The sequence below is a fragment of the Mustela erminea genome, chromosome 16 (genome assembly GCF_009829155.1).
Source record: "Mustela erminea isolate mMusErm1 chromosome 16, mMusErm1.Pri, whole genome shotgun sequence".
Taxonomy (NCBI): Eukaryota; Metazoa; Chordata; class Mammalia; order Carnivora; family Mustelidae; genus Mustela; species Mustela erminea.
Window position 1 is genome coordinate 6,834,199 of NC_045629.1, and position 72,089 is coordinate 6,906,287.

General features: G+C 39.0%; 1 protein-coding gene across 1 annotated transcript; it reads right to left on the reverse strand.

Moving 5' to 3' along the window:
- Positions 1–27,207: 27,207 nt before the first annotated feature.
- OPRK1 (opioid receptor kappa 1) lies at positions 27,208–58,051 on the reverse strand. The gene is made up of 4 exons (XM_032316697.1): positions 57,669–58,051; positions 57,013–57,282; positions 42,288–42,640; positions 27,208–31,216 (listed from the first exon to the last, which is right to left on the reverse strand). Exons 2-4 carry the CDS (start codon positions 57,264–57,266, stop codon positions 30,684–30,686), a joined length of 1,140 nt encoding a protein of 379 aa, XP_032172588.1. The 5' UTR covers positions 57,267–57,282; positions 57,669–58,051; the 3' UTR covers positions 27,208–30,683.
- Between the last annotated feature and the right edge of the window lie 14,038 nt (positions 58,052–72,089).

Sequence of the window (72,089 nt, forward strand, 5' to 3'; positions counted from 1 at the left end):
GACTCCACCTGGGGCCCTCTGCATATTCCCTTCTCCCTGAGGAATTCGGATTTTTGTCTCTGGGGAGCACAAGGCACAATCTTCCTGACACCCATATGTGCATTCTTAACAATACCCCCTAACCTGAAAGGGCCCCAAGATTCCCCCCAGCCCTATTTTAACATTTGCCAGCTTTGTGCGGTGACTGATTTGGCACCTTCGTTTTCTCCCCCTGCCATTTATGCTTTCACCTCCCCTTCCTACCCCCCACCACCATTGGATGAATGAATTTTGTCTGTCTGTTTCATTTTATACATTTGTTATTTTTGTTTTTGTTTTTGTTTTCTGTTGTAAGGGCCAAGGGCAGGTGGCCCCAAAATGGCCCACTTTGGCATGAAGATTATTTGGAGTTAAAAAAACAATCAAAACCCAGCAGACTCATGAAAAACCTGTTATTTCCCCTCAACTGCCTAAAAATTTAGACAGAAGGCTTGCTCAAGGAAGAGAGCTATTGATGAGGGATAGAAGCAGAAAAATACTCACCTTTAGCCCAGAAGGCTGACCTATAGCCTGCATTGCTTCAATAAGGCTCAAATACGGCCGGTTGCTACATTCTTTTTTTTTTTTTTTTTTTTTTTTTTTAAGATTTTATTTATTTATATGAGGGAGAGAGGGAGGGAGAGAAAGCTTGGGAGGGGAGAAGGTCAGAAGGAGAAACAGACTCCCCATGGAGCTGGGAGCCTGATGCAGGACTCTGTCCTGAGACTCGGGGATCATGACCTGAGCTGAAGGCAGTCTCTTTACCAACTGTGCCACCGAGGCACCCTGGTTTCTACATTCTTAAAGGGTCTCATGACTGCCTGCACATCTCACTGGTAGTTAATATTGAACTGAATGATAAGCCCCAGAGAAATCTTATGAGAGTAGTTTTATGAGTAGAAATTTGAAGAAGACATTTATGATCTAACAGTCCCTGCACGTCCCCACCGCCTTGAGCATTAAGCATATAACCACCACCTTCATATAGCAAAAAGGCTGCTCTTTCTGCCCATAGGCCCCACCCCCATACTACTCAAGTAAACTTACTGATAAAGAAAAACTGTGCTCTAAGATGGCTGACCAAACCAGCAAGGGAATTCCAGTCCCTGTCTCAAAGCCCTTCCAGGTTCTTCTTTCCTACCCCTTTTCCCCCGCGTGCCGAAAGTATCAAGTATGCAGAAGTAGAAAGGTATATATCCCTCTCCCTGCTTGTTCTCAGGACTCAGAACTTTGGAGAACAATCACCTCTGGGCCCACTGGTGTTAAATAAACCTCCGATCCTCCAAAGTCTCCGAGGGCTGCTTGGTTCTTCCGTCAGGATCCAGTCCAGGTTCTGTAACATTACTAACTTGAACAGTAAAACATCTCAAGAATTCTTTCTTGGCCATTGTGCTCCATGATCCCACAACACTACCACCATAGGTAACTACATGCAGGCACAGGAGGAACCCAACAAGGCCTGTTTGATCAAAGTCCTCTCTGTCCCCTTGTTGCAGCCCAGGAAACATTTTTTTTTTTATCTCTTTTATTACATTACATTTATTCTTTCATCTTCCTATGAATTGCATTCCTTTCCTTTGAAGTCCCAGACCCCTACACCCTTCTCTTCAGTTGAGAGTCATGTACAGACCTCATTTTGCCCATCTTTGGAATTTCTTGTCTGTATGGATTCCTCTTATACATGAAATGAAATTTGATTTTCTCCCATTAATCTGTCTCATGTCAATTTGATTCTTAGTCCAGCTCAAAGGACCTTAGGGGCAGAGGAAATTCTTCCTTCCCTACCCTGTGAAGCACCTACATTGGATGTGGGGAATGAAGGAATATCTCAGTTGTTGCTGAACCCTCAGTTGTTAATCAGGTTAACTTTTGGTCTCTCTTGCTCCCCTGGGGCAGGGGTTGGGGGTGGGGAGCAGCCTGAGGAGATGGAGCAGGAGGATAGAGAGATCTGTTAGATTTTGAGAAATTTTTTTATTTCTTTCCTTTTATTTATTGTTTTATTGGTTCATGTACGTACATTGCAATCATTAAAATACTCACTTTAAAGAAAAAAGATTTATTTATTTATTTATTTATTTATTTATTTATTTGACAGAGATTGTGCTTGGGCGCACAAGCAGAGGGAACTGCAGGCAGAGGCAAGGAGAGAAGCAGGCTCCCCGCTGAGCAGGGAGCCCCATGTGGGACTCAATCCCAGGACCCTGAGATCATGATCTGAGCCAAAGGCAGAGGTTCAACCCACTGAGCCACCCAGGCATCTGGAATGGTTTTCTTTCTTCTCAAAGAAGAAAAAGGTTTTTTTTTCACTTGTGCGTTATAAATTTCCCAAAATGGGGAAGTACTAATTCTGTACCAGTGTCACTGCAAACAGGATACTCAGAAAACCTGAACTTTTCCAACACCGAAGATTGGAAATTAACTGCTGGCCACAGCCAGATCTGTCTAGTAATTCAAAGGAATAATGGGTGCTATAAATAGTAATTGAAGGAATAAATTTATTAAATCCCAAACCTCTGATTATTTGGTGGTTTTTTGGTTTCTGGTCTTGTTGTTGTTATTTTAAGAAACCATAGAGGGTTTCTTATGCGGTAGGCAGATGTCCAAGCAAGTATATAATTTTAAAATGTCACAGTTAAACCTGAGCTAGTCTCCCCTCCACCAAACCTCCCAAAAAGCAAGTCTGCTACTAGATAGCAATGTAAACTTTGGTAACTCATTTAGAGTGTCTGTTGCTTTCTGTATAAAATGAACCAAGTGAACTGATAGAACCCAAGATCTCTTTCATCTTCGAAATTCTCATCTACCTTTTCCACCAGTAGAGGCTGTTCCAGACAGAAAACTTAAATGTTAAGAAGTTCTAAGGTCTTCTGATAATGTTTAACAAAGGTAATTTAAATAAATTAAAATATTGTGAAAGCGAAACAAATCAATGGCTCTGAGATTTCAAGGTCCGGTTCACTACTTACTGGAAGAAAATTATACCAAAAAATAAAGAAGCAAGGACTATTCATAAAAATAGAAAAAAAGGTAGGTGGCAGAATATATAATTGTATAGAAGTCTGAGGAATATGCAGGCTGGCAAATGAGTTTAATATTAAAATGTCAAAGAAAGAGTCTGAAAGGGATAATTGAAGGTCAAGAGTAAGCCAGAGAACCGCTTACTGAAGAAGCCATAAATATACAGAACAGGAAGAAATACAGGAAATGTAAATCTATTTAAAATGTTTATTTAAACAAATGAAGGCTATAAAACTTGAGATGACTAAAATAAGGAGGAGGGAAAGTAATTAGCATTTACTGACTACCTATTATGTGTCAGGCATTGGGCCAGGTGGTTTACATAGCCTATGCAATTTATGACTCCACTGAAGACTTAAGAAAGGAAACTAGGACCGTCATGAATAATTATTGTTCATTATGCACAAGTCTTGAGGAGTCAAAGAAGTCTTGGTTGCCAGTCCTGAATTTCAGCAGGACCTCAGCACAGGCTCGTCATCTGCTGTTTGAATGTTTCTCAGATGATTGCGACGCACAGCCAAGCTTGAAAATCACAGGTCTAAAGCACACCCTTAAACTTGGTGTGTTCACATTCAACTGGTGAAGACAGTGCATTGCTGTAATTGCGCAGGAGAGAGTGGGAGCCTGTGGAGATGTGCAGAGACCCCCAGGAGAGCTGGAAAATGGAATGGAAAAGGGAAACCAAAGCCGTCCCTGTGGCTGGATCAGGCATGGCCTACTGAGGAAGTCCCACTTAGATCATGTGGATTCCAATTAGGATAAGACTAGAGAGAAAGATAATGTCATAATAGACTAATTTAACTACTGGTTGGGGTAATATCATAATTGGTAAAGCAGAGCTGGAAAGTGACAGGGTCCTCAGGATAGTCATTGCCAAGTACCAGTTGTGTTATACCACAAACTCCATCCAGGTTTGGATCCAAGACTCTGTGAGGTATGCTAGCAGGCTTCCCTGCTAGGGAACAGGCTTCCTTGATAGGTAACAGTGTTGAGGTCCCACGGCAGCTGGGACAGTAATAAGGACAATTATTAAATGTGTTGTGGGGAGGGAGGATGGAAGTAGTAAGAAATAGGCAGCTCAGTAGGGTCGCAGACAATGGGGTGGGTTTCAGAACTCAGTGGCTCTCATAGTTACCCAGAACTAGAGTAAACACAAGATGTCAAGTCATGGGCCCCCTCCTACCAAATGGAAATGTACAGTGACATGGGGGGAATCAGAGTCTTGCAGGTCCATACCTATGAGTCTACACCAGGATGCCAGATTCCAGGCCACTTTTCTGTGGAACACAGGCCCATGTGCTCCAAAAGCAGGTGACCCATTCTGAATTCCCATTCTGAACTTGGCCAAGTTACTTAACCTCTATGAACCTTAATTTTCTTCCTGTAAATTGAGTATTTGAATAAGAGTTCTACCTCATAGTGTTTTTGTTAGGATTAACTGAAGTAAGGTATGTATATTCCACAGTAAAGAACCACTCAAAAGAGTTAGAAAATGTTCACAAGGGCTAGCTGTTGCTGTTACCATGAGCTGATGAAGAAGATGAGCCAGACAATGGCTGTGGAATTGAGGGGTGGTGGGAGAGAATGGGTGGTGGGGGAGGGGGGCAAGAGGGACCTAAAGTGAGCAGACAGACAGGAAATGAGAATTTGAACTACAGGAGGGCTGAAAAAAAGAGAGAATTGAAGCCATACAGTGAAGGACAATTTAAGCGACTTGGTGATTTGGCTATAAAGAAGCAAAGGCCCTGTCTAAGTGGCCAGAGATTTGAAGCCTTAGGACGAGAGCGATAGGGTAACTGGGACAGAAATAGGAAGTGTGCCAGGGAGAAAGCGTTTGGGAAGAAGAGGAGAGTGAGTCAGAGATATTGGGAGTCAAGCCCCCAGGTGGAGTTTGAGGGATCCATCTGTCAGAGCTGAGAGAGACGCTGAGGTAGGTGGTAGTGGGGTGGGTGGTGGGGACAGAGACACCGAGAACCAGCTTCAAGAGGAAGGCCCATAGAGAGGCAGAGAACACACCAAGGATGAGCAGAATCGGGACTAGAGAGGTGGCAGCTCATGGTTCAAAAGGCAGAAGAAATAAGGAAGGAAGAAAAAAGCAGAGGTATCAAGCACCTAAGTTGACATAGAGCCCAGATGCAGCATGAGGACGTCATGCACTGATCACCCACATCCGCCATGGGTGATGAGGAAAACAAAGGTAAGAGAAATGTAGCTTAAATTAAATCTCCTTACAGCTTGCAGCCCACTGATAGACACCTGAAACAAGCAGAGTGTGACCTTCTTCAAGGAATTCATGCTGCCTTAGTATTTATGTTTTGCTAAAGACTGATAGTAACCTTATCTTAATAGCAGCTGGCCCCTCAAGGTCCTGTAAGCCTTTCTTCCATATTCCTTAGAGACTTAAGCTATCCCTTACACCCGCAAATTAAAAAGTATATAATCAGTCACCGCTCACCATCACAGGGCAGCTCTTTCTGCCCACAGGTCCTGTCCTCATCCTATAATAAAATCATCATTTTGTACCAAAAACATCACAACAATTCTTTCTTGGCCCTCCACTCTTTTTTTTTTTTTTTTAAGACTTAAGCCTTTATTCACACATTATAGCATATAGTAATTGAGCCAAATATTATTTTATTAAAGATTCTTTTTTTTTAATTTTCAGCATAACAGTACTCATTATTTTTGCACCACACCCAGTGCTCCATGCAATCCGTGCCCTCTATAATATCCACCACCTGGTACCCCAACCTCCCACACCCCACCCCCGCCACTTCAAACCCCTCAGATTGTTTTTCAGAGTCCATAGTCTCTCATGGTTCACCTCCCCTTCCAATTTCCCCCAACTCCCTTCACTCTTGAACCCCAATTTCACGTCACATCAGCCAGTGAGAGAAACAGCCTCACTTGGGCATTAACTTTCTTCTTTAGTGAAAAGGGAGTTTAACACCTGATCTCTGAGGGTGAAATGCTGTTTGGAGCCAGAGCAGTGGGGCGGAAACCAAGCTGTGTGCGATAATAGAGCTCTTTAAACAGAAGGCAGTGAGAGAACACTTAATTTTTCAAAATTTTTACAGTGAAAGGAACTTGTATAATAGCTTCAAAGATCAGCAAGGTCAAAGGAAGGCAGTCCAGTAACCACAGGTGCAGAGTACTGACCTGGGTTCTAGTAGGAAAATAGAGCAGGCTCCGATAGTGGGCATAACAGAGTAAAATCAACAGAAGAATCCTATGGGGGGTTCCTATGTCTCAGATATTCTCTGTGAAACATTCTGGCTCTTCTGGTTCTTACAAACTGAATTGAACCCACCAAAGCCTAAAAAGGTAGGAGAGCAGTCCATAACGGATACTATAAATATGCATTTAAATATCTTAGGGTTTTGATTAACTGCTTATGATATCCTGTGGACTAGCACAAAACTACCTTTTCAAGTCCATATGTTAGAGGAACCTTATACTTTACATAACATTAAGTTTGTATGTCACCACTAAGGAAGTCAGTAGGCAACAGTCTCAATAAATAAAGAGTGTGTGAGATTTCATATTCATGGACCTTAAGATGAAATAAAGTTTAATTGAACAATAAAAGCCTAGAATTTCTATGGTGTATAGGCAGTGACAAAGCTAAGAGTTTCTTTATTATCCTGTTCTATCTTACTATAAAATTGTCTCAGCAAAACTAACCCAAGTCTAAGGGTCCTACAATACATGAAAGTACATTTAAAGAAAAACAGTTTAGAAAAATCTCTCAGCAGATAATCATTCAGATCATTTAGTGGGCTTGGGCCTTTAACAATGAGCAGAAGATTTCTCCAAAGAAAGATTTTCTCAGAAAAATAAGATTGCCTTTTCAGGATGATGATGTTATTAAGAAAATTTGTGTTCAAGAGTGGAAACCTTGGACTTAACAAAAACCTTTTGAATTTCAGCCCAGAAAAATCTGGATTTTTACCGACATTTACCGAGTATATCTGGCATACAGATCTAGACAGACATTGCCAGACAGAGCTCAATGCTGTGAGATTAGAGTTTCTGAATTTATTCCTTCCCTTAGGTCACACAGACTCTAGTTTAAGCACAGTTTCCTTCCAAAAGCCAATAATTTCCCCTGTTGCTATAAAACAAAGATAATAGGAAGTCTTAATTTTGGTCCTCAGGAAAGTTCCTTGGTTGCTAACCCATGCATAGTTAGTAGCAATTGTTTTTGGTATAGTTTGATGGTTTATAATTCGTCTCAATATAAATCATTGCATCGTCTCTTGATAATCATCTTGAGATGTACTTACCATCCTCATTTTTCAGGTGAGAAAAACATAACTAACTTAAGGTTTTTCAGTGAAAACACGATTCAGAATGTAGGTCTGCTACCACCATAGCAACATTCACATTCTACTCCATGTAATCCACGCACATGTTCATTCATTTATTCAAAAACATTTGCTGAATAAAAGAAAGGGAATACAAAAAGCATGTCTTGGGCACAACCTAATGAGCTTCTATACAAATAGCTTGAATTTTGTTAGTCATAATCCTCTGAAAATGACCCCTAATCTTTCTATCAAACTAAATGGGGGCCTGTAAGTATGGCATTGTAGTTCTAGGGCTGTTTTACTAAGAAACAGAATGGAAATAAGTATAAGTCGTCAGTGCTATTTGATATTTTCTGAATTCCTAAGGTGATCTGCATGGAAGATGGAATCAAATGAGTCCTAGGGACAGAGAAATTGGGAGAGGAGACAACATGAAAGGAAGAGCAGGGGGCAGACCAAAGGAGAGAGTCAGAATATAAGGAGTTTCACAATGATCTTTCTACCTGGATCCACAGTCTTGTCAGGAAAAGAGTAACTGCCTCCTCTGAATCAACAAGCATGAAATCTAATCTGAAACTTAAAATGGAGACCACCTTGGACATATTCAGAACATGTGTTTGTTGTAGTCACATAATTGAACTTCCAGAGTTGAAGTACACGTTGAACCTATGGACTTTTAATTGGTTGAACCTTTAGAATTTCTTCATGGTCTTTAGACTCACAGGAATTAATATAATGAAGCATGAATCTTTTTCACTGTCCATGATTTTAATATGTTTAATATTAACCATACTGGTGTTCTAGAAGTTTTTGTTCTCAAAATTTAAGAGTGCATTCTCTATACTAAAATGATTGTAATAAGAACCACTCCATTTTATTTGTTTAGTTATTAGATATGTCTTTTTTTGAGCACCTGCTAAGTGCAAGGCACTTGCTGGGTTCTGTGGAGAAAATTAAGTTTTTAATTGTTGCTTGTTAACCCTGAAAATATAAATGGAACTACTGTGTAAAGTAAGACTCTTAATCGAAATCATTTGAGTACTTGGATTTTCTATACCTAATATTTGATGTACTCATTAAGAAAGAATAAGAATATTTAATATTCAAGCCAGAATGCTTAACATGTCAGTTCAACAAATATTTGTCACACATATCCTATGGATTCCACACTATACTAGGTTTTGAGGATACGCAGATAAGTATACCACCTTTTATCATGAAGCTCATTGAGACCCAGAGCTATTAACACCAACTATGCTGAAAAATTTCTGCAGTGCATTGAGACCCAGAGCTATTAACACAAACTATGCTGAAAAATTCTGCAGTGCCTTAGAAATACAAGGACCTCTCATTGTGTTCCTCAGTGTTAATTTGGGACAGGACTTGGTATCTGTTGTTTTTATGCCTCATGGAGGATTGTAATACCCAGTCAATGAAAAGAATCACTAGTCTCATGGAAATTATTTTGCTTATGACCTATTCTTCATTTTTCAATGAATCATGTTTCTCATATAACTAGACATACACCAGCCCTATCACTTAGCAATTTTACTTCTACGTTACTCAAAACAAATACATACATATGTCCACAAAATGACATGTACAGAATGTTTATGGAGCCTTATTAGTAATAGCTTGTGTGTTCAGCAAAAGGAAAATGGCGGGGGTGACCCTCTGATATACAATGAAATACCACTCACCAACTTAAAGGAATGAACTACTGATATATACAACAATGTGAATAAATCTCAGAAAATATAATGCTAAATGAAAGAGGCATTATATAAAAACATGCATACTGGGGGCACCTGGGTGGCTCAGTGGGTTAAGCCTCTGCCTTCAACTCGGGTTGTGATCCCAGGGTCCTGGGATCGAGCCCCACATTGGGCTCTCTGCTCAGCTGGGATCCTGCTTCCCCCTCTCCCTCTCTGCCTGCCTCTCTTTCTACTTGTGATATCCGTCCATCAAATAAATAAATAAAATCTTTAAAAAAATGCATACTGAATCCTCCTATTTGTTTTCAGTTCTATAATAAGGAACTTTCTAAGATGATAGCAATATTCTCTTTATTAATAGAGATTTGGTTGTCCTGGGAAATGTGTTTATCAAAACTCAAAGCATGCTGTACCTAAGAAAAGAAGAAACCTCAAAAGAAAAAAAAAAAGATCTTGAGCTCTAATTGGTAGTATGTAAGTTGAAGTATCTAGGGGAGGAATGTACTGATGTAGCTGACATCGATAGATGGGAAAATGAGAGAGATTGATAGCTGGAGGGCAGGATAGATAGATTTAATATAGCAAATAGAATAAAATATTAATGCAGAATCTAGGTGGTGGGCATAGGGGTGTGCACTATAAGACTGGTTCAGCTTTTTTGTATATTTGAAAATTTTTATGATTAAATATTCAGAAAAATTATAAAAGCTTATCTACAGTAGTTATTCCAAGCACTTTGTATGTGTTAACTCATTTATTCTGCATAAGTTAACTCATTTATTCTGCATAAGTCTTGTGACAGAAAGAGGCTGGTTGTCCACCAAATCCGCTACCTCTTCTCCCTGGTCACACAGATGCCTTCTAACCAATCATGTGTTTACCTGTGGTCACATGACAGTTCTGGCCAGTGGACTGGGAGTGGAAGTGATGGGTACCATCACAGGACCTGGCCCATAGAAATCTTTCCCATCTGAGAGTGGATGGAAATCTCATAACCTTGGTACTTTTCTCTGACCCACTGGAGGAGCAATACTGGCCCACTGGAAATATCTGTCTGGGACTTCTTTCGAGCTTGAAATATACTTCTTGGTTATACAATATAAAATGTGTGGTTTTATCTTACTGTCTCTATCTACTGTTGTAGTTACCACTCTAACTTGCACATAATTCTACATGATAGGTACTAATAGTATCCTTATTTAATACATAAGGACATAATCTAGAGGTAAGACAGCTCAGCAGCAGCCCTGGGATGCAAAACAGAGTCTAGACTCCTGAGTTTTAACACTATCTATGCCTCTTTCTCTCTTGTAGGTACAAGTAAGTAATTGTTTGTTTCTCTTTCAAGCAACAGATATAACTCAGTGGCAGTGGATCCCCTTTCAAAATACAAATTTGTATTCCCAGGAGCAGACTTTTCTTAATAATGACTGAGTGTGTTGGTCTGCCAGTTCTGTTCCAATCAGCCAGACAGGGTAGACAGTGTCTGGGGAGTGAAGGGGGAGGCAGGAGGGAAGAAGAGGACACAAACAGCAGCGCTGACCTTTGAGGACACATTCTTGTCACTGTTAATCTAAATAAGAATGGGGAGGAATCCCTATTCACTGTATGTAACTTACTGATGTCCTTTTGACTGGTGCTTCCCCTGGCACCCCCAGTTCATATCAAAGTAGGGAGGGTTGAGCTTCTCCCTTAACCTCGACATGGCCATATCTCATCAGTAGTGATAATAGCAGAAAAGGTAGCTTCTTCACCCCAGATCAATACTTGATATAAACCATGTGTATTGACTTACTGAACTCCTGGTAATGAAGCAGTGTCTACAAGACCCAAAATGTAAAATGGACATACCAAAAGAGAACCTCTGATATTTTGCTGAGCTGAGTTTTGATAGGTTCACCATATTCCAGAGAAATAAAATGCTGAGCATAGATCCTCCACGATGCACATAGAAGCAGGAAGCAGAAAATTTGTACATAAACCTATTACTGTGGTGCTCTGGAACTTTTACTAACCATTGGGCTCCTAATTACCAGATTCCATGGAGCTTTGAGTTACATTTAGGAAATTACTGAGGTTGCCAAATTCATATTTAAAAAAAATAACAAGGCACACAGTAATGTCAGATAGTCTTGTGAATCAACACAGAATCAAATGAAATTGAGCCATGCCCTTTCTGTTTTCATGTTTGTTATGCTTTACCAGGTCACTGAATATGAAAACAAATCATACAGATACTGTACTTTTTATGTTTGTTATGCTTTATCATGTCACTGAACATGAAAATAAATCAATACAGATCCTTTTGTTTTACTCTGGTCAGAGGTTGCAAGCCAGCAAACACTTGGTACCAAGATTATTGGCAGTTGTTTCTGAGTATTAATGGTTAAAAATTTCCGAGCATCTAGGTGATCTGAAATTTCTTAGATTTCAAAATGCAGTTCTCAATTTCCTCAAAGATCTCTAGATCTTTCTCAAACCTTACTCTTTAAACTTGGGCTTGGTTAGGTGAGTCCCCAGAGATGACCCAGAGATGACCCTCAAGGTCTGCTACATTGGTCACTGTGAACATAAAGAATTGGATCTTAAATTCTTGGCTCTGCTCAACCACAGAATTTCTGTGGTTTATTTAACTACCCAACTTCAAATAGTGCCCCCCAATTCATGTACAGGCAGAACCCCAGAAGATGACCTTCCTTGTAAATAAGACTTTTTTTTCAAATTTCTTTTCAGTGTAACAGTACTCATTGTTTTTTTGCACCACACCCAGTGCTCCATGCTATCCGTGCCCTCTCTAATACCCACGACGAGGTAAATAAGACTTTTGCAGATACAGTCAAGTTAAGATGAGGTGACAGTGGATTAGAGTAGCCAATAGTCCACTATGCCTCATTTTTTATTTGCTTTTTAAAGATTTTATTTATTTATTTGAAAGAGAGAGAGCAAGTGAGCGTGAGCAGGGAGGGAAGAGATGGAGAAACAGACTCCCCACTGAGCAGCAGCCTGATGTGGGGCTCCATACCAGGTCCGCAGGATCATGACCTGAGCAGAAGGCAGACACTTAGCCGACTGAGCTACCAGGTTCCCTGATGCCTGGTATTTTTATAAGAGGAGAAAACACAGATAAGAAAGACACATGTGGAGAAGGCCATGTGACAGTGGAGGCAGAGTTTGTTTGTCTTCAATTCAAGGAACACTAAGGATCACCAGCAACTACCAGAGCTAGGAAGAGGAGCCACCCCTAGAACCTTCAGAGAGAGCCAGGTTCTGCCAATGCCTGGATTTCAGAATGTGACAACAGACTCTGTTGTTTTAAGCTACCCAGTTTGAGGTTCTTTGTTTGGCTGTCCTAGGATCTCATACAGAAAACACCTGATACAAAGATAATGTTTCCAAAGATTTATTACAAAATACTTGAAACCAAATCAGCATGGAATACATGATGCATTTCTCTTTTTTTGCTCACAAGCTGGCCTCTAAAAACAAAAAAGAAAAAAGTACTTTTGCTGAGGGGGTAGCTGGTGGACTGCAGGGCATTTGTCACCCTCCACTACTGTGTCTGAAGCAATGACAGCCTTTCCATGATAAAGAGGAGCCAGAGAGTATGCCCAGGGCCCCCAAGACCTCTTCTCCAGGGACCAGCAGTATCTTCTGAGATGGTACCTGTGACACTGAACCTGAGAACACCCTTGTTGTTTATAGTCGCAAAGCATAGAGGCATCCCTTTGCAAAAAAACATTTGGCACTAGGTTCCAAAGCATGAACTCAGTGGCCCTTATCACACGTTTGGGCTTGCCTAGCTGGCCTACCCTTCCAAAGCCTTAATTTCCTCACCCAGGGAATGCTAGTCACGGTACTGCCTGTCTCTCTTAGTTATTCTGAGAGTTGAGTGAGGTAACACATGGAAAGTGCTTGGATTGTAGCTGGTACACAAAGCCTTAAATCAATGGCAGGTGCTATTCTTGTCTAGGACAGCCCCAAAAGCCCCAGAAGGAGAGCTTCATACAGAACATTCTTCATTGCTTCATATGGCAGAAGAGTTTGGAAACCACTTCCCTGAAGAAAAAAGTTCAATATTGAGGATAGCACAGTCTAGGAGACATTTTACTTGATTCCTATTTCCAAATGCCTACAAGAGAAGACTGGAACAAGTCTGAGACAGGTATTTATACACTGACCAGAGTAAAGAGGTAGGAGGTTACCTCCTTTGGGTAAGGAGGTTACCTCTCTGGTAAATAACCTTGTGTGTCCCTTGGCACAAGCAGCTTCATAGCTTCCTGATAGCAGTGATGAAATGATCTTTGGTGCAGAATAAGTGAACATTTCCTTGCGCCTTCTTGAATTAAAGAGAGCACTCAACCTTTAGCAGAGCTGAGATCCAATTTTAAATGACATTTTTCTCCTACATCGTGGAGGATTCTAACTTCATCCACATTTGCACCAGGTATTTGTGAGGCTGACAGACACCTCCAGGGCTCAGAAAGCGTAAGTATCTTCACTGAAAATTTGGTCTGTCTTGCATATTCTGGCTTTCTGAATCTGACAGTCTCTAGTCTTTCACAATATGTGTATCTCCTAGAGAAAAAGTTGATCAGTTAATGGAAACAACCAAAAATCTGTCACAAAATTTTGAGATACCCTTAAAGCAGAAGTTTAATGAGAAAGAAAAATGTAAGTCACACTTCTAAGAAAGTATGGAGTCTATTTAATGCCTTTCCACATAAATTTGGTTATTTAAGCTTAAGCTGCTTAATTTCCTTGACCTCTGTGTTGATTAATTTGCTCAAAGTGTAGAATAATAGAATGAAGTGTCCAAAAGTTGGATGGTATCAACATAGGACTGAGTTTACATCCAAATTTCACACGGCCTGTGGCCAAATGGCTGTCAAGACAACAAAGAACTATCTTCTGTTCTCAAGCTACTGCAAGTCCCTGCATTCAGTGCCTCGAACAGGCAACATAGCCTGACTCCATTTTATTTCTGGAGACTTCCAGGTTCTTGTCTAGCAAGTAAAGAACTCAGATGTTACCACTCCCATCCTTCCCACGAGAGAAAAACTGGAAATCAGTGACTTTTCTTCAGATCTATCCAAGAACTGAGTTGACAAGGCTTCCTGAAAACTGGAAGGGAGTACAGAGAACCAGAACCCACAGGGAGCAGACACTGCAGCTGGTGGGGACACGTGAAAGATATGTAACTGTCCTGGAGGCTGAGTGTGGATTAGCTCAAGAGGAAAAAAAAAATATATTCCTGTGAACCCCGTCTTAGGGGTGCCTCATACTTCTGTGAGTTTTACCACACCAGATTCTCAAGGGAAAGATCAGATAATAATCCCTGCCTGCTTCAAGCAAGAGGAGATAAAAGTAGCCATTATTAAATATACCCAGAACATTCTGTTCTCATACAAAAAAGCCTGCCATCAAGGGAAACTATCTTCCTAGAACCTCCTGGCTTGGGTTTTACCTGAGTCTGACCAACAGAGGAGAAAGGAAATGCCCAAGACCAGCCGCCATTAGTCTTTTTACCCACCTAGGAGGGTGAAAAGGAGCTGAGAGATGCCTGTGAAGGTCATAACCCAGGGCCATGAGCCGACACCTAATCATAGGAACACAGAATGCATCACCCTCCCTCAAACCTTACCACTGTAGCCAAAACATTCCTTTATAATAATGGAGGATTAGAGCTAAAAAGAACTGCAAGATTCAGACCCAATTTTAGGAGTCCCTAAGAGAGCCTAAACACAATAGAAGAGATGAAAACAAGGACACCAGAGGATGTATTAGCCCCTGGCACCTGCCAGCATAGCAAACAGTAAATACAGCCTACCCAGCAACCAGACAAACCTGAAACCTCACACTGAAGGCATATTAACCTTTGTTCTTCTTACTCAGTACATCATGTCTGTCCTTTAATGACAACAACAGCAACCACAAACACAGGCTAAAAAGCAAAAGTACAGATGGGAAAAGCATAACAAACATCACAACTGGACTCAGATACATCAGAGATTTTGAAATTATCAAACCAGGAATTTAAAATAAAATGAATAATTTGCTAAAGGCTGTCAAGTGGACAGGAAAAACAGAAAGGTGGACAACATGTAAGAAAAAACAGGTAGTGTAAGCAGAGAAATGGAAATCTATGAGGAAATCAAAAGGAAATGATAGAAATGAAAACTACTATAGTAGAAGTGAAGAATCTCTTTGATGGGCTCATTAGTGGACTGGATACAACTAAGGAAAGTGTCAGTGAACTTTAAGATACATCAACAGAAACTTCCCAAGATCAAAAGCAAAGAGAAAAAACAATGGCTGAAGCTGGGAGCCAGAACCAAATATACAAGAAGAGTGGGAGGATTATTATGTCTTAAATAGACTTATTTTTTTAGAACAGATTTAAATTTACAGTAAGATTGAGAAGATAGTTCAGAATTTCCCATATACTTTTTACCCAGCTTCCCCTATTGCTAATATCTTACATTTTCATGGTACATGTTACATTTAGTGAACCAATATTCATACATAAGTATTTACTAAAGTCTAAACTTTATTCTGATTTTCTTAATTTTTTTCTCATGTCCTTTTTTTGGTTCCAGCATCCCACCTGTACATGTTACATTTAATGATGTCTCCTTGGGCTTCTCTTATCTGTGACAGTTGCTCAAACTTACATTATTTTTGATGATCCTGACAGTTTTGAAAAGTATTATTCCTTGGGGTTTTCCTAGGGGTTTTATCATGATGTGGATTTGAGTTACAGTTTGAGAGGAAGATAACAGAGGTAAAATGCCATGCTCATCACATCAAGGGTACATACTATCAACATGACATATCATTGTTGTTAGCCTTCACCAGGCTGAAGGGAATGTTTGTCAGTTCACTCTACCGTGAAGTTACTCTTTTCTCTTCCCATACTTTGGAAGGCAGTCAATATGTACAGTCTGCACTTAAGGAATGGGGGGTTATATAACACCTCCTTAAGGGAGAAATATCTACATAAAATATTTAGAGTCAGTCTTTCTTTCTTTCTTTCTTTCTTTCTTTCTTTCTTTCTTTCTTTCTTTCTTTCTTTCTCTTTCTTTCTTCCAGTATGGACACATAGATGTTTATTTTACACCTTGGGTTATAATATAATAATTTTTTTTTCTTGCTCAAATTGTTCCAGCTTTAGCCATTCAGAGACTATTCATTTTCCTTTGACATCTTCTCTGAATTATGGCTTTATATATTTATTTTTAACACATCCTCACTTTCTGGCACTAAAGTTGTACTAGGCCCATCTTATATATTACTTGTCTCATCCTAAAATTGTCTCTGGTCACTGGTACTGGAGGATGTTATTAGAAACCACAGTCTGGGTGCTAAGCATGCTCATTGCTACTGGGGCTTCATCTCTTTAAGACTATGTCACTTGACAGAATAAGGAATAGATGTTATAGAATAGCACAAGTATATCCACACAACTACATTTTCTATATCCAACTATCTGTATCTGTATTAAGATCAACATGATGTTAGTTTGAGATCTCCATCTCATTGTTACATTGGTTATGCTAGCTTCCTCCCTTTACTTATCTGTAAATTCCCACTCCAACTAAAAAAACTTGGCTCACACCATCTGCCATCTATTCACTCAGTTGCTTAATACTAATATACAGGTATGCAGTATCAGCATTGCTAATCCTTACCCTCTTGGGAAAAAAACCTTATCAACTGGAGTACAGTGCTTACATGTAGTTCTTTTGTCTCTAGTCTTATAGACTCCAGTATTTCCAACTAATCAGCACATTTTCTCCACCCTTTCAGGGAACTTATTTTATATATTTGTAAATACTTAGATCCTCTTGTTATGATTTGCTTTCCTTCCTGGGACCCCTCAACCTCATAAATTATTCTTAAAATTTGTATATGTTAAGTTTCCCTTATTATACTGTGAAGTTCTAAGGGTTTTGAAGTTCATATGTTTTTTATTGTACATCCACCATCACAGTATCAGGGAAATTATTTCACTGCCCTAAAATTCTCTTGTGCTCTGGAGTGCCTGAGTGGATCAGTGGGTAGAAGCCTCTGCCTTCAGCTCAGGTCATATTATCAGGGTCCTGGGATCGAGCCCCACATCGGGCTCTCTGCTCAGCAGGGAGCCTGCCTTCCCCTCTTTCTCTGCCTGCCTCTCTGCCTACATGTGATCTCTGTCTGTCAAATAAATAAGTACTATCTTTAAAAAAAAAAATACCCTTGTGCTTTACCCATTTAATCTTCTCTCCATCCCCTTGAGCTTCTAGTAGCCAGCAATCTTCTTATTGTCTCCATAGTTATGCCTTTTCCAAAATGTCATCTAATTGGAATCATATACTGTGTAGCTTTTTAAGAATGCCTTCTTTAACACTGAAATGTGTATTTAACTTTATCCATATCTTTTTGTGGCTTAATAGCTCTTTTTTATCACTTAATAATATTCCATTGTTTGCATATACCATGGTTGTTTATCCAGTCACATATTAAGGGATAGCTTTGTTGCTTCCAGTTTTCAAATCACTCGGGGACACACCTAGGAATGTAATTGCTGGATTATGTGGTAATACCACATATTTTAAAAATCACTTCTGGTACCAATGTTTTATGACCCTACCAGAAGTAGCATTATTTCCATTTTATAGTAATGGTTAATAGTAATAAAATACAAAATATGAATATAGGGAAAGTAAAAAATAACAGAGATATACCATACCAACACCATTTTCTCCCCAAAGTATTCTCAGTGAATTAATGCTTTCTCTTAACTGGCTTATTTGGAATTAACAACAAATTTACATAGTGAGATAGATGCTGATCTATTGTGACTACACCTAAGGGATATCAAATAAATCAATGTATTTTCATGTTAATAGCCATTAGGAAGTCATTTTCTTTTTCAGTGTTTCAAGGAATACTCATCGGCCCATCTCTGGCATTCGGTGGGATATGTTCATGACAGATATTAGCAATGTTATATAGTCATGTGACATCAACACCATGTTTTATGCTATGACTTTTAAAATTGATAACAATGTTATAAAATATTCTTGAAAGTTGCTAAGAGATTGGATCTTAATTGTTCTCACCACAAAAAAGAAGTAATGGTAATTTATGGAACATGATGAAGGTATTAGCTAACCCTACACCAGCAATAGTATTACAATACAAAACTTTATCAAATCAATATTTTGTACACCTTAAAGTTCTAAAATGTTATATGTTAATTATATCTCAATGAAATTGGGAAAGAAATGAGACTTTTTTGGAAAGAGACCTGATGAAATTTGGAATTTTCTAAAAGTTTTCTAAAAGTTATACTCCAAAGCACTGTGCTAAGCTCTGAGGAAACGATATTATGTGTAAGACTCTGCAGCTAGACTCAAAAGAGCTTGTAACTGTATGCAGGTGGCTAAGGGAAAGGGATTGGAACATGTTCCAAAGTGTTTCTGGAAGAAGATAATTTAAGACTAGTATCATATGAATAAAAGAGAAGACTATCACAGGCACAGTAAAGATGAAGAAAGTATTTCCTGTGGAAGTGATCAATAAGGTTGAGCAATGCCAAATGAGTGGCCTTATATATCTCAATAAAAGTCATTAAGTGCCAACAGGAATCTCAATCCCATTTGAAAAAGACACTTCATAAACCAAGCATTCGATTCATAAAGAGAGGTGACCATACTAACCATATTAAATACCCTGCTATTAAAGTTAATTCTTGACAGTTATTTAACAACTGGACAATGTTACTAATCAAATAGTATTTTATTAAGTATTTCTCTCTTTCAAATATCTGTATATGAATATATACATAGATGCAGGGGTGTTATTGAGAAGTACTTAATAAAAATAATGTAAATTAATATGAAAATTAAATATCCAAAGCAAAATTCTTGAAACTGTATTTCTTTTTATTTTCTAGATAATATTGTATAAGTGGGGGTGCCTGGGTGGCTCAGTGGGTTAAGAGTCTGCCTTCAGCTTAGGTTATGATCTCAGGGTCTTGGAAATCTAGGCCCACATCAGCTCTCTGCTCAGCAAGGAGTCTGCTGTTTTCTCTCCTGCCTGCTCATGCTCCTTCTCCCTCTCGAATACATAAATAAAATCTTTTTTAAAAAAAGACTATATGTGTGTAGCATAAAACTGCCTTCCAAATGATATATGTTCATGTCATCGTAATCATTTCCAATCATTGTCATTTTAATCATTTATTGAGTTTAAGAATTTCTTTTCCATGTAACCTGTTGATTATACTGCTTGCTCATCATTGGGTGTCCAGTGCAGACTGAGTTCCCCTGAAAGAATGGCTGGGAGTGAGGGTCTGCTCTTGGGACTAGCATCTCCCACAGGCCCCATGTTCTTGCCTACAGTGCCCTATCACTGCTCCAGGCTCACCTCCTCTTCCAGTGCCCTGCCAGCTGGAGCCTGGAAGCATGGAGTGCAGCCAACCCCAGTGCATCTGCTACCACCTCCCCCTCTGTGCTCTTGCACCAGCTCACAACCTCTGCTGGGAATGCCATCCTCTTAGGCTCTTTGCCAAATGGTATGGAAGATTTTGCAGCTTGTCCCTCTATACCAGGGCCACAATTTAATTGTGTGTGTGTGTGTGTGTGTGTGTGTGTGCGCGCGCGCAGAGATAACAGATGTATATTAGATAATGAAAGAAATGGTCCTATGCATTTGAATTATAGTCTCATTCATGGAGAATAGCAGAAATAAAAACTTCTCCCCTTCCCTCCATCCCCTTCACCTTCCATTTCCATCTGAACATATAAGTCTTACATGAAAGTCACTGTAAACTACAGTCCAAACATTCTGAGTTTTAAAGAGCTGACTATAAGCTCTCCCATTTTTTTTTAATTCTGTAAAGGTTTAATGAATTTGCTCCTGTACTCTGTCATATAATCTAATACCCCATCTGCCACTAATGCAAACAGAATAAACTACAAATAAAATAAATAAATTACTCTAAGGGCAAATAATTATGGGCTCTTTGATGCTTTCTTTGTTCAGCCTGTTAAGCTTTATACAATTTGCCTCAGGAAATGTATTCAACATTGTACCAACATAGGACATATCTATTTGTATTTCTGATTTTAAGTCAAAATTTCAAACAATCTATTTGATAACAGATTATTAAAGTAGATATTTTTTATCTTCTTTTTTTTTAGTGGGTAAAGAAACCAAGACAAAGAACTGTCAAATAACATTCAAAGTCATAAAGTCAGGAAATGGAGGTGATTCCAAATCCCAGCATTCCCACAACATTATGGGAATATCATTTGTGTAGTTTGATACAATATCTAGAAATCTGAAATATATGTAATGATAAATTTACATTTTATAAGCTACTATGATGGAGAAACTATCCATACCCAAAAGAAACTTATTTTTTGTATTCTTATAAAATGTCTATACTTACTGCTTATTTCCATTGTTAATAAATTCATTGCAGTATTATCTCCCACTCCACAACTGTCTTTTTAGTTATGTCTATTTTCTGCTGCTTATGGTCCAGTAACATCTAGAGGAAGGAGATTTAATATAAGTCTTGGAAGCCTTAGCATTTATATACTTCTACTCTTTAGAAGGGATATGCACTGGTGAGTTAACAAGGTTTGGAAGCTCAGGGTGATTCCTTTTCTCATAAAGAGGAGTAGTTTTTCATATCTTCCCTATGGAGACTTGAACGGGGAGGTTCTGAGTGGAGGCAGGTCATGAAATCTGACTGCTTCTATCAGTGTCTGTTCTGATTATTATATGACAAAGTACTGCAGAACACTGTGGTGTAAAATGAGCATCTTTTTCATGCTCACTGATTCTGTGGGTGAGGAATTTGGAGACAGTAGGATGGTTCACTCTGCTTCACATCTGGGTTCTCAGCCAGGAGTGACTGTACAATAGGGACTGGAATCACAGGGAGGTATCTTCATTTGTCTGACAGCTGAAGCCATCTCTTGGCTGGGCCTCAGCTGGCTCTTCCACTGACCCATAGCTTCTCCATGCGGTCTCTCTGCAAGGGCTTGTTTGGTCTTCCTCACAGCATGGCAGCTGGCTACATGAGAGAAAGGCAGAATTATGTGGTGTTTTATGAATTAATCTCAGAAATCACATGGCTTCATTTCCACCATATTCTGTGAATTGAGACAGTAACACTGATCTATTCAGGTTCAAGGGAGTCACATAAACCTCCAAGTAGATAAGAAGAATTTCAAGATAATCACACTATATGAAGTTTACTTGGAATGAAAGATAAAGTCATGCCACTTTGAAAAATACAGTCTGCCACAATAAGTCAAATCTGTCTTGAAAATTACTGTCATTATTTCATAAGCTGTGTGATTTTCCAGCAGCAGAAGTATAAAGAGAATCAATGGTCTGAGGGTATTTTTTTTTAAAGATTTTATTTATTTATTTGACAGAGAGAGATCACAAGCAGTCAGAGAGGCAGGCAGAGAGAGAGGAGGAAGCAGGCTCCCTGCTGAGCAGAGAGCCCGATGCGGGACTCGATCCCAGGACCCTGAGATCATGACCTGAGCCGAAGGCAGCGGCTTAACCCACTGAGCCACCCAGGCGCCCGGTCTGAGGGTATTTTTAAGTTAAATTATCCATGCCATGGACCTCCTTCTGGAGACCAGTGAAAGTTGATTTATGTCCATTCTTTATGACTGGATTTTTGCTTCTTCTATATTCCTATGATATAGAAAGAGTGATGTAAGATAGCTAATACTTTACTCATTGACTGCCAATCATTTCCTCATCTGCTCTATGATAATGATAAGAAAGACACTAGCAAAGCCTGCTCAAGTAGATGTCACCCAGAAAACCCAATGCAACATATAGCTGAATCACAAAAAAATGAAATCCTGGAACGCCTTGACCAAAACAATTTAGTAATAAAGACAATGTTGACCTTCAATTTTTTTTTAATCCCTGACAAAATATTTGAGATTTGGGGCATGTATATATGGGTTGGTATTTGTTTAAGTCCTTAGTTATATTTGAACTAATATTTGAATGGCATAACCAAAAAAAATGGCCATAAGTCAAAAAAATTTTGCCTACATATCAATCTAAATGGAAATACCCTCTATTCCTTAAAAAGTAGGCCTTAGAAACAGATGCTTATGTACAGAAGAATGATTTCAAAATGTAACTTAGGGGCGCCTGGGTGGCTCAGTGGGTTAAGCCACTGCCTTCAGCTCAGGTCATGATCTCAGGGTCCTGGGATCGAGTCCCACATCAGGCTCTCTGCTCAGCAGGGAGCCTGCTTCCTCCTCTCTCTCTCTGCCTGCCTCTCTGCCTACTTGTGATCTCTCTCTGTCAAGTAGATGGGTGAAATCTTTAGAAAAAAAAATGTAACTTAAAGAAACACTGAGATTTATTTTTTAATCTGAAAATAAAGTTAGGTGTGTGAAAGTAGCTTAGAATAAAGGAAGCATACTAGAAAAGATCTTGAGAGGGTCATCTTGTTGTAGTGCATTCATCTAAGCAGAATTCCAAAATGAAAACAGACTATTAAAAAAATTTTCTACTTCACACACAAAAAAAATATTCAGTGTTTATGAGAGCACTAGTCTTCAAATTATCTCAGAATATAAACATTCTTAATTTTCCCTCAAATGGAAGCATGTTCCAGCTGGCATTTGTCCTGGTTTTGTGTAGGGTTACAGGAAGAATGGCAAAACTCTCCCATCTGTACACAGATTGAAGACATATTATTTTAAGTCATTTTCCCTCATTGCCCCTGTCTTGCAATCTCTTCTCCATGCCAATAAAATGCCTGGATCTCTCATCCTCCAAATGGTGTCTAATTTAGACCTGAGAGTTACAAGATACATTTGGTTATAAATAACCACAAAGTCTCATTGTTATGCAAGATGTAAGGGGGTATAAAATATGAAAGATATGGAGGGTATAAGAAAAGCATGAATTTTGTCATCGCGGTAAACAATTGTACATTGTGTTTTTATTAGCAGTGCCATTTTTAGTGTTATTTCTAACATCTGCATATATTCATTTTTTTCTAACAGATGTCACCGTGTATTATTTCTAAAATACTGTCAGTGTTAGGACCCTTCAAAAGTATTACTTATTCTGACTTATGTGTTAAATTTTACTTATTAAATTGAAGACTATTTAATGATTCTTTTTTAATATAAAATTTGTACATTTGAATACTAATTGTTAAATAGAATTAATTACTGAAGAGTATAAATATTTTCATTGTGGGTTTTCTTCTTGGCTATACATAAATCTGGAGCCCCTTTCCCAGAACAGAAGAGAAATGATACAGCTGTCAGAATGCCATGTTCCCCATCCCTGTGGCAGCTGAGGCAAATGACAGTGCTGTTCTCATTCTCCTCTTCCCACATCTCAGCTCACCCTCCACCACCACCTGTGAATACCATTCACCTGCACATTCCTTTAAATGCTGCCGTCCCTGATGGCTAATGATGATGAACATTTTTCATGTGTCTGATAGCCATTTGTATGTCTTCTTTGGAGAAGTGTCTGTTCATGTCTTCTGCCCATTTTTTGATGTGGTTATCTGTTTTTTGAGTGTTGAGTTTGAGAGTTCTTTATACATCTTGGATATCAGCCCTTTGTCTGTAGTGTCATTTGCGAATATCTTCTCCCATTCTGTGAGTTGCATCTTTGTTTTGTTGAATGTTTCCTTTGCTGTGCAGAAGCTTTTGATCTTGATGAAGTCTCAAAAGTTCATTTTCGCTTTTGTTTCCTTTGCCTTTGGAGACATGTCTTGAAAGAAGTTGCTGTGGCTGATGTCAAAGAGGTTACTGCCTATGTTCTCCTCTAGGATTCTGACAGATTTCTGCCTCATGTTGAGGTCTTTAATCCATTTTGAGTTTATCTTTGTGTATGGTGTAAGAGAATGGTCAAGTTTCATTCTTCTGAGATACCACCTTATACCAGTTAGAATGGCCAAAATTAAGACAGTAAACAACAAGTGTTGGAGAGGATGTGGAGAAAGGGGAACCCTCTCACACTGTTGCTGGGAATGCAAATTAGTGCAGCCACTTTGGAAAACAGTGCAGAGATTTCTTAAGAAATTAAAAATAGAACTACCCTATGACCCTGCAATTGCACTACTGGGTATTTACCCTAAAAATACAGAGGTAGTGGAAAAAAAAGGCCATCTGTACCCCAATCTTCATAGCAGCAATGGCCACAGTTGCCAAATTGTGAAGAGAGCCAAGGTGCCCTTCAACAGACAAATGGATAAAGAAGATATGATCCATATATATACAATGGAATATTATACCTCCATAAGAAAGGATGAATACCCAACTTTTGTATCAGCATGGATGGGACTGAAAGAGATTATGCTGAGTGAAATAAGTCAAGCAGAGAGAGTCAAATATCATATGGCTTCACTTACTTGTAGAGCATAAGGAATAACACAGAGGACATTGGGAGAAGGAGAGGAGAAGTGACTTGGGGAAACTGGAGGGGGAGACAAACCATGAGAGACTGTGGACTCTGAGAAACAAACTGAGGATTTGGGAGGAGAGGGAGGTAAAGTGTTGGTTGAGCCTGGTGGTGGGTATTAAGGAGGGCACGCATTGCATGGAGCGCTGAATAGGGTGCATAAACAATGAATCTTGGAACAGTGAAAAAAATAATTTTTTTTTCTTTTAATGCTGCTGTCCCTGACTTACTACTCCCACCAGTCTTCCCCTTTCTTCTTTTGGAGCCACTGAGGAAAGAATGGAAGGTTTGACAAGATTCGTACTGTGGTAGATAGCTGTGGGAGTTCTCTTTCCAGAGTTGTGTCCTCGCTACCTGCTGGACCTCACATGGCATGATGTGTCACATGGCAGTGATGTGTCACATGGCTGTGTGAAGCAGCTCACGGCGAATCTCAGAGTTGTGCAGTTTTAGAATTGGAAAAAACTATGGAAATCATGGAATCCAATGTTTTTGCAGTGGGTCTAATTGAGAATAATAGTAATTATATTAACTAAAACTTATTGAGTACTGACTTTTGTTAGAGGAGCCCAATAATTCCCTGTGGGAGATATTCTTTCTGTCAATGTTTAACAGAGGTTGCTGTCGTGCAGAAAAAGTAGTATCTTGCCTATGACCACACAAATCTGAGCTGGATCTGGGATTTAATCAAAGCCATCTAATTCTCAAGTGTATGTTAATGTTTACTTTCTCGATCTCTTCTGTTCAGCTTACCAACATCTGAGAACACCAATCCTGAGAAATGTCATTATTTTCCATATCATAGTCTCTGCCACTTATTCTGTCACACTGGCAAACTTACTTGACTTTTCTATTTCAACTAACTCATAGGCTCGTTGAGTGTGTGAACTCAGGACATAGAAAACACTCAATATAACAATAAACAAGAGGTTGTATAATAATTAGCACTAGCCATAGCAACACTGTTAGTTTTAAATCAAAACTTAACTGATACTTTTCTTTAGTAAATAACTCCTAGGCTTGAACAGCATTCTTAGGCTGAATTTCTAGTTGAGGCACATTATCACACAGAAATATAAAGTTTTATTTGTACTTTCGAGGATACAGAAAACCCACAGTTTTGATGAAGTAGAGAGTCATCTGAGACTTCATAAGTGGTTCCTGGTCCTTCTTTCCCACATCTGACATGGAATCTCTTTCCCTAAACAACAGCTGAGGTTTCTGATGCAATTGTAGGCCCCTTCAAACAGCAAGGAGAGTTTACATTATGAAACATACCCACTTTATGCCCTTCAAAAATATAAACTTACTGGTTTATTACAAGTAATCTTCTAGCCAGTGACATCCTGCTAAGGGCATTCTTGGATAAGGTCTCTTCCACCAGGCAAAAATCATTATTTCTCAGACATCCTGTTGAGGATATTAGGCAGTTAACAATCTTTGTTCCTGTCCCACCTGTAAAGAGAGCTCCTTTTCAAAGGGATGAATTGGTTGCAAACCAGCTATTTTTAACTATTTCCTCCCTATTTCCATTAAAAATTGTCCAAAGTAACTACACTAGACCCTGTAGTTTGATCTCTGTTTTACAAACACCTTTATAGCACAGGTCATAATTATCAATGTCTCATCATTAGTATAATTCCAAGATTATATCATTCCTGAATGATTTAGCTTTCAACAGATAGCCTTCCTTGACTCTTTAAAACCCACAAAGTCGTTTATCTTATTTACTAGTAGTTGCCGTTTTAACTGTCTTCATGTGTAAGAATACCATTACTCTAACTTTTCTAGTAGTTTCAAGTGCAATGTATAGACATAGATTAAAGCATTTTTAAAAGTATGTCTACAGAAATGGATAGATACACTACTGAAAAAATTAGTTACGATATTTGTTTTTTTATCATTATCAACTAGTTTCTACAAACCTCAAGGCTATCTGTAGGGATGTACAGCATAACAAATTAATTACAGAGAGGAGAAGATATCATAATGCCTAAAATTTGCTGCAAATTGAGTTTTCTCTTCAGTGCAGCTATAACACACTTGATATCCAATCCCAAAAGAAATTGAGTTATCAACCAGATAAAGTTTGTAACAAGAAATTTGCTGTTTTAAATAAAAGTAGGCCATGCTAGTGTGTTCTCTCCAATTAGCAAGAGGAATCCCTCTTTGACTTCCTTTCTCTAAGTTTGTTTCTACTTCAAAAAAAAAAAAAACCTTCCTTTTGTCAAGATACAGGTTTTTAAATTACTCTTTATGTGTACAAATACCATGAGGCTTCGAGAAAAGTAATTTATGGTGGCAATGCTGTTGTATTGGAAGAAGGGCAGCAGAGGTTGATTTCTTTATGTTTTTAAAATTTTGAATATTTTCCATAATGGAAAAGTGGTTTTCCATAGAGAAGACTGTGTGTAACATTGATTCTTGGATCCTGACAGGATAACTGTGGAAAGACATGAATTTTCCTAAATGATTGGTAGGTTTTAGAATTTAAGATCATAGTTTAGATCCTTACATGTTTTGCTCCTTTCCGTTAATTATCCACAAAATTGTCATGGATGAAAAAACAAAGAGACTGTTTTTAGTTTTGAGAAACAGTTAACATTGTTCTTACTGAAGTACAGCATCATCAAAGCCATTAAAGAATATACGATTTACCACAGTAATCAACTTGTGTTTTGAGCAGGCACAATTTTTATTTTATTGCAAGACACACAATCTTATATACAATGTGTAATTATCACCTTCCAAAATTACAAGATATAAATATATACAATAAAGAATATGTGATTATACTTTTGTTTCAGGAAAGAAAACTGCCTCAGAGCAAACAGGTTTATGCCCTTTTGGGATGGGATATTCATATTTATGCTGAAACTTCGAAACAGTTCTTGTTTAAAAAATAAATCTCATTGAATGGACATATAATTGTCATAGTTCTGTCCTTAAAAAAGTCTAATTTTAGAGCGAGCTAGTAAGGAATACCAATGAAGTATATTCTAGTTATTCATCTTATTCTGTCCCAATACTAGATAAAACTTCTATAAATTATCCAATAGTGGTTCTACAGATTTAAGAACCTGTATTTCTCAGCAACACATCATAGAATGAAACCACTTTCTTAGGATTTATGTGAATGTTCTTTGATTTTTTAAAAATTAACTTTCCAAACTGTGTTCTTTTGTAGCATTATGCTTTGAGGTTTGACTTAAGCTCTCTGCATAGGGGATGCTTTTAGATTCTTAGGAGTATTTCTGAGACATTAATGCCAGTCTCCCCCAGCTAGAATTATGGGTTTTCATCCTCATTGCTGCCTCCTGCATGGTTGTTTCATTTCTCTGTATCTTTTTATGACCCCTCAATAGATCTTATCTTCCAGAAGTCACCAGGGTGGGAAGATGGAATTTAGGTAGAGTTGATCTTGAGGTTTCATACACACAGTTCTGGTCTGTATGTATCCTCCTTGTTGTGATGAGAAAGCAGGAATATCAAAACATGGAACATAAACATACATTATCTCACATACACATGCATGCATGTGAACACACAATCACATATATACACACACGCACTCACACACATGCATGCACACAAAATCACATACACAAAAACACATATACTCATGAATACTTACACGCACAAACATGTACACACACATGTGCATACTTACACAATCACATGCATATATCCACACATGCAGCCATGCACACCCACCATGCACACACAGAAAGACAATATTGACACTTTCACATATGTGTGCTCACATGATCACATGAGCACACACACAGACATATACACTCACTTGCACATGCATGCCCACATACACACTTTTGACAAATGAATATTTTTGTGTAAATGGTATTTTCTTTAACATGGATGACTCACTTTTTCATTCTTTAAAATGGTGCCCTAAAATGACAAAGCCTTTCTTTCTTCTTCCAGTTTGGGAAAATTGGTGCCCCACAATAATAGAGAACTTAGAACATTTCTCATGGGCACTCAGAGCTACTTTTCTCTCTCCATGGGCTGCAAACTTAGATATAAAGACATGCAGGATAATCTGGTTAAAGTTCAGACTCTAATAATGGCCACAGATGCCATAAGGGCATGAGGGGTGCTAAGCGAAAGAGAAACCATTACTATAATTACTATAATTTTATTCTATGAATGTATATTTTTGCACTGTGTAAGAATCCTTCAAGAAAATCCCCTGCGTCTTACTATTCCCATAAACAGATTTGTATATTTCTCCCATCAGTAGGGCTTGTTCCTGAAATTGCTTTCTGCATAAATATCCCTTCTATATGGTAGCCAAAATTTTTAACCATGGGGTAAATGCCAACAAATATTTAAGCCATCCCTATCTACATTTAGTTGTAAGAATACAAGGACATGAAAGAAAATCAGTGAAATTTAAGAAATGTTCAAAGAGCACTGTGGGTTCATTTGGAAGAACTTTGCCTTTTGGCCTTAAGTCATCTGTCGGATGCCATGAAAATCTGGGATATAGACAAGTATCATCAATAGCCACATATAAAGCCTTCAGTGCAAGGTTTGCTTCCAAAAGGAGTATATACACAAGACAGAAAGTACACAGTGAACAGAAATTATAGATGTAATAATGTCTGTAAGTATGTAGGACCATAAATTTGATTTTCCCATTAAATTCCAGGAGGTGCTGCCCTAATAACATATAAGATTAAGGAAGAGAAGAGACAGGGGTTATTTCTAAATTATCCCTTTCTTCTCCCCAGGCAAATTACAGAAAAAGCCATTACCTTTGAAATCATAACTTTCAGGGGAAAGATGAGGGAATTAATATATCATCTGGAAGTTTTAGCAAAATTATCCTAAATGTGCTCTCATAGCATTATCCTCAGCTGGTATGCTCTTCAAAGAACACAGTGCAAGGTATGGCCAAGCACCACAGGTGACATAATGTCCTTGTTCAGCCCGCAATTAGAAATATTTCTGCTTCCTGCCAAAAACCACAAAATCCTAGCCCAAGATTAACATGAGAAAAATGCCCTCCCTCCACAGATAAAGAACTTTTGGTAAAGCTATATATTCATGAAGAGATGTTGCATATAAATTGGATTCTGTCAAGTCAACAACCTGGGAATGAGTAAAATATTTTTTGGTTGTTTAACACATGAGTTATAAGCACAACTGAATTGCCTACATGGTGCTCAAGGGTCTGAAAAAGACGGAGTCAAAGATGGCGTCTGACCAATTCCCAGAGTGAAGCTCCTGTTGCCACAAAATGTCTCCACATCATTTGTTAATAACTCAGGGGATATTGTGAGTGTGTCCTCAGGAAAGTGCCTGACTGGGGGGCAAGCCCAGCCCTTATTAGCATGTATACTATTAATTACAGATGCAATATATATACTTCAGTGGTATTTAAACCACTTTGTATTTCTTGACATCAGGACATGCTTTATCATGAAATTATTTATCTGAATAGCATGCTGCGAAACGAACCGTGCCTTTTAAGAAATTAAACTATGTTGGAAATCACCTTTTGCATGTTTAAATAACTTCATAAATATCAAGATAATTTCTTATTATACATAAACATCAGACACCTCAGGTGTGGGTCCAAGTCATACTTAAGCCAGAGTCATCACTACACAGCCACATGAAATGTGTGTCCACATAGCATAAAGTGAGCTAGGCACATGTCCTGGCAATGGTTCTCTTTTTTTTTTCAGGTTGTTGTTGTCAATGTAAAGCATCTGGATAGGTCATCCACTAAGCTCTGAAACCAATAATTTTTCCTTATCCTTTTTTCTAAACAGAGCTTTTGAAACCACACTGCACAGAAAGGCCAAGGCAGATGGGTCCTGGACTAAATCTAGGTAACCAGAAGAAAAAGACTTATTTCTTTGTTCATCAAGGGAACTGAGAGTCAGTCTTGCTTCCTTGCCTTATAAAGGGGCTGAATTTGCTTCCTCAAATCCCTACAGCTTTGATACTTCCACAGACCTGAGTGGCTAACCCAGCCTGCATCTTACAACTTCAGACCATGAGATTTCTAAAAGTTTATTAAAAATTCTACCTTTCCATCTCAGACTTCAGTACTAATCTGAGTTAACCCGAGATCATTAAACTCTTCTCTTCCTGAAGAACTGTAAGAAGACATCTCCACGACTAGTCATACTGGTTTATTTATTCCATCAACATCCCTCATATAAGTAGGATCCTGAACTGTATTTCTGACCCTACTAGTGCTTTGTCGCTCCATCCTCATCTTAATTGGAAAGCAGAAGTCTCTGAAACACCGCTTGAAGTTTTCATCAAGAAAGGCATAGAGAATGGGGTTCAGACTGCTGTTAGTATAACCTAAGGCAATGCAGAAATAATAGCTGGAAAGGGCAGCCGTGCTGTGAGAAGCATTCCCCAGAGCCTCCACAAGGATGAAAATGTGAATGGGGGTCCAACAGATGATAAAGACCGCCACCACCACCAGAACCAGCCTGGTGATCCGACGGAGGTTGCGATCTTTCTCTCTGGAGCCAGAAAGGAGTCGGACACTCTTCAAGCGCAGGATCATCAGGGTGTAGCAGATGATAATGATGATGACAGGGATCACAAAGGCAAAGACGAAGACACAGATCTTCATGAAGAGGTCCCACCAGGAGTAATCATCATCTGGGAACTGCAAGGAGCACTCAATGACATCCACATCTGGACAAGGTGAACAAAACAAACAGAAGCACAAAAAGAAAATCTTTTCTTATTACTGTGGCTGCAAAGCATTCTAAAAGTGAGTTTTAATATGTCTGGGTACCAAGATCCAATTATGGTGAGATGATATTACCTAATGTAGATCACAAATTAGGAATGAATGCTATGTATATTAACCATCCTATCCATGCTTTGATCAATGAAGCCGGAAAGTCACCATTTATTGTTAACATATGCAATGCTATGAAATACATATTACTAGCTAGTGATAGGAACTATGTAGTTGTGGAAACCAGCTTTATGTGAATGACTTTCAGAAGAACTAAACTGGTAATTTATAGCATAAGCCCTTACTTGCGATTCCAATCATTAACAATTCTCCCAGATCTAAGGCTGTGACAATAAAAGCTAGTATCTGTTTGTAATAAAGGAGTAAATGTTTCAAATATAGCCATTCAATTTAGCAAAAGCCAACCTGTATGAAAACATCGAGTGATTTACAAAAAAACATTATGTGGGCCAGTAAAAATTTATACAAATTGTGTCTAAATATGATGCAGGAATTGTGACTTAAAGGAATCAATTGATTAAGGGGTTGTTGAAACATGAGTAAATTTGGGGGGAAGGAAGAGGAGGAGGAAGAAAAGAAAAAAAAAAGAACAAGGAAAGGGAGAAAAAGAGGGAAGAAAATCATCTTCATTAACACCATCATGAAGGAAATTCATAAGTGAGACATATTTTTCATTTTTATCAACACTACGTAGCAGATAAAACAAATATTTTATTTGATCGATTGGAAAATTGTGTTATTTGCTCTGCTTCTCTTTGCTGGATAGTATTTCTTCAGAGTGCCCTTCATAGTGGAAAGAGCAGAGACCAGAAAAAACAGAGATCCAGGAATAAGCACTTTTGGATACTTTCTTGGGGGGCCTGCTCACCCCCTCTGGGGCTCCCTTCTTTCTCAAGAATGAGCCAGCCCACATTTTTTTCCTCTTCCCTCTGAGAAATCATTGAGCACAGAGCAGGAAAAATTCTTTGTTGTGATCTGATCCTTCCTTACTGATAAAGTAATCATGGGCAATAAGATAAAAATTTTTATAATGATATATTCTTCTGACATTGAGAAAAATTACTTCAAAAATAGAACAAGAATACTTTTAAGTAGTGAAACATCTCTATTTGTATTTTCTAAAACATTTTAACATGATCTTAATCAAATATCTCTAAGTAAAAACAAAATGTACCATCTTAGAATTTCAATTAGACATACTTACAATACAAAGAATATAATCATTTTGCCCAATTAAGATGACTATCTCAGAAATTTATCTTTTATCAACTAAATTAGATAAAACCTTTCATTAGTAAATGCAAACTTCCAGAATAACCTGTAATTTTTGATTCTCTGGAAAAAAATCATTGTTTAAGTATTATTACTATGAAGACTATTAGAAACAAACAAGCATCTTTTAAAATTTGTGCTTTTAGTGTTCATGGGAATACTAATAGTTAAAGTCATTTTTTAAAAAACCATCACTATTATTAAAAAAGTATTTATTAAGCAACTTTTGACAGGTGTACTTTGCAAAAATCTGAATTTTAAAAATAGACCAGAGTGGATTTGACTTGCCTATTGAAACTAGTCTCCTTGAAGTAGGGAACATGTTTGGTTTTGTTTTGTCCTTTCCATGCTTAGCTTTTGTGTATACCAACATTGTCTCTTTCTTGAGGTTGGCTTCAGTTTAAATGTCACATAAGAGACATTTATACAGAGTCTGATCCATTTGAATAGTTCTGTCCCTTGCAACTTATATTCTCTCTATATATTATAATCAAATTATTTTTTTAATCATTATATAATGACAGAGGCTAGAAAGAATCTCTTCAGTAATAATATGTTACCTTTCCTGGTATTTTTCTCTCCATCCAGAATGCATACTACCTTAGGGTGGATAACCAGCCTGCTGTCCTCAATATATAATCCTTGCCACATAGGGTAGAAAGAACATAGGATGCTTAAGGAATACAAATCTTCAACTAAGAACATAAGGTGCTTAAGGAGTACAAATTGTTAAATAAGTGAATAAATGAATACCACAGGGAAACCCTTGAAAATGGGGACTGATTACAGTAGTTATTATGGAAGAGCAATCTGCTGAGATAAGTAAGGCAACCTAAGAGCTGATGTTTAATCAGCTTCCTCTTAAAGAAATTGTCCTGCATGTTGTAGGAGCTCAATAAATATTTGGTAAATGGGTAAAATAATCAACGACCACTACTTTTATAAGGCTTTGGAAAACATTCAGTGATAGAGTTAGAAATATCCTCCAGAAATGTCAGTGAAACTAAGCTTATACCAACAAAGATAAAGGAGAATACTGAGGCAATCATCAAGGAAATTTAAGCCCACATGCACCACTTTTTATTAAATATTCTCTTTCAGGAAAAAAAAATGTATATTTTGCTTTAATGACACACATAGGTTGAAACTGAAGGATAGAAATAGATATTCCATGCAAATGGAAACCAAAAGAGAGCAGAAGTATCTATTCTTTTTTTTTTTAAGATTTTATTTATTTATTTGACAGACAGATCACAAGTAGGCAGAGAGGCAGGCAGAGAGATAGGGGGAAGCAGACACCCTGCTGAGCAGAGAGCCCGATGCGGGGCTCAATCCCAGGACCCTGGGACCATGAGACCATGACCTGAACTGAAAGCAGAGGCTTAACCCAGTGAGCCACCCAGGCGCCCCCAAAAGTAGTTATTCATACATCAGACAAAACTGGCTTCAACTTAGAATCTGTCATAAGAGGGAACAAAGTCACTATACGATGATAAAAGAACCAAGTTATCAAAAGGATGCAACAATTTTAAGTATATATGCATCCAACATTGGAGTAGCTAGATATATGAAGCATATATTAACAGAACCGAAAGGAGACAGAGATAGCAATAATAGGGCACTATTTTTTTATCGTGTTATGTTAGTCACCATAAAATACATCATTAGTTTTTAATGTAGTGCTCCAAAAGTAATTGTTTATATATAACACCCAAAATAGGGCACTTCTATATCCCACTTTCAACAATGGATAGATCATTTAGATATAAAATCAATTAGGAAACAGTAGACTTGAGCAACACTATAAATTAAATGGGGTGGTGGGCGAGGCCTGGATGGCTCAGTTGATAACGTGTCTGTCTGTCTTTTGGTTTTGGCTCAGGTCACAATTACAGGGGTCATGAAATTGAGCTCTGGGTGGGGCTCACCGTGGAGTCTGCATAAGATTCTTTTCTCCTCCCTTTCCCTCTCCTTCTGCTCCCCCCCACCAAAATAAATAAGTAAATAAATAAACAAATAAATAAAATCATTTAAAAAATAAATAATACATTAAAAAATAAAATGGACTTCACAAACATATACAAAACATTCCATTAACAAGAAACAGAATACACATTATTCTTAAGTGCACAAGAAATATTCTCCAGTATAGAACATACATTATGCCATAAGTCAAGCCTTAACAAGTTTAAGAAGACTGAAATCATATCAAGTATCTTTTCTGACCACATGAAAATAGACATTAAATAGGAAGAAAATTGGAAAATTCACAAATCTGTAGAAATTAAATTATACACTCCTGAACAACTAAGGGTCAAAGAAGAAATCAATGAAAAATTTTAAAATGCTTGAGATGAATAAATAGAAATACAATATACTAAAACTATGGGATGTAGTAAAAGTTGTTCTTAGAAGGAAGTTTATAGTGATAACCACCTACATTAAGAAATAAATAACATAGCTTTACATATTAAGGAACTAGAAAAAGAAGAATGAATAAAGCCCAAAGTTAGTAGAAGGAAGGAAATAAAGAAAAGAGCAGAAATAAATGAAATAGAGACCAGAAAACAGTAGGGGGAAAAAAAAAAAACAGTTTTTTTGAAGATAAAAAAAGTCAAACCCTTAGCCCAGGAAAAAAGGAGAGAAGACTACATCAAAAAAAAGACATTACAAGAGATAACACAGAAATACAAAGGATCATAAAAGACTACTATAAACAATTACATGTCAACAAATTGCATAACCTAGAAAAAAATGGGTAAATCCCAGAAACATACAACCTACAAAACTGAATCATAAAGAAACAGAAAATCTGACAGACCAATAACAAATAGATTGAGACCACATCAAAAACCTCCCAACAAAGGAAAACCAAGTGCCAGATGGTTTCACTTGTGAGTTCTATCAAGCATTTAAAAAGGATACCAATACATTTCAAACTTTTTCAAAAGTTGAAGAAGAAAGTTACTGCCAAACTCATTTTATAAGGCTAGCATTAACTTGATACCAAAACCAGACAAGGACACCACGATATCTCTGATGAACATGATGCAAAAGTCCTACAAAACACTAGCAAACCAAATTCAACAGCACAAGAAAAGAATCATATATTATAATCAAGTGGGATTTATCCCTGGAAGGCAAGTATGGCTTAACATATACAAGTCAAATAATGTGATACACCACATTAATAGAATGAAAAATTAAAAATCAAAAGATCGGGGTGCCAGGGTGATTCAGTGGGTTAAGCCTCTGCCTTTGGCTCAGATCATAATCTCAGGGTCCTGGGATCGAGCCCCGCATTGGGCTCTCTGCTCAGCAGGGAGCATGCTTCCTCCTCTCTCTGCCTGCCTATCTGCCTGCTTGTGATCTCTGTCTGTCAAATAAATAAAATCTTAAAAAAATAAATAAATAAAAAGATCATCACAATAGATGCAGAAAAATATTTGACAAAAGTTCAACATTTATTCATGATTAAATATCTCAACATAGTAAGTATAGAAGAAATGTAACATCAAAATAATAAGGCCATATATGACAAGCCCATAGCTACATCCTACTCAATGGTGAAAGATTGAAAGCTTTTCCTTTAAGCTCAGGAACAAAGCAAAGATGCTCATTCTCACCACTTTTATTCAACATAGTACTGGAAATCCTAGCCATAGCACTTAGGCAAGAAAATAAATAAAAGGCATCCAAATCAGAAAGAAAAATATAAAATTTGTTTGGAGTTGACACAATCTTACATATAGAAAACCCCAAAGGCTCCATTAAAACACTATTAGAAAAAACTAATTCAATAAAGTTGCAGAATTCAAAATCAACAAAAACTGGTTGATTTCTTTTTTTTTAATTTATTTTTTATTTTCAGCATAACAGTATTCATTAGTTTTTGCACCACACCCAGTACTCCATGCAATCCGTGCCCTCTATAATACCCACCACCTGGTACCCCAACCTGCCACCCCGCCCCCCGCCACTTCAAACCCCTCAGATTGTTTTTCAGAGTCCATAGTCTCTCATGGTTCACTGGTTGCATTTCTATACACTAACAATAAACTATCTTAAAAAGAAATAAAATAATGACATTTATGTTAATCTGCAAATAAACCTAATATATCTGTATACTGACAACTATAAAACGTTGATGAAAGAAATTTAAGAAGATACAAATAAATGGAAAGATATCCTATGTTCATGGATCAAAAGAATTAACATTATTAAAATCTCTATACACACAAAACAATCTAAAAATTCAGTACAACCTCTATCAAAAACCAAAAGCACTTTTCAAGGCAACAGAATAAAATAATCCTCAGGGGCACCTGTGTTGCTCAGTCAGTTAAGTGTACAATTCTTGATTTAGATTCAAGTCATGATCTCAACATTGTGAGATTGAGCCCCATGTGTAAGGCTGAGCATGGACCTGGGTAAGATTCTCTCTCCCTCTCCCTCTGCTTCTCCCCACACTGCACTCAGTCATTCTTTCTCTCTCAAAACAAAACAAAACAAAATGAAAAAATAATCCTCAAACTCATATGGAACCACAAAAGATGCTGAATTGTCAAAGGAATCTTGAACAAGAACAAAGCTAGAAATCACAATTCCTGATTTCGAATTATATTACAAAGCTATAATAATCAAAACAGTCTGGTGCTGGCATAGAAAACAGACACATATTCCAATGGAATGGAGAATAGAGAGCCCAGAAATAAACCCACACATATACAATTAAGTAATCTTCAATAAGGATGCCACAAATAGAATGGGGAAAGGATAGGCTCTTCAATAAATGGTGCTGGGGAAATGGGATATCCACATGCAAAAGAATGAAAAGAATGGACACTTATCTTACACCATACATAAAAATCAACTCAAAATGGATTAAAGACAATGTAAATAAAACCACAAAACTTCTAGAAGATAACATAAAGGAAAAGCTTCTTGATACTGGTCTTGGCAATGTTTTTTTTTTTTTTTATGACACCAAAAGTACAAGAAATGAACCAAAAATAAACAAGTGAGATTACATCAAACTAATTCAAACTAAAAACAAACAAAAACCAAAAACCCAAAACAAACAAACAAACAAAAAACCCCTCCTGCATAGCAAAGGAAACAACAAAATGAAAAGGCAACCTACAAAATGGAAGAAAATATTTGCACATCATGTATCTGATAAGGGGTTAATATCTAAAATATATAAGGAAATCATGGGGCACCTGGGTAGCTCAGTGGGTTAAAGCCTCTGCCTTCAGCTCAGGTCATGATCCCAGGGTTCTGGGATCGAGCCTCACGTCTGGCTCTCTGCTCAGCAGGGAGCCTGCTTCTTCCTCTCTCTGCCTGCCTCTCTGCCTACTTGTCATCTCTGTCTGTCAAATAAATAAATAAAATCTTAATAAATAAATAAATAAATAAAATATACAAGGAAATCATACAACTCAATAGCAGGAAAGCAAATAACCTGATTTAAAATGGGCAAAGAACCTAAATAGACATTTCTCCAAAGAAGACTTACAAACTGCCAACAGGATTATAAAAAGGTGCTCAACATCACCAATCATCAGAGAAGTGCCAATAAAATCACAATGAGATATCACTTCTTACTTCTTACTGTGGCTATTGTCAAATATCTAAAAAAAGGTAAGTGTCGGCAGGGATATGGAGAAAAGGGAAGCTCCATTGGTGGGAACGCAAACTGGTACAGCCACTCTGGCAAACAGTATGGCGGTTCCTCAAAAAGTTAAAAATAGAGCTATCATATAATCCAGTAGTTCCACTTGGTATATGTCCAAAGGAAATGAAATCAATATCTAAAAGATATCTGTACTCCCATGTTCACTTCAGCATTATTTACAATAGCCAAGATATTGGCAGGGGGGGACTGTGCACCAATGGATGAATGGATAAAGAAAATGTGGTATATGATGTATATATACACATACACAATGGAATATTATTCAGTTATTAAAATGAAAGAAATCCTGCCATTTGTGGCCACATGGATAGATCTGGTGAACATTATGCTAAATGAAATAAGCCAGACACAGAAAGACAAAAACTATATGATCTCCCTTATATGTGGAATTTCATAGAAGCAGGAGTAGAACTGTGGTCTCCAGGACCTTGGGGCAGGAGGGATGGGAGGCAATGGCCAAAGGTTACCGTTAAGCAAGTAAAAAAGTTCTATAGAGGGGCCCCTGGGTGGCTCAGTGGGTTAAGCCTCTGCCTTCAGCAGGGTCCTGGGATCGAGTCTCCCATTGGGCTCTCTGCTCAGCAGGGAGTCTGCTACCCCCGCCCTCGCCTGCCTCTCTACCTACTTGTGATCTCTCTCTCTCTGTCAAATAAATAAGTAAAATCTTTTAAAAAAAAGTTCTGTAGATCTACTATGCAGATAGATTTTATAGCTAATGATATTGTATAGCATACTCAACATTTGCTAAGAGGATAGATCTTATGCTAAATTTTCTTATCACATAAGAAAAATAATAAACAAGGCAGAAAGAAACTTTAGGAGGTGACATGTCTGTGGTCTTGATGGGGTGATGGTGTATATTTATCTCTAACTCACTGGTTGTTCACATGAAATATGCACTACTTTTTGCTCGTCTATGTTCATAAAGTGGTTTTCTAAAGTTTCTTTTCTCTTTATAGTAATATTAAAAGGCTGTAGCTTTCTCTAGCACATGTTCCAATGTCTCAAGGCTGTCATAATTATGGATTTAGTTCTAATATCTAAACTAAAGCTTGCCTTGTGTCTATTCTTTTTGTTAAGAATAATTCTGTTTCTGTTTGTAGTCATTACCATAACTTAGTAATTATAGTAGTGGTAATAAACAGACTATGAATTCCCAAAATAAATAGTACACACATGTATACTGTGTAAAATGTTATATTTAACATCATATACCCATCAAGTGAAATTCTTGCTGCACGCAAGAGCCCTCATATTGAACGAATACCCTACAGATGTTAATAAACATAAGCAATAAGGCAGGACCAGTTAAAATCACTATGTCAGATAAAGATGCTAGTTAACATTTATCAATGGCTTACTAGACATGTCCCTGCTTCTTAACTTTCCATGCACTGACTCATTAGATCTGGAAAACACCCTAGGAGGTAGACACTATTATTTACCCCTATTATGCAGATAAGGACATTGAGGGACAGAAATCTAAGTAATGTCTCCAAAAGGATAGTGTCCATAAATGATGAAATCAGGATTCAATCCCAGGCACTTTGCTTCCAGAATCTGTGGTCTTAACCAAAAAGAAACCAGAAAGAAACTCAGAAGCATTAACTGAAATTTCTCATCAAGGTGGACGTGTTCTAAGGTAGTTGATGCCTGATTTCCTTCAGTAAGCATTCTCCACAAACATGACAGTATAAACTACCAATGTCATTCAGTTCTGATTCAGGGCGCAGAGATTGTCTAAAATACTCCTCTTGGTCACCCAACAGTCTTGACAAGGAGTGTCATTCAGCACTCAAAAATGAATGTACTAGATGGTTCAGAGACAATCTTTCATCACATACTCAAAATCTGCTTTAGAAAATTGTTTAAAGAATCATCTTCTTATAATTAAAAAAAGAAGAAGAAACAAAGAAAGAAATGAGCTCTCTACAAAACTACTTTAATTTTTCCCATTTTCCCCTCTGTTTGCTGTACAAATTAATCTCCCAACACCGGTGGATCCTTTCTTCCATGGCATCTGCACACATTCATCTACAGCAACTTCTTCCTGGAAAACCTACATTTATCTTCATTTCGTCTTTCAAAAACTGAATTGAAATCCATTGCTTCTAGGATGTCATTTTTCTGACAATGATTAGAGGAGTCCAGTGGCTAAGTCTGCAAGTATGTCATGAAATATCAAAATCAGTTCCTCAGTTGCCTAGGGAAAACTGCAACCGTCTTTTATCACTTGGCCCATTCTTCTAGTCCTCATGGGGTATATGCAGCCTCTCCTTTTGAATCCAGTTATGAAACATCAACACCCTAGGCTAAAGCATTCCTTGCAACTATATATCCATTTGTTGTATACACAAAGAAACAAAATCCTGTGTATAATTAATCATATTTTAAAATGCTTCTCTGATAAAGTTTGGCATATCTTAAAATTTACCAAATATTATAGCTTAACACCTTCCACAGCTAAGCTGGAAATTCATTTTATAGTTTAAGAGGGAAAAGATTGTGTTTCATTACAAATGTGGACTATACTGGAGAAGCTATGATTTTAGCACCTGCCTTTTCTATGATCTGGTAGGTCCCTACTACACATATTCAATTATCTGTATTTACAAGTCTTATGGGCCTCCCTAATAAACTAGACTTTTTAGAGAACTGCTACAACAATAAACAGCATTTATAAAGTCCAAAGTGATGGTTCCGTTCCCCTCTCCCCAGTGGATTTCTACTAAGACCAAAAATATTTTCATAGCTTTACTTTTACTAGTAAAGTAAAACTGATGGGACAGTAGTCCTCACCCTGGCCAGATTAGAGTCCCTAGGGACATCTTAAAAATCTTAACACCCAGGGGTGCCTGGGTGGCACAGATGTTAAGCATCTGACTCTTGGTCTCAGCTAGGATCTTGGGATCGAGCCCCACTTAGGTTTCCTTCTCCCCTCCTTATACCCACCCCCCATCAATCAATCAATCAATCAATCAGTAAGTCAATCTTTAAAAATACCTTGATACAAAGACTGTGCCTCTGGTCAATTAAACCAGAGCCTCCAGGCGTGGGACCGAGGCAGCAGTATAGCCCTTGAACAGCATGGGTTTAAACTGCACATGTGCACGTACATGCAGTTTTTTCTTTTTAATTACAGAACAGTACTAAAAATTAATTTTCTTTACCTTATGATTTTCTCCATTACACTTTATTTTCTCCAGCTTACTTTATTGTAAGAATACAGCATACAAACATATAAAATATAATATGTACTAATCAACTATTTATGTTATCAGTAAAGCTTCTGAGTCAACAGTACACTATCAATAGTTAAGTTTGGGGAGTCAAAGGTAATACAAGAATTTTGACTGCCTGGGGTTGGTGCACCAACATTATTCAAGGATTATCTGTATTTTCTGAAGTACCCAGGTGAATCCAACATGCAGCCCAGGGTGAGAACCACTACCCTAGTAATACTGGGAAAACATCAGGTATCCTGTTTGCATTGGGTAAGAACAGTATAACCAAAATGTAAGTTTTGCTCATGTGTACTATCATCCATCAGTGAACCCAATTCTGAATGTCCTACAACCAAATCAAGGAGTTATAATGGTGACATGGAGATTAATCCCTAAAGAAAATGCGTAAAGAGTCAGCATAGGTTTCTAATGATTTAGCGTCCTTTTTTAAGGAGAAAGAAGAGGACCAAGTAGGTGTATCTTACAATTGCCAGCATGCAATAGATTGTATTCTAAAAATCCACATGCCTGTGGTTCCCTGCTTCATCCCCACCTCTCCACATTCCGATAAACTCTTCCAGAGTAGCAGATAGCTTGGGCATCTATGTTTGGGTAATGTCTTTATCCATCCTATGTTTAGACATAGAAAGCATAAAAGTGTTGTGTTTCTCACCTTCCATGGATTTATGCCTTATGTTTCCACTGGTTTTTGGTTTTTCCCCTAGATATGTGTCCTACTCATTTCCAAACTAAGAGTTTGTCTAATTAGAAGTAGGATTGTAAAAATGAGATGAACATGACTGTTCTTACCTTCCCTGACTTTGGTCCCTCCAAGGACTATCGCAGATATGCCAACAGATGATGATAAGAGCCAAATACAGATGTTAATGATCTTTGCCTTCATGGGGGTGCGGAAGTCTAAAGCTTTGACGGGGTGGCACACAGCAATGTATCGGTCCACACTCATCATGGTCAAGGTGAATATGCTGGTAAACATGTTATAATAGTCAATGGAAATGACTATCTTGCACAGCACATCCCCAAATGGCCACGAATTCATCAGATAGACCGTGCTCTGGAAGGGCATGGTTGTAGTAACCAAAGCATCTGCCAACGCCAGGTTAAATATATAAATGTTGGTTGCTGTCTTCATCTTTGTGTATCTAAAAGACAAGAAACAAGAGCATTTCTCTTCAACTGTGTATCAAATCCATGAGTGTGTTTGTAATACAAATCTAAATGTGTTTGTAACAACCTTTGAACTATTGAATTTTTTTTTCTTTCACTTATTCCTTACATATTTTTTGAGCATCTAATATGTAAAAGGACTGTTCTAGACATTAAAGGTAATAGGAAAAAAGTGGACAAAAATCTTTGACTTGACTTAGCTTTTATTCTGGTGGTTTGTTCAAAATATAGTGCAAATAAAATAGCATAGATGAATATACATAACAGATCTTTTTGACAGACTCGCACATAATACAGGTTGGTCTTTTTTTGTGACTCCTACCTGGAGTTGCTTGCTTTTAAGCATTTTTTTATACTTTTTTATTTCTTCCTCTTCACTGTGTAAAACAAAAGATAAAGCTTCTTCAACTTTTCTACAGGGTCATTTTGAGAAATCCATCATTGTAATTACGTCTTTTGAAAATTCAAAATGGTTTTCATTTTTAAAATACATTCAATTTCAATGGCTAAAACACAGCTAAGTTTTTTGACTTTTGTTTGCCAGTGTGCCATTAGTTTTTCATTGTAAATGCATTATGTAAATAAAGCTGGCTGAGTTCTTCCTTATACACATCACAGCACAAAATGTAATCTAGCACAGTAGGTGAAACTCAGTTCTTCTTTATTCTCATCTTGAGAGATTTTTAAACACATAAGTTGTTTCTTCTTCCACCTGAGGGGACAGTAATTTTCAAAAGAGACCAAAAACATTGCCTTTAAGGCCAAATTATTCTTTCCATTATAACATGAAGTTTAGAACAATTCTACTTTCAACTAAAACTGAATTAAGAGGACTGTTTTACCAAGAGAATGCTCCCTGAGGGATCTCTAGGGCATGAAACATTCCAAACAGTATCAGCAGGTTTTCAGAGGCCAAATGCCTCTGAATATGTAGGGGAAATCTATGTTAATTACTTTCTATACACCTCAGATTTATAGACCTTATCATAATTAATTCAGTCATGCCCCACATACCTTCTTAATGTTATGGTTTTAACTGTTATTTAGGGTCACTTATAAGGAGCTGTCCTATGGAAGATTACTGCTTTCTTTATAAAATCAATATCAATGGTTTTTATTGATCACTGCTAGGGTGTCTTTTAATAAATGAATTTCTACATGAGAAATGTCTTTTAACATGTAGTGACAGAACAACCTTGGCTCTCCTGGGAGGCAAGGTAGTCTTCTATGAAGTCAGATCATCCAGAGTCTGGATTTAGTGTATGACTTTTCTGAGTTTTGTGTCCTGTCACATAAAGATAATAAAACCGAATGGCCATACCAGAGGTAAAGGCAGTAGATGACCTGACTCAAAATGTGTGACATATAGGATCACTCTTAGCATCCCACTTACCCTCCCCCAAATCTTCCCCTCCTCTCTTTCCTTCTTGCTAGAAAATATTTTGTCTGTGCTGGGCTGAAGGCATGGTAAAGCATGGCACAGAGTCAGTATCTGTGGGTTTCCATTCTGATGCTCTGCTATTTAAACAGTGCTTTAATCTGGAGAATGAGAAGCTTATTTTAAAATATGTCATGTTTCACCTTTACAATTTTCACTACCTGGGTGGCTCAGTCCCGTTAAGTGTCTGCCTTTAGCCCAGATCACTATCTCATGGTCTTGGGATCGAGTCCATGTCAGGTTTCCTGCTCAACTGAGAGTCTGCTTCTCCCTCTGCCCACCCCCTCCCCTACTTGTGATCTTTCTCTCTCTCTCTAATAAATAAATAATGAGTAAATGTATATGGCCAATGCTCAGAGCATAGGTATTATAAAAGCATAGATAACTAGGGAAATTCACTTACTGACACAGAACAAATATTTCCAATGAGCAAGACTGAAATGCTATCTGTTCAAATGTCTTCTTTAAGGTATAATTTTATGTTTGAAAATGGCATCTTACAAGCCAACCTCCTATTCTGTCTACTTTCTATCCAAGAATCCCTGATATTAACAAAAATTATAGTGGGGAGTGCCTCTGACTTTGCTCTCATATTTAGTGACCCTGATATTCTCGTCTTACTTTATGAAGTTAGGCATATGAGACAGTTCCCTGTTTGGGTAGACTTGGGTTCCAGTCCTTATTTTTCCCTCTGTTAGATTTTGGAGAGATCACTAAAAATGGAGCTTCAGTTTCTCGACTATAAAATGGGAAATACAATGTTTATCTCATAGAGCTCCTGAGATCATTAATGAAATGCTCCTAATCCAAAGAATATGTCCAGTTTTCATGGTCTTTAACTCCTCTCCCTCCCTTATTATGTATGTGGAAGCCATCAGTCAGTCACCACAAGAAGAAAAAAAGGAACCTAGTTTTCGTTAGAGCCATAGTTCAGTTTTAATATGAAAGACAATAGCAAAAATAATGCCTGCAACATATTGGAAGAATGTGGATGAAATGAAATATGAGTTATAATAAAATGTAATATGCACCTTTATCAACAGTAGCCCAAATTATGGAAAGAGCCCAAGTGTCTACTGACTGATGAGTGAATAATGAAGGTGTGGTATATATACACAATGGAATATTACTTAGCCACAAGAAGAATGAAATCTTGCCATTTGCAGCAACAAGGATGGAAATTATGTATTATGTTAAGCAAAATAAGTCAGTTAGAGAAAGACAAATACCATATGATTTCACTCATATGTGGAACTTAAGAAACAAAACAGGTGAACACAGAGGAAGGGAAAAAAAGAGAAGGAGGCAAAAAAATATAAAAAGAGAGAGAGAGAGAGAGAATGAAGGAAGCAAAGAGAATCATGGGAGTTACATGCATTTCTCAAAGTAATATGGTTATAAACAGCATTGCAAGACTCAAACCTGGGTGCCGGATGCCAGTTTCCACATTCTTAAATGCCCCCAGCACTGTATAATTCACCAAGGCCAGTGCTTTGACCTCCATGTATTTTATCTGATACTTATGTCAACTGCTCCTCGAGTTTAGCCGGGAGATTTATGTCTTCTCCCTAATATTAGTGAAGCAAGTTAGACTCAGGTGAGTAAAGTGATGTGTTTGTTTATTTATTTATTTATTTATTTATTCAAGATTTTATTTATTTATTTGTCAGAGAGAGAGAGCGAGTGCGCACAAGCAGAAGCAGATGGGAGCAGAGAAAGAAGCAGACTCCTTGTTGAGCAAGAGCCCAAAGTGGGACTCAATCCCAGGATCCTGGGATCAAGATCTAAGCCAAAGGTGGACGCCTAATTGTCTGAGCTACCCAGGCATCCTAACATGATGTTTCTAATGTTGGCAAAGGTGGGGACTCCGTGGGATGATCTGAAAGGGGCAGCAAGGCAAGGCCCCTCTCCCAGGGTTCTGGAAGACACATACTTATAAACCTACCACACAAAAAGAAAGAAATGACAGGTATGATTTAAACTAGTGAATAAACTATAAGTTCAACAAATATTTACTGACAGTCTTTTATGTACTACATTGGACCAGATCCTTGATAATAAGACCTCCACCCTGTGATAATAAGACCGTCTGGTTGAGCACTCTGGTTTTGTTAATTTAATCAAAAGGAGATAGTAGCTAGTCCTTTTAGTCACATGTACCCTGAGGGAGAGGGGAGAGCTTTCTTACTATGTTAAGATATGAAATTATTTTCCATTTCATCCATCCTGCTTTACAAAAATGTGCAATATTTCAAATAAAATGGCACCATCTGGGTGGGAAGTTTTGGCTCATGTGGAGAAGCTGGAGGTGGGCTGGCAGCGAGTGGCTGCACTTTTTAGCGTACACACCACAGGAGCATATGGCACTAAAAGAGCAAAGCCTGTGGGCTGTCCTCACTACACTTGTCAATGTTACAAACCCAAAAGTGATGGTAAGGTGTACCAGACGGGAAGCAGGGAGCAGGCTGGGAAGAGAAGTCAACCAAAGAATCCTGGGTGGCAGCCAGGAGGAAGGTCATCACCCGGCTACATGTCAGAGGGTGTCTCTGGGAGTAAGGAATGTTCCTCATTGTACCTTAATTCAAGACCTTCCTATTGGAGTTCTCTTTACAGAAAATTAAGAGGTGACTTCTGGACTGGCAGCCATACATGCACAAGGTTATCTGCTGAGCTATCAGGAACCAATGTCTCCACGCAGGTTTTCTGGGAAAGCTTGGCACTTGCTCCAAGAAAAATGAGACACTAGCAAGGGAACATTGACCTTGAACCACAGAGTCTCACATCTTCTTGTCCTTCCCAAATGCCTGCTGTGCTCAGATACTGTGCAGGTAGAAAAGCTCGTTCTTGAATTATTAGCATCCCTTGCTGTTGAGGTGCATTGCCCGAGTGCTTTTTTATTTTAAATTTAAATGATGCTTCTTTAGTCAGGAGCTCCTTTTTAGCCTTATGACAGCATAATAAACCTATAATCTTGCTGGGTAATGACCATCTATCTTTAAATACAAACATGTTTTCCATTTATTGATTTCAGTTATTTTTAGCTCTTACCTGAAATTGTCCCCCATGCTGACAATACACACACACCCTCTCTTCTCTCTGGTTATAGTCAAGCTTCCTCCCCTATAGTCATCATTTCATTATTTCAACACATTTTTAAGTGCCTGCTCCATATACAATAATACACTGGGCATTGAGGACGACTGAGAAAACCAACAAACTGACTGTAACCCAAGGAGATTTTCAACCCATGAAGTCAAAATTACAACGTAAACTAGAGGACCAGACAGGGCAGGATCAGCATGTAGTGAAGAGGTGGGGGCACATTTTAAAGAAGACAAAACCTGGACAGGATCTTGCACTTTGAGAAGGATCTGGAGAGAGAAATTTTCATGGCTACAGTAATGAGAACCTGACTGAGCTGGGAAAAGGGGTGTAAGGGAACAGAGGACCTTGAATACCAAGAGGCAAAACCATGTGGAGTGTTCACAGAGGGCTTATTATGGGACAACCTCTGTTTTGAGAACTTTATCTGGCAAAATTGTCTTGACGACTAAATGAGACAGTCCCTCAAAGTACTCATCCCAGGACTTGGTATTTGTTGATTGATCGCTGGATGCCAGTCCTCTCAGTGGTCACTCCTGCTGCTGGTGTCACTGCGGTGGTCATTACCTGCCACGGCCCTAATAAACTGCCTCACAGTCCCATTATATACCACTGCCCCCACTTCTTCTGAAGAGTAAGCTGTCTAAGAGATGGTTCTCAAGGGTTCTCAGAGTGCACAGCTAATCAGTAAAGGCATTCAGGGCTGTCATTCATAAGTTTCTTAAAGAGGCGGAAATTTCAGAGAATTTACGTGATTCTGTGAATCTGCTCCTTCCAGCAGCTAAAGATTGAAAGCTCTTCTGATAAGTGTGGTAACTATGCATCATGAGGGTAAAAAACATTTGATATGAGGGAATGGGGCATGAGTCAAGGAATACTAATATTGAATACTAGCACACTGCCCATCTACAGACAAAGGCTGTCATGTACACTACAGTGTTGCAGTTTTCCCACAAACAATACCCATTGTTTGGGTGAGGAAACAGAGTAAAGAGGAAGTAAGTGGCTTGCCTGAGACCACAAATTAGTGGACAAAAGGGAGTAAAATCTGTAGCCCTCAAACCACAGCTCCAACAGAATGAAACAAACATACACCCGAGTGGTCATTTTTCTGAATAGAACCCTTTAGTATGGAGAATGCCTACAGGCCTTTGGAATACACCTGAAGAATCACTCTTTGGTCCTGGTGAAGAAGATGAGTGTGACCAAACACTCCTGACCCACAGGAAGCTGGCCACTCACTATCTTACAAGACCTGAGCTGCACTAGCTTCTGAAGACCCCTAACACACCATGCTCAGTAGAAGGAAATTTCTGTGACACCTGGGAAAATGCAATCCTTTTAAACCAACAGTGGACAACTAGCATAATGACCGACATGCTTCAACATTCTTTCCTCTGCATTGTCAACAAGCATGATTTATTCATTTTCCTGGGCATGTTTTCCAGATACAGAGCATTCCAGATTTTATATTTTAAATGATCAGAAATTGTGGCTTTACTGATGTGAATTTTCAGAAGTACTTATTTGAAAACATAATGAGTTTGCTACATTAATTCTCTAGATAGCTTCCAGTTCATCTCAAAATTAAGTTGCTGTGTCTTTTTGGATTATTTACTATTGAAACTATGATTCTTTACTAAGGGGCAATAGCTTATTAATTTTTTAATAGAAGGAAAGGAAATTTGGTTCTTGTTTCATCTGACTCTGAAATTGAATATACTCACTATATTCACATTCACTATGTGAATCCACAGATTCATTCAGATGTCAGGTCCCTCCAGTTCCCCAGAATTACTCTCCCATATTCAAAGAGAAAAGGCTATAGAAAGAACAGAGGAGCAGATGTGTCCCTGAGTTCCACGACTGTCACAGCCTCAGCGACCATGCTGGCAGTGATGTATGGCCAGAATGGTGGACATGCATCGCCTTGCAAGAGGGGCAGGCAGTCAGGCAGGGTGGTGGGAGAATGCAGAACAGTGATTTCACTGCTACCGCAGGTGCCAGGACCTGCTCATCCTCTGTAGGCATGGTCCTGACACCCAGCATCAATGTTCTAGTGTACTCAGCTGTGCACACAGCGTGAGTGTTTATCACACCTGAAAACAGTAGAACAACTGTAAATTTCATGTGATTGACATGCTGTTTCTCAGACTACAACTATCCGGATATTTAGAAGTACACAGATATCTTAGATGATTTTTTCCAACTTTATACAGAAAACTGAAGTAGCTAAGGGTACCACAGGATGCTGGCAGAGAGAAGACAAGATTAACTTCCACTCTGTACTCTTATCAGTAGGAAATGCCGCCCCCCCCCAACCCCGGTGGAAAGCAACATGGTAAGCAGAGAGAGTTCGTAGTCTTGTGAAGTTAAGTGAGTAAACACTTAGCAGCTCAGAAGAGTGTTCCCATTGTGAAAGAGGGTCTCTAAATACTCGGAACTCTAGCTGTTTTTAATATGAAGCCTCCCTTCCCCACCTTCAGACCAGTCTTTTGGGATCTCTCAATTTATCACATATTCATCACATGCCTTCTGTTTTTCTCATCTTTCATCTTTGCTGGACCAGGGAAGGGTCAGTGTTTACGCACACACACACACACACACACACACACACACACACACCTTTTACAATATTATCCCCACTCCTAAAATCTCCTCTCTTACATAAACTTTCCTTATCTCAGAAATAAATCAGTATCCCCTCCAAAGAAAGAAACAAAGAAAGACTGGCTGATTTTCTGTGGAGGAATAAATCTTTTGTTAATACACTTTTGAGCCTGCATTACTTGCATCACTGAAACCACATAAGCCAAACTTTAGAAAAAAGACTATCCTGCAGCCACACAATTTTAGGTTTTTGCACTGAGGACAGGCTGAGCCCCCTGGGGCAATGACAATTGAGTGCATCCAGAAGTTAATCTGGAGTGAAAAAAATGCCAGCTACACAGCTCACAGAAAGATACTGCTACTCAAGAGATACAGGTGAGTGATCAATGGAGAGGGGCAATCATCTCCCAGCCAGAAATAAGTCCCTCCTAAAACTAAGTTGAAGACAGGCACCAGGAAAAATTGTAAAGTCTCATAAGGTCAACAGAATTAAGAAGTGATTTTGAAGACTACGATTGTGCCTAGAGTCTGTTAAAGGTTGGAGTTCTATGTCTGATGACTTTTTTTTCCTTTCTTTTCCTTTTTTTTTGGGGGGGGGTGGTATACAGCTGATTCTTTTCTGATCTCTGAAACACAAGGATTTGGATTTCAGCTGCAATCTCATGTTCCACAGGGAAGAAAAGAGTTCCACTTTGTAAATTCATATCATCACTTGCAATGAAATCAAGTCTCTCTTTTAAGAGCTTGTAAAATGACAAAATTACCTGGAGAAATGCAAGATAGGCACTTTTGGAAAATAATTTCTGGAGGGATCTTCACTATGCTTACTTTTGAGGAAATGTTCAACATTGATTCCAAAGAGAGGACTCAGGATACATGAGAACATATTTCTCAATCAAAGCCTGAGATAAGACAGATGTCAGAGATGGAGTAGCACAAGGTTAATCATACCAGTTTGCCTCTGCCTTTCCTTCAGTGCCTTGCTAGGAGTAGTCTGGTATTATCCAAGGTAGGCTACAGTAACACTTGAGAGAATGTGGAATATATGTGTACATACAATTGCCATGATTGCAATGAGAACTTCGAGAAGGAAAAGATACTCTTTTTCATGGATGGAAAAGAGACTCATCAGACACTCTGATCGGGTCAACTCACTTCTTCCTTAATTCTGTGATAGCCACAGTTTCCTAGAACTGACACAAGTTCAACCATGCGGCCCAGACCAACTCAGGGGTGACCTGAGTCTGTATATGCCATGTGACCTAAGATGGTCTCTGCAGAGTGGGATTTCTGTCAGTGGCTTGGAGAAGCACTCTGTTCCCTAATTGATAAGCAAGAAAATGGTTTTTTTGCAAGCTTGAATGGGTTGGCTGCCTTTGGAGAAGAAATCTGAGTTCTGGAAATGGAAGCATTTCCAGAGGATTTTTGTGGTTCTGGTTTTGTTTTTGTTTTATTTTGTTTGTTTTTTTCCCCATGTCTCTTCTAAAGCTGCCCATTAGAGAATTTCAACACTGCCCAAGCTGAACTATAAGAAAGCCAAAGTCTTCTACTCCCAGGGCAAGGGTAGCAAAAGCCTGACTCCCTAGAGGTCTTTATTGTGGTAGTGGTGAATTAATGAAACCTAATGAGAAAAGCAAAAGGCAAAACTTAAGACCAACAACCAAGTAATTTTGATTCCTGTTATTTTTGTCCTAGTAATTTTTTCCTTGTTTATGCTTATATTTAACTTTAAAAGAAGTATGCCTTTACAAGAGTAATGCTTCCCTTCAAATTAAACAAAAGAGAACATATATACATAATTTTCATGAAAATTGAAGCTTGAGGAGAGTGTTTTCTTAAGGAGAACAGAAATAGGATAGGCCGTGATTAGGGCTGAATTATGTCCCCTCAGATACATGCGTTCAAATTCGAACACCCCAGTACCTCAGTGACTGAATTTTAAGATAGACACTTCAAAGACACAAAGTGAGGTAAAATCAAGGTAAAATGGGGTCATACGGGTGGGCTTTAATACAATTTGACTGGTGCCTATATCAAAGTAGGAGATTAAGACACAGACACACATGGAAAGAAGACCACGTAGAGGTCACAGAGAAAAGAGCCATCTATAAGCCAAGGAGAGAGGTCTCAGAAGAAACCAACCCTGCCAACACCTTGATCTCGGACTTCTAGTCTCCCTGTGAGAAAATAATTTCTGTTGTTTAAACCACCCAGTCTGTGGACCTTTGTGACAGCAGCCTTAGCACACCAAGATAGGGCTGAGCAAAGGTTTCCCTGAGAAAGAAGGTCCCCCTGCCACAAGCAGCCTGTCTCTGCTGATGCCTGCCTTCCCACCAGACTTGCTCAGCCGGTCCCACCAACACGTAACCCAATTCCTTGCAACAAATCTCTTCACAGGTACATCTCCTACTGGCTCTACTGTTCTGAATGAATCCTGAATAATACAGAGAGTGAGAAAAGTGAGGATAGAAGAGCTGAGATGGCTCTGGAAAATATGACCAATTAAGAAACACAAGAAGAGTAGGTTGTGCTGTGGACAAGAGAATCCCAAGGATGTGCCAGGAAGTGAAGGACAGGGTGCTATCAGAAAAAGCAAGGGGCATAAGACTGGTCAAGCATATCAGATCTCCACAGAAATCAAGGGACAGTCAGCCAAAATGAGAAGCTGAAACATGATGCTCTAGCTTTGGTAAAGGAGCATCAGGGAGGGAATCCATGCACACAGGACTGAGGAACATGTGAAAGACAAGAAAATGAAGAAGGATTATCCCTCTAAGAAGTTTACCTACAATACACAGGAGGATGAAAAGACATTAGGTAAAGGAACTCAGAAAAATGGAAGGGTCGTGGATATTGATTACCTGTAAGATGACAGATGCTTGAATATGTCCAGGAGCTTAAAGGACAAAAGCAGTGGAGAGATTACAGATAGCAGAGAAATGGGTTAGCTAACACAGCAGAAACCTCAGGAGAGCCCAAGGTGATGAGATGCAACCCTCAGGAGCAGGGATCTGCTATGGATACAAAGAAGGAAACATCCCACAGAGAAGGGATGCTATGAGGGAGCGTGGCTGCCAGTGCATGTACATAGGGAGAACATCCCCAGCAGCTAGACTCCAGTGCCACAGTGAACTACTGGGTTAAGATCATCCCATGACCATGATGAAATACGGTTAGGGAGGGCTTAGGAATTAGTACCGATTAAATTAGTTTAGTGTTTTTTTGCTTTGTTTTCTTTTGTCTTGTTTGGGGTTTTTCTTTTGTTGTTCCTTTGTTTTGTTTTGGTTTGGTTTTTGTTTTCTAGTGACGAATAGGAAAAGGTATTGTTTCTTTCTGGAAAGAGAAGAGAGACACAGAAACACTAGGCAGACTTGGGTTCAACTACTCTTGAAGGTGGTGACTTTGCCTTCAAGTATATCTTTACAAAGATAAAATTGATTTTATTCAGCGGCATTCAATTCGCTGGGAATAGGAACAGGAAGGTAAAGTACTAGCTCGATCCAGGGTCGGGGTTCAGTGGAAGAAAAGAGCAGAAGGACAAGAAGGCAAGGCAGCTGAATGCATTGTCAAGAAAGGCTGCAGTGATGGTTTATGGTGTCCAGGCAACGTAAGAGAAAAGGAGAGTCTGGGAGAAAATGAATTCTTACTGCCCAGTAAGAAAATATCCACAGGTCTGCAGGAGTGGTATAGTGGGCAATGAATTGAACAGTGAGACAAAGCACAGGCTCTGGGGTCAGCCTGGCTCCACGATCAGCAAGGTGTGACCTTTGTCAGTTTATTTAATCTTTCTTTGCTTTCACTTCACCATCTGTTAAATGGGATAGTAATACACCTATGGTTGTGAAGAATAAATAAAATGATTCCCATGAAGTAGGGAGCTTTACCCATCTGGCATATATTTAGTGTCCCTCAAGTTTTAGTCATGTCTGCTAGGGGTGGAGACAGCTGTATGCGTGGGAGTTGCAGGAGAATGTAAGTTTTAGATGTCACAGGTGAGACTGCCTGGCAGGATCCAGGATGTGGGTGTGGGTGTGGGTGGCCATCCCAACATTCGCTGCAGGTGACCTACACAGGTAGAGGTGGAGAGAACACAGGCTTAGGATCCTAAGTGTCACACCCATTGGCAAATCCGAGGTATCCATAGGAGCCAAATATAGAGATCCAGGGCTGAGGTAAGAACCTCCCATCCTGGGGCGCCTGGGTGGCTCAGTGGGTTAAGCCTCTGCCTTCTGCTCAGGTCATGATCCCAGGGTCCTGGGATCAAGCACCACATGGAGCTCTCTGCTCAGCAGGGAGTCTGCTTCCTCCTCTCTCTCTGTCTGCCTCGCTACATACGTGTGATCGCTGTCTGTCAAATAAATAAATAAAACCTTTAAAAAAAAAAAAGAACCTCCCATTCCAGGTCCACAAATGCCAAAGTCTAGTGAGAAGGGAGCATCTTGGTGCTTAATTTTAAGGTTTTCACAATGAAAAGTTACTATGCCCTAATATTAGGCAGTTATGGCAATTGGTACCTATGAAATGATGAAAACCCTTGAAATTATAAATATATTCAGAGGGTACTGAGTAGCATTTCAGGCACTCAATATGGGAAATCAATGTATAAGAGAGCTCTAAAAACAGTCAAAGCTTTTTCCACAACCCTAAGTTACTCCCCAGGTTTGAGATGACCATCTCGGACCTGCACCTGCCCTGACATCCAAGCATCTTTAGAATGATGTCCTAGACGGCTGAACCATGACTCTTTTCAATGTGTAGTATTTTAAAATAGTGTTCCTCTCAAAAGTGATCCTCCATCTTTTCAAGCATTGTTGCTCAGCCCTCAAGATCGATTACAAATCCACGTATGAACCCTCACTCCTGTTCTGCCCTCAGTTCTGATATGTCCACCATACCCACCTCTCTCAAGTCTTCAGTTCCTTCTTCTGAGCAAAATAAACCCAAGTTCAACAACTTCTCTTCTGAGGTTTTATTTTTCAACTCTTTGACCATGTCTCAGTCTTAACCAACTCCAAATACTCCTTAATCCTCTTAGCTATAGCTGTAAGCAAACTAATGTTTCAGTACACTGGCATTCCAGGATGGTAGCAGAACTCCTCACTTTTCATATTTCATCTCCAAGTAGGTAAGAGTGGGGTGGGAGGATGATTGTTACATGAACTCGCTAACTTCTTTGGTATTTTTAGCTGAATTTATCTCCTTTTAACAAATTTTAGTCCTGGGTATCTTTTGGATACACACACACACACACATATAATTATAGACTGCATATGTTATATAAATATGTGACTAATTAGTAAGTGTACCATATTATGATTTATAATGGTGATTATTCACTATATGTAATTATATGTAATTGTTATATATATTTATATTTCATTTCTATTTCTATTTCTTCATATTCATATTTGCTATTAAAGGTCCTAGTTAATCTATAATTCTGTTTTCATTCTGACACGTCTACTGTTCCCCATGGAGTTGTCTTTACACACATTTTAGGATTCTTCATTCCTTTTGATCATATTCTGTACGGTTATATAAACAGTTGTTAAGCAACTAAGAAGCTCTTCTCAAACTCAAAACTTCAGGTGCTCATTCAAATAACAGTAAGATGTTTTGCTCATGCACTTAAATATAAGTAGGAACACAGTTTTTTTTTTCTTAGCATCTTCTTATTTAACAATGTTTTATTACAAAACAACAGCCTCTGAACAGAGAATTTTTAAAATTTTTAATTGTAATTGAGAACACAGCTGTCTTTTCTTTTCTCTTGGTTGCTATAATCTTCTCTCTAAAGGTGAGCAACCCTGAAATTACTAATGATTTGGAAAAACAACGTGTTTCAAAATATTTTCTTCCTCTGTAGCCTTTACTCATCATAGAGCAAATGCCCAAAAAATGCAATACACAGTTACGGAAACCAAGGCTAATAAGCCAGAAGCACTAACTGGAGGTGAAATGAGATTTAAAATATGTATTCACAGGCCTAAATGATGAGTTTTAGTTCCGGAGCGCAGATGAAGATAAAAGACCTGACATTTTCCAATCTAGATAGACAGTTTAATGGGCATTTTTTATTATGATGACTTCCCAAGGCTCATGCTACTATAGATAGTGTTCTTAAGGGTCATATAAAATATAGAGCTAAAGTTAGAATTTAAAAACAAGAACGTAGTTTTTATTCATCCCTTCAATGCCTCTGAAAAGAGTGACTTGTGTCCCTTATTTCACAAGGACTTCTCAAAGGAATGTAAGCCCCTTATTCACTCTCAACTCTCCCAGAAAGGGAAATACATATATATCAAAGGGCATCCAGAGCAAGGTTGGGATTTTTTTTTTCCTTTTCTTGTTTTCTTTGTTGAAAGAGGCCAAAATAAGAATTGCTTCACTTACCAGAAAATAGCAAATATAGGTGGATATTGGGGTATTTATAATTAGAAGCTGACTTCAATGTAATGCCACCAAAGAACAATAAAATAGAACCATCTGCTTCTCTAGATGGAAAATAAAAAGTAAAGCAATATTTGAAAACCTCCACTACCCACACTTTAAAGGGTAAATATTGGATATTGGATGGCTTATTTACCAAAAAATCACTGATATTCTAAATAAATAAGGAAATATTTCAATACTAAAAGGGCTCATGCATGGATACCAACAACTCTAAATAGTATATTGACTTTTGCTCATAAACCATAATACCAATCTGATGAGTCACTTAAAATTCTGAATTATCTCCAATGCATTCGTGGGCCTGAATTTTACCTTAAGAATTATTTGCAAAGGACAGACCAAAGTGCTCCGAACTGGCGTGGGCAACCAGGCAAAAAAGCCAGTTAAAGGAACTAGCTTCCTTTCCAGAAGACACTGACCTTTCTCCACACCCTAGTACTTAGCCTGACCACAGTTTTCAGTAGGGGCCAGCGTTGGGGGTGGGTGAAGAGGAGGGTCGTTCAAATGCTCAAACAGCTCCTGGCTGTGCGATTCGCCCCGTGTGAATTTCGCAGTTCCCCACCCAAAACTCTTCCAGGAAATCCTTTACTTCAAGGAGGCCACCCTCTGAGAATCTCCGGGGTCCCCGCAAGAACTGCAAGGAGTCTCCGCCACCAGGCTGGAGCCCCAACCTCCAGTCCTGGCGGCAGAGCCCGACCTTCCCTCCAGACACCACCCACTGCGGCGCCCGGACCTCACACTCACCGGATGATCACGAACATGACCAGAGAGTTGCCCACCAAGCCCACGACGAACACCACGGAGTAGACCGCCGTGATGATGACTGGGATGGCGGGAGAGATGTGCGCGGACTCCAGCGGCGCGCCCTCGGAGCCCCCGCTGCTGTTGCGGTCGGCCTCGGCCCAGTCGGGCAGCCAGCTGCCGTTTGGGAGCAGGCAGGTGCTCGGGGAGCAGGTGGGGCTCGGCTCCCCGCGGAAGATCTGGACCGGGGACTCCATGGTCAGGCGACTGCAGCTGGAGGGCAAGCAGAGGAAGAACTGCGGGGTCACGAGAGCTAGCTGGACCCAGAGAGGCAAACTTTGCCAGCACGCGGGCCAGCGAGCGGAGGCCAGTAGCCCGCGAAGCCCGGGACCCCCTGATGCCCACTCCGGCGCCGTGTCCCCCGGGGCGGGAGAAGGAGGGTGGACCTCTCGCTGCCGCTGGGTACTAGTGAGGCGGACAGCCACCGCTCGCTCCTCTTCCCCAGCTCCAGAAATCCCCTCCAGCCCTTTCCTAGGCACGGTCCCCTGGTGGAATTGTCCCCAGACTGATGATCTGAGCCCCCAGGAACAAAAAGCACTCGAGCTCAGAGCCCTGGCTCCCCAGGACTGCTCCTAGAAAGTCAAAAGCCCGAAGCTTACCTCAGGCTCCCGAAGACCCGCGCAGTGGTTCAGGGGACGTCCTGGCCCCTGCGGAACCTTGCGCTCCCGGAGCGGCTCAGCCCTCGGAGTCGCCGCGCAGCCGAAGCTCAATGCTCCGACAGAGGTACCTTTTCTACCCAGCTCGGTCGCCGCGGCTCACGCGGCTCCCCACAACCTGCGGCGGCTCAGCCAGGCCTTTGCTGCTAGGACTCGGCGGGAGCACTGGCCGGGCGGGGGGAGAGCTCAGGGGAGCCCCGCCCCGGGCCGCGCCCCGCCCCGCCCCGTGCCGCCCACCCAAACCCAGCTTGGCCAGCAGAGGTTAACTGCCCAGCCTCGGGAAGCCCCCAGCTGAAGCTCAGTGAGCACCAACTACCTAGAGCCACAGTATCCTGTCTTGGACAGCCCAAAGACTGAGAGCTGCTGTTCCCTCTAGTTTTAGTAATAAGGAAGGATGTGCCTCAATGGGAGCATGCTTCTAGATTATCTATAATAAAGTCTAGAACTAGTGCGGGCCTCATTCTCCAGGCAGGTCTTCTTTCAAGGGAGGAGAAAAAACGTGCTTTTGTTTATTTGAATGACCCATCCAAATAAAGTAGCAAAATAGTCTAATTAGAATAAGACCAGGTCATAAGATATTAATGATTTAGTATACATAAATAGAATATTCCTGTACATTCCATTCCTTCTAGTCTTCTCTCAGATGACACACAGATTGCACCTCACAGATAGTAACTGTATCTCGTGCTATTACCTGCGAATAAGTAAAACACTCTCCCTACTCAGGCCTCGATGTTGGCTGGGGAGTTGACAATGTCTCTTTCTTTCTTTATTCCCTGCAGTCATCAATTTTCTGTCCCTAGGGTGCCTTTATTTATGAAGCCCCCAAGAGCCTGAACTCCCATAGAGAAATTCAGTTATTGTCATTTCTGTGGTTAACTCTACCAGTCAAGGATTGCTCAGATTCTGCTGGGTGAAAGACGCCCTCCAACAAAGAGACCCAGGGAACAATGACAAAAATGAAGGAAGGCCAAGGTAGGTTGTTCAGGGGAGCAAGGACTCAACCACTGAAGTGAAGGTCCTGAAGGACAGTGGGGAGCTTCCCCTTTCCAAACTGGGTATGGGAGTCAGGAGGCTGACACAGTCATTTCCTTCATCAGTCCACTGCAGAAGAGAGCTCCTACCTTATTCAAGATGCTGTGACCCCCAAAGAGGCATTTGACACCAGGGTCTTAACAACCTCAAGATGCACAGCTCTTCTTAGGAATTTGATTCAAAAAACAACAGCAAAGCTCTCCTTTGCCCAAAAGAATCCCTCCAACCCTGGGATCATAGGTGTTTTGAAAAGTATTATCAAATCTTACATTGTTTTTTAGGTTTTGATTGCAGATTTTCATTAGAAGATGACAAAACATCAGAATGGTGGGATCTCCATGTGTCTGAGGGTACTTCTGTGTTAGGAAGATGGCAGATGAATCATCTCCAGATGTCTGGGGGCTCATTTCCTGCCCAAACTAACTACCACCAAACTAACCCAGGAAGACATTGTGTTTGAAAACTAAGCAGTATCCAAGTAAGAAAGTAAAAATAATATGTTTAAGTAAAATAGCTAGGAAAGACGGAATTATCCATCTCTCTTTCTGTCTACTACCTATTTATTTATTATTTCATGCATTGAAAATACCTACAACTGTCTCTGTGCAACACACTTTTGTTTTGTTTTGTTTTCGTTTTGTTTTATTACTTTTCAGTATTCCAGAATTCATTGTTTATGCACCATACCCAGCGCTCCATGCAATGCATGCCCTCTATAATAGCCATCACCAGGCTCACCCAACCCCTCAACCCCCTCCCTTCTGAAAGAGTATTTATAATATCTATCCTGCTTTTGCATTCACCACATTGGTTAATTTTTGTTGTTGTACTTAGCACCCAGGTGGCTCATACAGCTGGTAACATTACTGAGCTGGGCTCAAACACGGGTGTTTCTGGCCCTTGCCATATGCTGATTGCACAGAATAGTTTCATGTAAGGGAGCAAATGCAGAACAACTCTTCCCCAAAAGACAAAATATATAGAGAGAAAGGGTTATTTGGCAAAGATAAAAAAGAGGAACAGGAAAGGTATTACTTGAAAAGATATAAGTAAACTTTCTTTTTTTAAGATTTATTTATTTGAGAGAGAGTGCATGAGTGGGTGTGGGGGGCAGAAGAACAGAGGCAGAGGGAGAGAGAGAAGCAGACTCCCCACTGAGCAGGGAACCCAATGTGGGGCTGGATCCCAGGACCCTGAAATCATGAACTGAGCCAAAGGCAAAGGCTTAACCGACTGAGCCACTAAGGCACTCTAACAGTTTTAAAGAGGTTAAAAATACTTTAAAGAAGTTTCCAAGTTTGTACAATTCCAATAACTTGAACTTTTTGCCCTCCCATAGTGTGTGTGTGTGGAGAGGTTTGCTAGGTACTCTATAATGAAAGCAGAATGCAGAACTCAGCCTGGGACTTCTAAACTATAAGATGATGTTCTCATTCTGATCACCAATAAGAAAACTCTACTAGTTGGGACAGCCTTTTGAAGGCAAAAAACTACTAATTATGATAAAGGAAGTTTTGTTTCATTTGAATACTCCTATTTTTTTCTTTTTATTACCAAACTAATGGCCAAAATAAAGTGAAGCCAAAATGGGCAGAGCATTAAGAAACCTTCAGGCAGTTGCAGTTGCCAGGGGAACCTGGCTTGTGTCTCTGAACACAGTGAGGAAGTCTGCTTATGTGCAGTCAGGTTGTCAGGAATATGAGATTTTATCACAATATTGGAGAAGAGCCTATAAAATAGAGAGGAAAAACAAACTGCTAAAATGCTGTATAGTATTATGCACTGATACAAAGCACATGTTATTAAACTTACCCGCACTTGATCGTTACCTGCCATTCTGCTCAGGGCTACCACTAAGCTTATAACTACAAGTAAAGTACTTTTAAAGCTGCAAAATGGGGGCGCCTGGGTGGCTCAGTGGATTAAGCCGCTGCCTTCGGCTCAGGTCATGATCTCAGTGTCCTGGGATCGAGCCCTGCATCGGGCTCTTTGCTCAGCGGGAGCCTGCTTCTCTCTCTCTCTCTGCCTGACTCTCCGCCTACTTGTGATTTCTCTCTCTGTCAAATAAATAAATAAAATCTTTAAAAAAAAAAAAAAATAAAGCTGCAAAATGTGTTCTCAGTGATTCTTATTGCTTCATGCTACAAAGTAGCTTGGGGAGTGTGTCCTTTGGCATTTCTATTGTATAGACTATGGATACCACCAGTAAACTATGATCAACTGGCTTTTTTGTGGCTCTAAAAACAGACATAAACCTGCAATAAGTATACAGCTGAAGGCAGCAATTACATTTGCTTAAGACCCAGGTGTGGCCAGTGCAACCTCAGAGGAGCCAGAATGCAGCAGTGTCCTTCATGTTACTGATCAGATATTGCTGAATACAGGTGAGAAGGCAGGACTCGAGGGAGTAACAAAACAGGGCAGTTTTTCCCAAATTATCCAATCTAGTGTGAGAGACAGAACTTAAATCTTTAAAATTTTATGAATAATTAATTAATAACAAGTACAGTTAACTGGTGAGTCTTTTATAGGAAACATATTTAATAAAACAAGATAGTCAACGATGAATGCAACTAGTTTGTGTGAAGTAAATAAAAGGCTCCCCTTCTTCAAGACTCTGTCTTCAAATTGCCATAATAAAGATGTAAGTCCCCTTCGTGTCTTTGTCATGAAGACATCCTGTGAGCTATTGCAGGTATAGAGCCTGCACATGTTTGGGGGACTCCGAAGACCAGATGTCCTCACAACAAAAGCGTCAGGGAAGTCCCTTAGAACAAAGTAGTGTTGAAGCTGCCACTTCAAGACTGCAGGTGAAGAGGAAGAAAGGAACATTCTAGGCAGGGTCATTCTAGCAAATGTGAAGAACATGCATGGGCAGAAGTGAAACACATTTATGGAACTGAGGGGAGTCCAAGGTATCTCAGCCTGGTGACCGAGGGAAGTGTGGCACAAGATAAAGTGAGAGTAGAGGTCAAGATTACACTGATCCCTGGGGCAACTGGGCGGCTCAGTCAGTTGACCACCTGACTCTTGAGTTCCATTCAGGTTGTGATCTTGAGGTCAGGATATTGAGTCCTGTGGGTTTCGTGCTCAGCCTGGAGTCTGCTTGGAATTCTCTCTCCCTCTCCCTCTGCCCCTCCTGCTTGTGCTCAATCTCTCTCTCACTCTCTCTCCCTATCAATCTCTCTCTTATAGGTAAATAAATCTTTAAAAAAAATAAAGATTGAGCTCTAACAAATATATGTTTGAAGGTTTGGATTTCAGTGTAAGACACAGGAAGGGACATGAAGAGTCTCAGGCAGGAGGATAGTATGCTCAGATGTGGGATTTTTGAAATATCACTTACCTTTAATTTGTATACTGTATTGGAAGGAAAAAAAAGCAGATGTGACGAGTCCCTTATTGAATCAACATCATGTACTGTTACCACTAAAAGGCATCTTAGTGTGACAGATACCAGCATATTATATAAATAAGGGATAAAATGAGGACTTTCCCATGGTCAGGAGCTGAGTCTTAAACCTGAAGCTGCCAACCCTGAGCCACTTGATCAAACTGGATCCACAGATTTGAAAATTCAGTGCCAGTCTCATGTCAGGTGCTAGGTTGGGGAGTGACAGAAATGATGGCAACACAAGGCAATAAAGGACAGTGTTCCCAGTGTTAGCAGCACTGATGGTATTGAGGTGAGAGCCAGGTGGAGGACGGAGGAATATGTAAGTGGAGAGTCCCAAGGACAGACTGAGGAGTAGCTTGCAAGGAGGCAGTGGTGGTTTGAGGAGGGCATATTTGAAGAAAAAACATATTAGAACTACTATAATAGTCTGGGTGAGAGATGATTCAACCCTAAAACAAGGTAATTGCTGCACAAGTAGGGTACATGGTAGTTTTGAGGAGCATTTAGGAAATTAGATTCGCAAAACCTGTAGTTTAAATGAATATAGACGTTAGGGAGGATGAAGAGCCTGGAATTACTTTAGGCTTATGCTTGGGTGACCAAGTGGAGGACAGCACTATTAACTGAGATAAGAAATGTAGAAGAAGTCACAGCGAGCTGGGAGGAGAATGCAATGAGCCCAGGTTTTGCAAAGCTGTGTTTGAGACACCCATGAGGCAGTTGTTTGTGTATGTGGTGCAGGATCATCTAACTCTGGGGAGAGTCTGTGTTGGAGAGATGAAAGACAGTTAGAGCCAAGGACAGGAATAAGGGTGCCAGGGTGAGGATGGCAAGAAAGGCAAGCTGATGAGACAGTGCGGAAAAACCACACCTTAGGGATAGGGATCTCACAAAGAGGACTGATAATAGGCATAAATGAAGGAGGAGAAAGAAAAACAGAGTCAGGGAAATCTGGAGAAGAGAGAATTTCAAGGAAAGGTGATCAACAGTGTCCACATGACAGAGAATATAAAATAAGATACTTGACAAAGCAAAGGTCACTGAGGGCCTGGCATTATCTATAATAAAAGTGTGCTTTCTATTTGAGCAATGGAACAAAAATGAAGAGACAATTAAATGTAATGAAATTCTGAAAAGCCACATTAGGGTTTTCTGTTGAAGGAACTCTCACTCTGGAGATGAGGACTATGTCAGCTGGCTAGTAGAAAAGACACTTGCCTTCTGCCCTACCCAAGGCCATTCCTCACTTTGGTTCTCACTGTGGGTACAGAAAGGATCCCTACTGGGCCAGTCACCAGGTGAGGGAATAGAGCACACTATGGGGTGGGGTGACAAGGCCCCAGGCTGTCAGCCTATATGACGTTCAGGAGTCAAGGACCCAGCTCTGAGGCAGGAGAGGCAGGAGAAGACCAGGTTTCCTGTTTCCCCAGAACCATGCAGATAATTCTGTTTGCCACTACACATCCACTCTCTGTCCTCTTCATCCTGCTGTGCCTAGAAAGTACTGGTTGGGTCCAGATACAGAAGCATACTGGCAAGAGATCAGAAGGCAGGTGGAGAGTGAAGTCCTACTTTTGTCCCATGGTTCTTGCACCAGGGTCCTGTGACAGCCTGCCACTGTGAAGGAACAACTCCTGCGTGGCAGCCCCCTCAACACCGCTACCCTCTCAGGGTTGCAAGAATTCTTCCTTCATGCCAAAAGGTGGAAGAACTCCCCTCTCTCCTGCTTCTCTCACGGAAGTACTCAATTCCTCCTTTCCTGATTTCCCTCAGCTCTTTCCACACCTTACAATCTTTTTATTAGGAGGGCACTTGTGATAAGCACCGGGTGATATATGGAAGTGTTAAATCACTAAATTGCACACCTGAAACTAATATAATACTGCATGTTAACTAACTGGAATTAAAACAAAAACTTAAAAAAATTCTCTCAGTTACCAAGTTTACAGTAACTCTCAGGACCCACATTCCCTGATTCACAAGGATCTTTGCTAATTATACTCACCCTGCTGCAAGGAGGAAGTTGGGAGAAGCGACTCATATGTTACCCTGGTCACACTTTACCTACAATCATAGAGAAGGAAGTTCTTGTGACTTTCTTTCAGTTCATTTTGAAACATTATACTTTTGTGGTAGATAATCTACCTTCCCTAACACCCTAATTAACTGAAAAGATACTGTATTATCCAGCCTTGACTTTCTTGGCTCACCTTGGAGTTATATTCGAATGGATGAAACAATGCATTAGTGTCACAAAACAACATCAACACAAAGACTCCCTAGAAAAGATTTCTTCTCCCTTTTAATTATCAACGCTGTGTGTGTTTCCACTGAGATTAAAACATAGTCTTCACACACTGTAGGCCATGACCAGTACTTGGTGCTGACCAAGGGGTGTTTTCACTGGTTATTGTGGAGAGACATGGCCTACCGATCCAACCCTGCCAGGCCATGGGACCACACATGTTGAAGCCACATTGTACCTCAGCTCATTAGGCACGGTGTAAATTATCTGTAGGAATTAGAAAATTTCCATGTGACTCCCAGTAATATCATATCTCATATAATTTTATTTTTCTAAAACCTTTTGCGGAAACATGTTAGAATTTTAAGAGATTCTTTTCTCTTTATTTGGTGTATTTCTGTCAAACCAATAGCGTTGTGGATCCCTAGCACAGCTCCAATTAACGCCTTATATTAATTGTACGAGGACTGCTGTTTTGGGAATCATGCTCTCTTCCCAGTGTGTGTTTGCCCCTCATTTGGCTTAGAAGACACATAGTGAGAAGGGAATCCTCCCAGGAGATGCTTTTCGTAGATATTCCTGACCCATCTCTTCATCTCTGATGAAGCCACCCCAGCTGGGTCTAGAGAAGAGGAGGGCGCCGCTCTACTTCCATCTTTACTGCCCCCTTCTACTTGAAAACAGCTGGATGCACTTCAGATCTTCAACTTCTGAGAGCTGAATCAGAAGAGCCACTTTAAAACTATGAGCATATTATCTGTATTGCTCATAGTTCATACAACTGTCTTATGATTTCACTTCATGCATAAAAACATGAATATCAAGAGAGAGCAAGAAGGTCAGGAGTTTTTAATTCAGAAATAATCACAACTACTGATGCACAACGTTGCAAGCAAGGACATTTAGGGCAGGTTTATAAAAGCCTGTCAATTGAGGAATTGAGAGCTAGTTTGAAGGATAACTGGTTATCAGGAACTGAGGGAATCTTTGACCTCAGAATAGCCCTTTTCTGTTTTCCCCTTGAATAGCTCAGGATAAGCTGAACAGATACCCCAGAGTGTAGCCACAAACATAAATACAAACACTCCTTCCACCCTCCCATCTGCCTTACTCAACCTCACCAAATTCACTGTACTATATGCAAAGTGTGGAAAGTATTTGGATTTTGTAAGTATTGATAATGATATTACCACATATATTTCCCAATACAGTATCTGGCATCTACAAAACATATATTGAATGAATGAATGAAGAGTAATGGTGGGTTATATATTACATTTCACAATAAAAAACCAAAAGCAGATGAACGGGCTTAAGACCAGAAAAGGTATTGATAGAATCTTAGCATGTGTTTGAAAGGTACCATTAATTTGAGACAGTGGTTACATTTGATTTAATATCACCTTGGCTTATTACTTTAATAGCATTTTCTGTCCCTTTTTCTTACATACTTAAAGCAAAATTATGAGCAAAGTGACAGAACTCAAGGGATAATAAATCTGCAGAAAATAAGCTGGTAGTTTCCTTTGAATCTTAGGTGGTATTGTGTACATTTATTAAGATCAATAAACTCACTGAGCTTAACAAAATTTCTAAGTTCATGACTCCAGAGAGTTTAGACTCAAAATAAGCTTTGTGTTTGAAGCGAGGGCTTGCCAAAAACGTCATGTGTTTTGCAATAAATTTCACAATTATTCAGTTAACTCTCATAGTCTAGAAATAAAATCTCCTGGGTGGAGAAGCCTCAATAACTCCTGACATAGAGTGAAACCATTTCTGACTGACTCCTTTGTTTTATAAGAAAATGATCTCTAATTTCTAGCATTTTTTACAGCATATGCCATTAAAATTAAAGGCTGCAGACTATACTCAAAGAGTGATATTTGAAAAGAAGATCAAAGCTTAGTTCTACAAACTACAAAAAAAAAGTACAGAATGTTTGAATAATCCTCCCTAAGAAAGAGATAATTGCAATAGTATATCAGGTGACACAGAGGTGAATTTTGTTAGCTTTTACTCCTGATTTCCTCTTCTCCCTCCTCTCGACCCCAGTTTAACAGAAAATGAAAACAAAAATATTTGAACAGCAGAGGGAGTAGGTGCTATAAAATATTCCTTTAAGTAAAGAGATAGAAGTAAATAAAAATAGAATTCACATATAAAAATTTTCAATAATAAATTGAAACCCAGGTTGACTTCAAAGTTACTGTTTTCAAAATCTTTGCCGTATATCAAAGCATCTCCTTGTACTGATGGCAATAATGCAAGCTTTTGATTTTGTCGAAGTACTTCATATAACAGTATTTCATAAATTTGTGCAAGCTTTTGATTTTGTGCAAGCTTTTGATTTTGTCGAAGTACTTCATATAACAGTATTTCATTTGGATGTGATAACTTCCTTGTACTTTAAGCAGAATAACCCTATCTCTATTTTATAATTAAAACACGGGCCCCAAGGTTTTAAGCCACATAGCCATGATCGTTTAGTAAGTGGAGGAGCCAAAAACAGAATCATTCTTTTGAATCCCACCCAATGATCTTTTCACCTCCTCAGGATGTACAAAAATTTTAGTTTGAATGAGGGCAGAGATGAGTCATAGGAGTAAAATTAAAATGTGAGAAGTGTGTCAAGTGTTCACTCTAACTTTGAAGTATGAACTGTGGCTTCATTGTCTATTGTGCAAGAGCTAGTTAATATATTTTATGAAACAGAGAAATGGTCACGATGGGAATTATTTTGAAAAATTTCGCCAATGTTAGTATGTTAAACTCCCCTAAAAAGGAGTTATATTTAGACACCTAGAGTAAGTAGAAGGATAGACAAGTCAGTTCCACAGTAAAGTCAAAGAAAGACACTGAGTAAGTGTCGTACTGCAAATATGTTTATTTGAAGAAGAGTAATTGATATGAACAGGATTATATCACACATGTGAAAGTAATACAATTAAAAATATAGTACAATTTATCAAGTTTAGTTGGTCATTAAGAAAATATCATGCATAGTTTAATATAGAAAAAGATTCTTTTTTATTGGTTTAAAAAGATTGTTACATGCTTTAGTAATATGAACCAAAAATCCAAACTGTTTACAAAGGTATTGAGATGTTTTGCTCCTTCCTATCCTACCTCTATCTCCCCTTTTCTAACCCTACCTCATAGAAGTAAACTACTTTTTGAGTTTACTCTGTGTTCTTTTTTTTTTAATCCTTGCATGCAGATATAATTAAAGTGCTTTCTCTACAGTTTTACACAAAAAATATACATTGTCCTGAGCCATGCATTTTTCATACAGCATACACACTGGAGATCTTTCTATATCAAGACAGTTTTCTCATTCTTTTAAAAATTGCTCTAATTTCTCCAGAGCATTCCATTTTGTGAGTATACCAGGGTTTATGTAACAAATCCTTCACAAATAGAAATTTAGATTGTTTTCATCACCTTCTGCCAAAAACAATACTGTCGCTGTATATGTATACAGGTAGGATAAATTCCCAGAGGTTGGATAATTTGATCACAAGGTAGATAGAGTACTATACTGAAATCAGCTGCTAACATTTTAGGGATATTTAATCATTTGTTAAAAGCAGATACTACTAAAAGTTACGTTACAGGGCACCTGTGTGGCTTAGTCCTCAAGTGTCTGCCTTTGGCTCAGATCACACTGGGATCAGGCTCCCTGCTCAGCAGGAAGCCTGCTTCTCCCTCTCCCTCTGCCACTCCCCCTGCTTCTGTTCCTCTCTGGCTGTCTCTCTCTCTGGCAAATAAATAAAGTCTTTTTTAAAAAGTTACATTATATAAACTTACAGTTAAATAAATTGTGTTATAAATGAAGGTAATAAATACTTTAAAATGAGTCACTTCCTATTATTTTTTTATGTTTTGCTATAATCCATGCCTTGGGAGGTAGAGCTTTTGTATCAGTACAAGGGAAACTATCTAATGGGCTACTGTTGCCTGTCTCTTTCCAACTTCATGTTCAGTAGCATCATATTTTTAGCTGAAATAAGCAGTGATAGGTATATTTACACCTCAGAAACTGGCAAATGTTACAAATCAGGGTTTAGTTAGTGTTTACCAGAGAGTTGGTTGTTAAACATTTATTTGCATACCACTCGTTGATGATTTGAATCTAATTGTGATCCATAACAATTTTGTAGACTTTACTTTGGTAAACTGAAATTAAATACTTTTAATTGATATCTGATTCTTACTTTCCACAGAGTTCACTTATTTTATTGAGTCTCCTTACATTTCATGGCAATATAGTTCTCTGCATAAACTCAATAAGAGCCTTATTGTTTTATGGCTTCATTTTATGTATAAAAACATGAGTTTCAAGGACAGCAAGATGATCAGGAGCTTTTAATTCAGGAATAACCATAACTCATCATGCATAAATTAGCAAACAAGGACATTAGGGTAGGTTTACAAAGGTACTGTCCATTGAGGAACTGGACCAACTGCTTCCTTGTACTTTAAGCAGAATAACCCTATCTCTATTTTATAATTAAAACACGGGCTCCAAGGTTTTAAGCCACATAGCCATGATCATTTAGTAAGTGGAAGATAACTGGTAAGTTAGTAAGTGGAAGATAACTAGTTTCCCAGAAACTGAGGTACTCTTTGACCTCTGAACAACTGCTTTCTACCTTACCCTTGGCTGTCCCAGGAGAGGCCATGCAGACACCCCAGAGTGTGAACAATGCATGAACAAAGTGAGAATTTCAGCAAAGAGATAAAAAATATTTTAAAAATACAGAACAAAAACTATAGAGCTAAAGAATACAATAATTAAACTGAAAAAAATGCAATACAGACGTTAAACAGAAAACTAGATCAAGTGAAAAATGGATAAGGCAACTTGAAGACAGGGTAGTAGAATTCATCTAAATAAAAGAGCAAAAAGAAAAAAAAATTAGAAAGGAATAAAGATAAAGGGATACTATGAAGTTTTCCACTATACACATTATAGGAGTTCCAGAAGGTGAAGAGAGAGAAAAAAGGCAGAAAGCTTACTCAAAGAAATAATGACAGAAAATTTTTCTAACCTGGGCAAAGAAATAGACATTTAGATAAAGAAATCCCAGAAAGTTGTAAACAAGATGAATTGAGACACCCACACAAAAACACATTGTAATTAAATTGTCAAAAATTAAAAGCAAGGAATCTTAAAAGCAGCAAGAGAGAAACACTTTTTACAAACAAGGGAATATCCACAGACTATAAGAGGATTTTTTAGTGGAAACTTTGTATACCAGAAGAAAGTGGGGTGACATATTCAAAGTGCTGAAAGAAAAAAAAAAAAAACTGCCAAATAAGAATGTTCAACCTAGCAAAGTTGTCCTTTAAAATGGAAGGACAGACAGTTTTTTAGTCAGTAGAATTCATCAGCAGTAGACTGGTTTTACAAAAAAAAAAAATGTTAAAGGTAGTTTTTCACACTGAAATGATAGGACACTATCTAGTAAAAGAAAAATATATTATAAAAGTATAAAGAGATAGGTAAGTGTATAGTTAAATTCAGAATATTCTAATGTTGTAATGGTAGTGGGTAAATGGTTTATAACTCTAGTGTGAAAGTTAAAAGACAAAACTACTAAAAATAACTACAGTTCGGGTGCCTGGTGGCTAAGTTGGTTAGGAGGCTGCCTTGTTCTTGGGTCATGATCTCAGGAGCCAGGGGTCAGAACCCATGTTGGGCTCCCTGCTCAGTAAGGAGTCTGCTTTTCCTTCTCCCTCCGTTTCTCCCCCTTCTTGTGCTCTTTCCTTAAAGAAAAAAAAAAAAAAAAAAAAGAGGAAGTATCTACAACCAAGTAATTTGTTTATGGTAAACAGTGTGGAGGCTCCTCAAGAAATTAAAAATAGAATTTCCATATGATCCAGAAATCCCAGTTTGGGGTATATATCCAAAGGAGATAAAACCATTATCTTGAGGAGATAATATGTACTCATATGCTCAATGCAACATTGTTTGCAATAGCAAAGGAATGGAAATAACTTTTAGTGTCCATTAATTGATAAATGAATACAGAAAATGTGGAATATTATTCAGCCTTAAGAAATTAGGAATCCCTGCCATTTGTGATAACATGAAAGGTGTTGTGCTAAATGAAATGAGCCAGACATAAAAGACAAATACCAGGGGCACCTGAGTGGTTCAGTGGGTTAAGCCTCTGCCTTTGGCTCAGGTCATGATCCCAGGGTCCTGGGATCGAGCCCCACATCGGGATCTCTGCTCAGCGGGGAGCCTGCTTCCCCCCTCTCTCTCTCTGCCTGCCTCTCTGTCTACTGTGATCTCTCTCTGTCAAATAAATAAATAAAATCTTAAAAAAAAAAAAAGACAAATACCGTATAGTTACACTTACTGTGGAACTTAAAAGGAAAAAAAAAAAAAGGTGAATTCTTGCAAGCAGAGGGCTGGAAGGTAGGGAAATAGAGAGTTTTGGTAACAGATACAAATTTTCAATTATAAGATGAATAAAATCTGAGGATATAAGGTATAACATGATGACCATAATGATAACCCTGTAATTTATAACTGAAACTTGCTAAGAAAGTAGAACTCAAATGTTTTCACACACCAAAAAAAAAAAAAAAAAAGATATTATGGATGTATGTAGACCAGTGGAACAGAGTGGAGAGCCCAGATATAAACCCTCAACTCTATGGTCAAATAATCTTCGACAAAGGAGGAAAAAAAAATATACAGTGGAAAAAGGACAGTCTCTTCCATAAATGGTGCTGGGAAAATTGGACAGCTATATGTAGGAGAATGAAACTAGACCATTCTCTTACACCGTACACAAAGATAAACTTGAAATGGATGAAAGACCTCAATGTGAGACAGGAATCCATCAGAATCATATCAGCCTCTTCAATATCAGCCACAGCAACTTCTCTCAAGATATGTCTCCTAAGGCAATGGAAACAAAAGTGAAAATGAACTTTTAGGACTTCATCAAGATCAAAAGCTTCTACACAGTGAAGGAAACAGTCAACAAAACAAAGAGGCAGCCCATGGAATGGGAGAAGATATTTGCAAATGACAGTAAAGACAAAAGGTTGATATCCAGGATCTATAAAGAACTCCTCAAACTCAACACACACAAAACAGATAATAATGTCAAAAAATGGGCAGAAGACATGAACAGACACTTCTCCAATGAAGACATACAAATGGCTATCAGACACGTGAAAAAATGTTCATCATCACTAGCCATCGGGGAAATTCAAATTAAAACCACATTGAGATACCACCTTACACCAGTTAGAATGGTCAAAATTATCAAGACAGGAAACAACGTGTGTTGGAGAAGATGTGGAGAAAGGGGAACCCTCTTGCACTGTTGGTGGGAATGCAAGTTGGTGCAGCCAATTTGGAGAACAGTGTAGAGATTCCTTAAGAAATTAAAAATAGAGCTTCCCTATGACCCTGCAATTTCACTACTGGGTATTTACACCAAAGATACTGATGTAGTGAAAAGGAGGACCATCTGTACCCCAATGTTCATAGCAGCAATGTCTACAGTTGTCAAATTGTGGAAAGAACCAAGATGCTCTTCAACAGATGAATGGATAAGGACGATGTGGTCCATATACATTATGGCGTATTATGTCTCCATCAGAAAGGATGAATACCCAATTTTTGTATCAACATGGACTGGACTGGAGAAGGTTCTGCTGA

Coding starts and splice junctions, on each gene's coding strand:
- OPRK1 (XM_032316697.1), bottom strand. CDS start 57,266: ATGGAGTCCCCGGTCCAGATCTTCCGCGGGGAGCCGAGCCCCACCTGC. Junction 42,641..57,012: donor GTCATGTTCGTGATCATCCG/GTGAGTGTGAGG, acceptor CTTGTCTTTTAG/ATACACAAAGATGAAGACAG. Junction 31,217..42,287: donor AGGGACCAAAGTCAGGGAAG/GTAAGAACAGTC, acceptor CACCTTGTCCAG/ATGTGGATGTCATTGAGTGC.